General features: G+C 36.0%; 5 protein-coding genes across 12 annotated transcripts; all 5 read right to left on the reverse strand.

The window, feature by feature from the left end:
* Positions 1–5,404: 5,404 nt before the first annotated feature.
* Positions 5,405–8,145, reverse strand: hoxa1a (homeobox A1a). Its single transcript, XM_065289453.1, has 2 exons — positions 6,648–8,145; positions 5,405–6,388 (listed from the first exon to the last, which is right to left on the reverse strand). Exons 1-2 carry the CDS (start codon positions 7,279–7,281, stop codon positions 6,036–6,038), a joined length of 987 nt encoding a protein of 328 aa, XP_065145525.1. The 5' UTR covers positions 7,282–8,145; the 3' UTR covers positions 5,405–6,035.
* Positions 8,146–9,591: 1,446 nt separating this feature from the next.
* Positions 9,592–47,366, reverse strand: hoxa3a (homeobox A3a). Of its 8 annotated transcripts, XM_065289381.2 has the most exons (6): positions 46,724–47,366; positions 37,840–37,990; positions 32,311–32,419; positions 19,111–19,171; positions 15,714–16,272; positions 9,592–15,016 (listed from the first exon to the last, which is right to left on the reverse strand). In XM_065289381.2, the coding sequence occupies exons 5-6, from the start codon at positions 16,153–16,155 to the stop codon at positions 14,223–14,225; spliced, it is 1,236 nt and encodes a 411-aa protein (XP_065145453.1). In that variant the 5' UTR covers positions 16,156–16,272; positions 19,111–19,171; positions 32,311–32,419; positions 37,840–37,990; positions 46,724–47,366; the 3' UTR covers positions 9,592–14,222. The 8 variants fall into 8 exon arrangements, with proteins under 8 accessions (XP_065145453.1, XP_065145515.1, XP_065145460.1 ...); XM_065289443.2 differs by lacking the exon at positions 46,724–47,366 and having other exon boundaries at positions 9,592–15,013; positions 37,840–38,344; XM_065289388.2 differs by lacking the exons at positions 32,311–32,419; positions 46,724–47,366 and having other exon boundaries at positions 37,840–38,341.
* Positions 24,855–27,712, reverse strand: hoxa4a (homeobox A4a). Its single transcript, XM_065289492.2, has 2 exons — positions 26,658–27,712; positions 24,855–26,180 (listed from the first exon to the last, which is right to left on the reverse strand). Exons 1-2 carry the CDS (start codon positions 27,067–27,069, stop codon positions 25,852–25,854), a joined length of 741 nt encoding a protein of 246 aa, XP_065145564.1. The 5' UTR covers positions 27,070–27,712; the 3' UTR covers positions 24,855–25,851.
* hoxa5a (homeobox A5a) lies at positions 33,534–35,620 on the reverse strand. Its single transcript, XM_065289468.2, has 2 exons — positions 34,511–35,620; positions 33,534–34,039 (listed from the first exon to the last, which is right to left on the reverse strand). The coding sequence occupies exons 1-2, from the start codon at positions 35,070–35,072 to the stop codon at positions 33,789–33,791; spliced, it is 813 nt and encodes a 270-aa protein (XP_065145540.1). The 5' UTR covers positions 35,073–35,620; the 3' UTR covers positions 33,534–33,788.
* hoxa9a (homeobox A9a) lies at positions 39,764–46,707 on the reverse strand. The gene is made up of 2 exons (XM_065289482.1): positions 43,487–46,707; positions 39,764–43,207 (listed from the first exon to the last, which is right to left on the reverse strand). Exons 1-2 carry the CDS (start codon positions 43,998–44,000, stop codon positions 42,963–42,965), a joined length of 759 nt encoding a protein of 252 aa, XP_065145554.1. The 5' UTR covers positions 44,001–46,707; the 3' UTR covers positions 39,764–42,962.
* Positions 47,367–51,257: the final 3,891 nt, after the last annotated feature.

A 51,257-nucleotide genomic window follows, 5' to 3' on the forward strand; every position in this document is an offset into this window, starting at 1 on the left:
ATATGGCAAATTTGTTATAAAAGCCTTCTGAAGAGTGTTTAGTAATTATCATTAACCAGTTCAATGTCTCTTGTGTCCTACCCTGCAACTGCCTGAATATAATACAGACTGGTAGCCTTTCCATCTGATCCATACAATCAACCATAGACAACTATTGCCCTTTGGGAGATGTAGTTTGCATTTCATTCATTTATATACTTGTGCAGGTGTGTCAGGTGCGACTGGGTTTTCCCAGAGGGGACAGATAATAATTGGGTATGCATAACTTCACTGTAGGTGTCTGACAGGTTGGCTCTCTTTCCCTTTCTCTTTTTGTAAATGACATTTAGTGTGAGAGTGCGTAAGTGTGTAAGAAAGACATGATGTTTTACCTCATGAACATAGTTGAGTGTCACATTCGCCCAAGGCTGTACTTCCATTCTTTGGAAAACTAGAATATCATTATTCCTCAAAGACACTGACAGTATAACTATTGTTTGCATAAACCGGGAGCAGAAAGGCAGCTGTTGAAAAGCATGATATACATATGATAACACTATCATATCTTCAAGCAATGCCCTGTGTAAAGTGCCTAAGCAAGAGTTTTTTTTTACTTTGAAGAAAATACCTTATTACAATATACTAATAAATGAATGTTATGGTTTTGTCTATAATCATACATACCTTTTATGCTAATGCAAGTTATAAAAGGCCCATTCCCTGGTTTGTTTAAGAAATAATAAATCTGAAATTTGTTAAAAGAAAAAAAAACATCAAAACTACAACCATTTTTCAACTGCAGGACAAATTGCACTAAATCCACACATACAATGTTTAAATTGTAGGCCTGTCAAAAGTAATGTGAGCTTAGATTTGTGATTTTTGACGTGTGTGTGCGCAATGAGAATTGTTTCCCCCAGGGTTAAATAAAACAGAATCTGATAAACCTCCGTTTGCTTTTAGGCAATGACTGCAGAAATATTTCCCATGTTCTCACTTATCTCTCTATCTCTCCCCTTCAGTAGCTTTCTTTTTGAGTGTTTGCATGTGTGTTGTTGTGGGAGGACCCTGGACTGTGCTTTGGTCATTTTGTATTGGCTTTAAATTTCCACATTTCTTCAATTTCTGTTTTCAACTGATTCCACTTTTTTAATGAATTTTCTGATACCTAAAGAGATTTGACATCACTCATTTCAAACCTCTCCAGCTTTGACTTGCAAGTGCAATAATTAAGTGACTGTCTCACACTATTTATATTGAGCTGTCAATGCACCATCATTTATCTTGGTAACAGGTTTAGGCATGTGACTTAAAAAATCCACCCTGCAGCTATTCCATGCATAAAATAATTTTTACATTATTATTATTATTATTTTTGCATCAATATATACTTTTGTCAAGGCTTATTGCCCGGTTTGACTCTTAGGTCATATTAGCGGATGAATAGGTATTAGTTGCGTCCTTAAGTGCAGTTGTGTTTTATGTTAGCTATATATAGTCATTTTAGTCAAATAGTGGCAATCACATCAGTAAACTTGCAGTAAAGCATTTTGGAAGGTGTTGACAGACAGCACAAAAAGAGCATGCTAAAGCGTTCATCTCCACGGTTACCCGATCTCCTGCACAGACGGGAGGTGCCCCATTGGCTGGCAGGCTGAGGTCACTGTGAGGTTAAGACAGTGTGATGGATGGACCTCTCTCTTTCTGTCCTTTTTACTTTGCCTCTCTCTACCCCCCATTTCTTCCTCTTTTTCTGTCTGACTCGCTTGCACACCCCTTTAATGGTGTTCGTTTTTATATGATTTTTGCTTTTGTAATTGTTTTTAAAGATTTATTCAAAATAAGGATGTGACAGTGGGCGTGAATATATTTGATTTGCGTTGTTGTTACAGTAGGGGGTAGTATTAAACGGGGGACCAATACATAATGGGTTCACAAAGAAAGACGGTGTGAAATATTTCTAGTCTTGATGGCACAATAGCTACGATCCTTTTATCATTTGAGGCAGCATCCAATGTTTTGTCTGCAGTTGCTGGTTTTTGTAATATTGAATAATCAGAGCTGGATATCATCAGCTGATCGAAAAGAATCAATATTTCTATTCTATTCTAATCTAATGTTTAGTCAACACAGTAATATATGATCAAGTTTAGCACAATAATTTAAGCTAGTCTTAATAAAGTTTTTTTTTACTTTTTATGTTATATGTTTATTCATTTCTCCATCATGCTTTTCTTAAAAGAAAATAATACATTAAAATGTATGTCAGTAAGGTAAAAAGACAAACCTAAAACTCTAAGGTATTGTGGTCTATGGTGAGGTATTTAACAGTCTAAATTATTGAAGAAATATAACAGTTTTGGGGACCTAACCTTATCACAAAGTATACTTGTTGTAAGACTATCTAGGTTTGTTAATAAAAACATAAGTCATAATAATTATTTATAATATAATTATATTATAGTTTTCTATTCTTTGTAATAATGTAATAATTTGCTATTCAAAAGCATTAGGTTGCCTTGATTATTTCAAGAGATTATTTAAAATTCTTATCAAAAGGAAGGCCTTTAACAAATTAAAGATTTCCTTGACATAATTTTATCCTTAGAAAGAAGTATAGATTATTTCTTACTGGTTGGGTAATTGCTTTATCGTCATAAAAATAGTAGAATAGAACAGAGTGAAACTTTAAATCTTTAGATGTTCCATCTATTTATTAAGAGTACCATTTCCACAGTGTAAATTGCTGGATCAGTAAGCATATACAATAAAAACTTTTGTTAAACGTAATGTAAAAAAAACTTATATAAAACAAATAAAAACATTTAGATAAAATCAAATAAAAAATGTTACACAAGCTTTACATCAAAATAACAACAGTGTCCGAACAGTTCTCTGTTATGTGCCCAAAGTAACCAACAAGTGCCAATAATGACTAAATAAGACTTATTATTGAAGTTATAGAAATGCACGTAACACTTAAAGACACTTAGTTTTGTATGTACTTGTATCGTTTGAATTTTGTAAAATGTATTAAATACAATTAATTTATTTTGCATCAACGAGGAAATCATTTTTATCACAACCATGCTAGTAAAGCAGTTAATATTTATTTCCCACATGTGAAGCATTTTAACCTGACTGATTCTTTACCTGTTGCTTAATTGTTTCGGACGTTGAAAACATGTTAAAAAAAAACACCACCGAATTTATGAAGCATAATTTAACTTTTTAAATTGTTAGAAGCCTGTCAGTCTGTGATAATTTAAGCCTGTGATAAATAACCAAATTTCATAGATAATTATCACAACAATAAACAATGCTATTTCATATTTTTTAAAATACATACCTGAGTTGCGAGATGACATCTAGTTTAAAAAAACAAAAATTTTCAAAACCTTTCTTTCGTTATTATGCTCTTGTTAGTTTCTTGTTTAAGAACACAATGTAATCGTTTAATAGGAAACTAAACAAATGTAGGCTATAACATTTTTAAAATAATAATAACTACATTTGTTTCAGGTGCTTATTTCAGTGTGCTTAAAAACACTTTCCCCATTAAAAAATTAATGGATTTTAATAAGCATATACATACTGAATGTATCACGTATGATAAACTTTTAATATACAAAAACAATACACTTTATAGAAAATAAGATGAGCATAACCCTAAGTATCTTTATAAAACAATTTTAATTACCATTATTTAAATAATCTGTTTTTATTATGTTAGATTAGATTTAGTTGTTATTGGCCTCTTCTGCGCGAGAACGTAATCTCGTTTATGTTTTCATAGTCACGAGTCCTCATGCATAAGGCTTAGACTGGACAAGATGACATTACAATTCTCGATTAATCCCTGAACTGCTTAAAGAATTTGATACCTGAATTTAGATTGTCTTTATATTTTTTACTTTTTATAGGACTATTTGTAAATATAAATGTATTGTTGGTAATTTCGAATAATAACCTAATAGTATTAAGGTAATAATTAGTAATAATAAAGATACATTAACGTTTTAAAATTCATGTACATGGCCAAGAAAATTGTATTTTACTGCCAAATTATCAAATTCATACTAGTCAACATTTGAAGTGGATCAAAACCTTTCATAAAAGCTGTCTTAAAATATTAAACACGCGTTCTTTTCTTGGGACAACTTTGATGAACTTTTTTTGCTTGCACAAGTTAGCATTATTAAACTAAATGTCTAAAGCAACACTTTCTAGGTAGGCTAGTTGGTGTTAAAGTACTTTATCTTAGTGCTGCATTTATTTTCAACATTAAACACACTGCATCTGCAGCTTTGGGAAACATTAACGCACGACTGTGAAGACCTGCGAAGTCTAAGGTTTCACGCGGTTTTGCAGGTGGATTTTAGCGGAAGGGATGAAAAAGTAGTGATAAAAGCATTTAATTTGTATAAACGCAAATTATGTGTGGTGTTTTATCAATGCAGTACCTGTGGGTTCCTGTAGATTTTTATTTTTTTATTGGCTGTCTGGTATAGCTTTATAGCTGTGTAAGCGAATGGTTGTGGTTTTGATATCTTTGATCTGTACATGAACGTTTTATCGAAATAGGCTTGGATTTGTCCAAAGTGCTAGAAGTAAGGAATTAGTAAATTTACCACTCATTAAGTCGGCTTTAGATTATGTTATAGGCCTAGTGCTCCGTTACTGCCTCGCACAACAGTTTTAAGCAAAGTTTTGTTTTGTAAGCTGGGGCTAAGAAATAGGAACTGAGACATGCCATTAACACTGTTGGGGTCAGACTGACTCATTAATGTCGATAGGTGACATGACTTAATCGATGTTGCCTTCTTTATTCATCGTCCTTTTTTAGACTCGATAAACTAACAAGTCAATAGGGTTGTCATCACGAATGACGATGACAACGTGCGCGCCTTTCTTTCCTGGATAAACATGCTTACCATGTGCCAATATCGCTTCATCCCTAAGGAAGAAATGCGCACAGATGCGCATCAGTTACAGACCCTTGGAGCGCGTTATTAGATATTTAAGACTATACAAATAAGCAAATCAATAATTTAATTCTAAGTATTATTCAGGTTATCTTAAATAAACAATGGACTATTTAAATATATTAAATTATCTATTGTGTGGTAAATTAGCAACTACTGCACCAACCAATGGGTTGTTTTAACCTAACTGCTAGGTTGTTTCAACATAGTTGATTAACAATAACCCAGCAGTTGGGTAAAACAACCCATTATTTGGGTCATTTTAACCCAGAAATGTGTTCTGTCCAATAGTTACCCAGGCCTGGGTTAAAAACCAAATTTTTTTTTAAACCTGTTTAAAAAGACATAGAGATTCAATAAACATCCATTGCATGGTTTGTGAATGTGTGTGAAGATGGTAATAATAGACAGACAAGAATTCAAAGAAAAGCATTCAAATTAATTGCACTTGTAAACTATTTTAATACACACATATAATTCACCCGTGTCATGATCTTTTTCTAAAGCATGGTAAGCGAGAAAGGCTTGACCCATCATCTCCGACTGATAAAACTCAGTGTGACCGGTCGAAAACTTTAAAGACTTGCGTATTATGTTAAACTCGTATGAATGCAATAATCTGAATTGGTATCTTCCGACAAGACTTACGACAATAAATTATTATTTCTCTTAAATTCAAACATACCATAAATATATTGCACTATCATCCGGTTCATGAGGTAGGCATTTTGACAAGTGGTTTACAGGTCCGACCTAGCAAAGGTGTGTAAAAGTGCAGCGTTTGCCATTACTGTGCACGAAAATGCACAAGCCACTTGTAAAAACTTGTTCTATCTGGTCGCTTGACAAAGTGCCAAAGAAAATAAATTATAAGACAAAAACGCAAAGTACAGATAAAATACACCGAGCTGTCAAAATTGTACAGGTCAAAACAATCTCTAAATAGTGCATTGTTCTCTATATGTGACACTTTCACACCTGTCCGTTTATAGACATGATGACTTTAACAGTAAGTTTGACACGAGAGTCACTGATTGTTCTGCATCATCATTAACAGTATGGCAGAGGCTTCTAGTTTGAGGAGTAAGGATCAAGGGTGGAGGAAGCTGGAGATGGCGTCGATGGTGCTGAGAGTGACTTTTCGGAGGCGTCTTCAGGTTTTTCAGGACCATTCTTCGGTTCGGACGGAGATTTGGGCAACAAACCTTCCTTTTCACGCTTCTTCTGCTTCATACGACGATTTTGGAACCAAATCTTTACCTGAGTCTCGTTTAGCTGAAGCGCTGCTGCAATCTCCACTCTCCTTGCGCGTGTCAGGTACTTGTTGAAATGAAATTCCTTTTCAAGCTCTGTCAGTTGCTTTGTGGTAAAATTAGTGCGCACCGTGTTTGGCTGCCCTCCATATCCATACTCTCCAGCTTTCCCTGAATAGAAAATTAACGGATAAATAAAGATTCTGGACGCAAACTCTTTATTTAGCTATTAGACAGTTTGCTGAATCAAACATTCTCCGGTTGTTCCACTTTTTAAAACTAGGTAAAACAAGAACTAAGTCTGAAAAAAAGTTTACTTAAGTCTACTTCTTTAAGTCTTTTTTATTAAAGCCTACTCTTAGCATAAACACTGTGTCAACATAAATCAATAATTAAATATTTGGTGTGTGAAATTTCCTCAGACACTCACCTGTTTTTGGTGGGTTCCGTTTAACTTTCATCCAGTCAAAAGTCTGCCCTGTGGACGCGCCCTCTGACAAAGGTGAACAGCATGAGTCGTGATGGGTCACATGAAGAGGGGATAACGGATTTGAGCAGCCCGCCACAAACGTAAGGCTCCCTTGATCCGAAATATTACCATATGTGGCTGTGGCGTACTGGAATTGGCCATTCAGGTGCGCGTTTCCGCTGCTGTAACCATGGCGATGGTTACGGTGCTGAACAACTGTAGATGAAATATTTCCAGAGTAAACTAATGGGCCGCACTGGGGAAAGCCCACAGACGACTCTACATCCTGATTTAGGGCATAGTGATTGTACCCGGCGCAAAAACTTTGAGTTCCGTAACTGGGATGGGCGCTGTAGGTGATGGAAAGAGTCCCGGGGGACTGGTAAGTCCCGGCTTGATGTGGATGAGGGGGAATTGCGTCTTGTGATGATCTACTAGACATGAATCGCTCGTCCCCCGTGCAGTTATTTACCCTGACAGCACACGACTGTAATGTTGAAAGTCCGTGGTCGCCATGAAACGCTCTAACTGAGCAGGATCCCCCGCCACCTCCGTCTCCACTACTTATTGTCGTAAAATCTAGGAATGTGCTCATTGTGGCATCGTCCTGGATTTCCCTGCACGTAGCTGCCACAATGGCCGATCTTTGGGCCAAGGGACTGATTAACGTCTCACCACTCACCCGGGTTCTAACCCAGCCAACCTTCAGCCTTCTTCAATCAGTCGTAGATTGAGGGGGGGCTGTCTTCTCGCTAGTGATATGAATGACCAGTGACAGTCACGTGGGCTGGGTCAGCCAGTGATCAGTTGTTCTGTCTTGTCCTGATCTTAAGTGGCCTTGCGCTGACAGGTTGTCGTTAAAGACCAGGCTTATGTAAATGTCGACCTCTTGTCGATCAATGTGACGTAGGCCTACATTACCCATTGGGCAATTTCCATTGAAAGGATGGATTAGCTGGCAAAGAGCAAGGAGGGATTGTGTCAGACAGGCAGCGTCAGGGTAGGATCCACATACATACTGTTGTGCTGCGTGAGTGGAAGTATGTTGAAGAAGAGCGTCAGGTAAGAGTTTCAAACCATTGCCAAATTTTCAAAAAGTCTGTGTTTATCATTGGTCAGATAGCCTATTTTATTTGCGACATTGCGCTTGTTTGTCAGGGCGTTGATTATTCAGTAAACTTTTGCATCAAAGCGTTAAAATTATAAACTGATTATATTGTTGAATGCATTATTTGTTCGCCAGTCTACACGTTTTCTTTCATTTATCCGCTTTATATAACACAATTTAACCATACTAAAGCTGTGGTCCTATATCACAAATTTGATAAGAAACATACGAGTTAATGTAGAATACGAATTAATGTAGATCGCTTGTTACTGAATCCTTTATGTGCGTGTGATTACAAAGTGCATCATACTGAATACGGAGTGTTTATGTTTCCTATAGGCAAGCGGAGCAGGAGAGACATGCGCCCCCTCTGGAAGACAAGGGGAACATTTTATTTACAGATTTGCCCAACGTTGGTAGTTCTGCTCAAAATGGCGCTTTCGCCGAGCTTCTGTCGGCCTAAAATTTACCCACTACATTATCTTGTTGTTTATCATGACTCCCTACACATATTAAAATGCTTGTGGAGGGAGGATAACACGAAGAAAGAGAAATATATAATAAACACAGATTTCGGTCATGCGTCAAATAACATAGTATGCACAAGAACATACTTCATAAGTATATTATACATAAATATCGCACTGATGTGTAAGGGATCAATGTTGAAATATCAGGTAGAACAACTTAAATAGTTTAATCACAATTATTTAACGGTTTTTGAGAAAGGTGTGGATGAGAAATATTTGTAAAATGTAAACAAAAGCATAATTAGCCTACTTTTTAAAGTAACATAATTGTAATATCAGTTTTATACCAGAAGAATGACCTTATAGTACAAAAGAAAACTGGAAATGTGATATTTTAGTCAAAATTCACTTCGGGTCATGTTAACGGGACAAGAAAAATATATAAAAATACTTAAACAAATGACGTAGGGACTTGCGCAGTTAAAAATGTGGTTCATGGGTGTTTTGTGTGATCCTAATTCCGGGTTTTAAACGGCAATAAAAAATGAATTATTATTGATCGTCCACGTGTGCTTTAGGGTCTTAAATGGTTTAATGTCAAAAAGAGAGTGGAAAACACATAAAGACTCTTAAATATCTGCGCAGACTTTTCGCGAGCAGTGATTGTCTCTGGCTGTCAACCTGCATGAAAGACTTTGATTTATGACTTTGTCAGGGAGCGAAGCATCCTAGGCATTTCCCCGGGCCGAGCAGAGACGAGGCCGAGACAAAGAGCACCAGTCTGGTGGTAAATCCATGTTTGAATCCGGTTTGGCGGCTTAAATGGTAACTTTTATAAAATTTTACGGATGCGGTTTAACGAAACATCGCAGCTTAAGTTAGATTTTCGAGGGATTAATTATAAAACATTAATAGGTCTATTCATCGATCAAAACGAACATTATTAACAATAATATTTTCAATTAATATTTAATAGTGCACTTCTTTTCCAGAAGTTAAAGTAAATTAAAGTAAATTGCTATGGAATATGAATGGCTTAATTTATCCAACATTGTTTTAGCATGGACAATCTTATTTGTTTTGAAACACTTTCCACAAAATTTTGTTTTATTACAAAATGTCTTAACGACAAAAATATATTAATGTGTTAATGTAAAAACACAGTAGTACACATGAAAATAATAACCGGGTTAAAAGTGGTCAGATGTAGAATTAGATTGTGTGTATATATTTTGTGGCGACTAATAAAGTAACTTTTTTGACATAGGCTAATATTTAATGCAAAATGTATTGTGCTGTTATCCTGACAACAGACTGAGACTTGAAGTAGTTACAAAAATTTGTTTATTCTTACAAAAACTATAATCGTATAATGATCGTAACTGCTTTTCGTTAGAATAGATTGAACTTTTTTCAATACAGCATTCAAAGTTAGCTTACCTTCAACAATTTGTCATCTTGCATAAAAACAATTATTACAACTGTTACACCACTGTTTAGTCCTTGAATTTGTTAACCATTCCGCTTTGACAATCAGTCATTTTTATGTCGTAAAACAACCGTAGGATCATTGAATAAAATTCCACTGCAAATCTCTGGTGTTGACGAGGCTGTGTCGGACAGACACGAGTAGTCCCAAATCCTGCAAAAATGCGCCAATAACGTGGGGACTGTAATTGTTCTAGCTGGCACATTAATACTATGGCGTATTGTTGTCTCTTCGCCCAGAGCAGTAGGTGACTGACTGGGAACATCTTTCAGACTTCTGTCCCTAACGCCACTAGGAAACACATTAAAGGTTTACATGTCTTTTGCATCGCAGGGCTGCCTGGCAACTGACAGCTCGTTTTGAAATACTCTCCATATACAAGGCCTTCCCAATTCTAGCATGACTCGGGTCATACATGTCCTCTCCGGCCGTTTTGCCTAGCTCCCCAAGGATGTCTTTAGTCGGGTTCAGACGCTTATTCGCCAGTTCTGGAACCACATCTTGATCTGGTATTTCGTTAAGTTGAGCAACGCGACTGCTTCCTCGCGCTGTGGCCTGCAAAGGTATTTGCTGTATTTGAGCTCTTTCTCGAGCTCCAAAAGCTGTGTGTATGTTTGTATGCTGTTCTCACGCTGCGCGGACCTCCTCCTCTGGTAGCCAAACAACGATCAGGAAGCTTTGTATAGCCTGAAAACAGGAGCCTATACCACATAATATCTTGTCACATTACATATAAATAATATTTGGACATGGGCTATTTGCCTTATATAACAAGGCATATGTCCAACACAATATCTGACATCAAACTGTAAACGACGAAGTGTTTACTGTAAAAATAACACTAAAAGTACAACTATTGACCAATCAGATTTAAGAACTGGAAAGAACTGTTTATAAATATGTTGACACAAACCATATTTTCACACAGCGTGTTAAGACAGTACATTAGCACTATTATGCTGTTGTTGTACATGCTGTTGTATTTTTTTGTTGTTGTTGTTTTTAAAGTAAAGCTGTTTTACAAACCAGCATATGTGAAATCTAACAAACGTCTGAGCAGCACCACAGCAGCACACTTCTAAAAATAAAGGTGCGAAAGTAAAACCTTTTCTGTCTAAATGGTTCTTTAAAGCAACTTTAATATCTAAAGAACCTTTCTGTTCAACAAAAGGTTCTTTAAGGTTCCTCAGATTATAAAAATGTATAAAGAAATGGTTCAATGAAAACTACATTTTCACCTGATTTACCTAAATAAAGTGAACAACGTGGAAAAGATTGTGAAAATTTATAGTTTAGGTAAAATGCCTTCTTTAATTTAATTAGGTGCTTTAGTTTACCTAAAATCCCCCTTTGTTAAGAAGCAAGTCATTAATAGCTGTCGACTAGGTGTTGTTTGTCTTTTCTTCGCGCACCCACGGGTATTTCAGAGGCAGGGAGCTGGCGAATAATGGGCTGATCGACTGATGTTCCTTGGCCCTAGGCTTGGTTGATTCCTATGCCTGCTTGGGATGGTGTGTTCAAAACAAGGTTGGATACGAGGGTGATGGTTCGTGAGTGTTGAGCTGTTGATTGATAAGTCCGCGTCAACAGGAGCTAAAGAAGATAAGTGACGGCTGACTATTGATAAAGCCAGTCTCATGCTTAAACTTATTTATTGTAATGTATTGTTAACATGTTGCCTCACCCCCAAGAGCTTTGATATGAAAGGTTCTTCAAGTGTATTTGTGTTCAAAAATTTGCTCTAAATTTAAATGGAAAATAACTTTGTAAATAACTTTTTGTAATAAGTATATATTGTCAAGACGTAATCATGTGACTTGAACTTTCAGTCCATTTTAAAGTCTTTAGCTTGATAGATCTAGTGTACCCACACTTATTTTTTAGAGGGCGTGGCCACTGTTCTTTTTATAGGAGTCGGTAAAGCAGGCCATAGTCTAAAACTTTGCAACTGTGACTGGTTGCAGCCGGTGGATCCTGGTAGTATTAAAATATGAAGATACCATGCTGAATTTGCTGCATGAAACCGCGCGCCCTCTCTCTGTTTTGTTTTATAAAAATGTCAAATAAGCCTTGCACCAATTCTCAGTCAAAGTAGTTCAATTTGACTTTTGTACAGTTTTACGGATCAGCGCAGCTTTTCACATTCAAGTCTGTGCACATGAGAGGATTGGAGAGTCACCTTTTAAAAACCTTTGTGTTACAATTAATTGTGTAAATATACAACTTCTACTCTCCGTATCTTTAAATATTCACCAGCTAAGTGTGCTTTCGGTAATGTATTTAAAATAAAATGCTTCCTTATATCACGGTTACAGTTTTGTTTGCAAATGTAGTTGTAAACAATGGGAATTAAAGTGAATTTCTGATACACTTTTTATTAGCATGTTACATGGGTACTTGTTCAATGTATTATAATTTACGTGCTGTGTAAGCCTGATTAAGAACCAATAAAAGTTAAGTCTAGATGTTGTTTAGATTTTTTAACTTGAAGTGTTTTGTCAACTGAGTGTATTAAAAAAAAACTGAGTAGTAAAAGGTAAATGAGTGGTTGGGCCGTTTGCAGGTTTAGGGCTGATGTTACAAACAAAGAACCCTAGTAGCCTGTGCGCGATCAATCTTACTTGCCAAAAGGTCTGACAGCCTCGTGGCCCCACAACACATTTAAAAGCCCTACGCAAGATGAAATCCTTTTAGGACTCAAGGCAGAATATGCGACATTAATAGAATGGCTTCTGTTTTTCTCTCTAATAAAGAGATTTAAATTTACAAGATATTTTCAGATTGCATAACATGACAGACTTATATGGAGTGATTTGCTTTATTTTTTATTACGTTGTTTTCTATAATTTTTGTTTGCGCTTTTCTATATTCAGGATGTTATGGTGCTGCGGAGGAAGATTAATTAATATTGTGAGAGGGGTGGCAATGGGTCCCAAACGGTGTATGTATTAAAGCATGCTCCTTACCTCATGGAAACCCTAACCACACTTAAAAGAGGTCATGCGTGATTTCGCCTTAAATTAATCAACTTTGACTACATCCATTTATTTGTAGGGGATCAATTGTTTTGGTTCGTCCTGCTAACCATATGCCATAAAGGCATAAACTGTCCAAAGAAGTCTTAACCTAAGTATATGTTCATTGTTAGAACAGAAATTTCATTTTGTGGCGTAACAGACTATTTAAAAAAAAATTCTACTGGTTGGCTAAAAAACAAATTTTAAAATGATATAGCTGCTACATTTTATCCTGAAATTATCTGTGAATGAATCTTGTGTACTAAATAAGATTGGTAAATTTTGCAATTACAAAAGTTAATTATATTGCCGAATTAATCTTTAGACTTAAAATTATGCATTATAAGTGGTTGCATGACAATAGGCAGACTAATATTTAATTGATGTTGCATTTTGAACTGTACACAAAAGCGCCATTGTACACTCATTGGTCTAACAGAGGAATTGATTTTATTATTGCAGAATATTAAAGATTATCCATTTTAAATGTTTCTCTCCCACAGGCGCTGCTGAGAGGCCAGAGAGGAGATGTCACGACAATGTAGGGACTGCTTGAACTAAAATTCAAGACTGCAGGAAATGACAGTGCACCACACAAAGTAATGCAGCAGTGTTGGCCTGTATGTGCATTTCTTTGCCGTAAAGCATTTTTTTAATGTTTCATTTTAAATGTATTATTAAAATATAAAATACCTAAAAACTAGCAAATGATGTTTAAATGCTCTTGTACTCATTGTGAATGACATTGATCTCTTTGCTACAAAATCAAATATATAAGTTCGTCAGTTTCTTTCTTTATTTGAAAATGGAGCAGCATGGAATTGGACAAAAATATCGAACAAATAAAAAGTGTGAGTTTTGGGTGTTTAATCGATGTCTTTCTCGACTCTTTAAGCAAAACATTCGCACACACTGACATATTTTGAACACATTGGCTTTCAATTGGCTTTCCGTGCCACCTTAGATCATATAACGTTTCAGCACTTATGTGGCTGGGAGGATTCCCAACTATGAGGGATTGGGCTACAACACTTAAAATCCATTGTCCAGGAAAACAAAATAAATACATCTCAAAGACACTAGCTCACATGTCCAAGATAAGGCTGATGAATAAGCTCTGGTTGTGTTCCTACGCGTTCTAACCCAGGTGCAAAATGCAAAACAATAAAGAAAAACATTAAAACAAATTTGAAGCTTTAAATTCACATTTTAAAAAGAATCATAAAACATAGGTTTTATGTGTTCTTATACCCTGTTTCAATTTTCCTTCAAACAAATAAAATAGTAAACACATTTCCATGATGTGACGAAATTTAAGTTTTTAAGGAACTATAACTTTGCCTTTAAGTATAAACCAACACAAATCGCCTGAGCTAGGTCAGGTAACCCGATTTAACGTATAGCTTTTGATGGAGGATAACGCATTCAGGAAAAAGCAAATTGTAGCCCATATTACAGATGAGTCAGTTTGGGCGCTTCCTGAATTCTTCCCTGAGAATAGTGCGGAGTAAGGTCGGTAAATGAGCACGGGTTTGGATCGCACGCTCTTTGCTGGTGGCCGTTTCCCATTGTGATAGCGCCGTTGTAGTCTATGTTGCCTTGAGGTGGGTGCGGTAGATGTGTCAGACCAAAAACCGAGGGCCCCATGCCCACTAATGAATCCGAGTAGCCTCCATTCCCACTAACGTAAACTGGGCTACCTTGCACTTCAGTCCCGTAATTATTGTTTGCTTGAAGATGGTGAGTCTCGTATTCAGGAGTGGCTGTGCCGGCCCCCGGATATCGCTTTTGAGGAGGCGGGCAATTATTCAGAGGAGGTGGATATGACGTGGGAAGGCTGTATGCAGTGGGCTGGAGCTTGTTATAAGATGCTGAAGAGGGTGAGTCGTAGGGCACACTGTTAACCAAAGAATGCATTGAACTTAAATATCCGCTCCCATTCCCTCCTCCTCCAACCGATGACAGAGCAATTGGACTGTTGGGAGATTGTGCCCCAGGAGAGGGCATCATTCCAAGGCCTTTCTGGTCCTTTTTGTACTTCATCCTGCGATTTTGGAACCATATTTTAATCTGCCTTTCCGTCAGATTGAGCAGATTTGCCATTTCTACTCTTCGTGGGCGACATAGGTAACGGTTGAAATGAAATTCTTTCTCCAGCTCTACCAGTTGCGCAGAAGTGTATGCAGTTCGAGCGCGCTTGGAAGCAGCTGAACCAGGCGGACTCTTCTCTTCAGGGCAGCTTTCTACTGTATGAGGACAAAAAGCCTTGGGTCAATTGAAACATAAAGTAGACCTACAATAAAAAGTGTTTAACATCAGCAAATCGACTCCACCGCCCACTCAACATTCAGTTATTGTTGTTTCACTTGTTTGCAGTGCTCAATAACGCCCCTGTTGTTAAAACATTGTACAACATGTAATAGTGGCATGAAAAAATTACAGCTCTAAATTAATTTTAGAATTCTCTTGTCAGTTGGTAAATTAAGCACATTATAGCTGCAACCATTACCTAAGGCTTAGTTCTTCATATGTTCTTCATATTGCAATTGACTAATACATCTAAAGAAAACAAGGTTGTGCAGTGAGCCAGGGGAAAGCTTTTCCGGCAGCCGCGTTTTATTTTATATTGTAGTAAGTCACAAATAAAATTGTCGCTAATGAAAGGAAAGCATGTAATTGTAAATCATACACGTGTGTGCGTGAGTGTGTCTGTTGAATATCTTCAGTAAATGTGATCAATTGCCTTTGAGATAAGTCTTACCACCACAAGAGGCGCTCTATCGGAAGTGCTGTTTATCTTAAATAATTCAACATGTATAACGTCATCATAAGTAAATATGTCAGTTGGAATAAGGAACCTAAATCGAAATGCCAAAAGGCGACAAACTGCTAACAAATACTAGAAAACAGACTTTTATATAAGGTCAAATAATTTGTAATCACCTGAAATGTTGCTACATGATTTCTGCTTTGTATTCTGACGGGACTCCTTCATCCAAGGAAAAATTTGCTTTCTAGTGGCTGGGGTTGGAGAGGCGTGCCCTGGACTTTTGGTTGTGGCATCACTGCTCGGAATTTGGTTCAGGGCACCGGGGGAAACTGTTCCTAGAGGGGCAGTATGGGGCTGGTTGTTGTCGGGGATGTCTGGTACTGGGGCTTGGGTTCCGTTACTCCGTTGGCAACCTTCAGAGATTTCACTGGGTTTGTGCAGAGCTGCAGAGCCACCAGGGGACTGCAGGGAGCAGGCCGGTCGACGGTACTCACTTTCCACATGAAGGGCGTGCAGATATTGCTGTTGATTGGCATCATAACCTAAACCGTTTGCGCTTTGATAGGGGAAGCCACTGTAAATTGCCGAGCCGTCGCAGTAGGTCGCTTTTTGCATCTCGCCGTTTCCCAATGTTTATTTCGCTTTCTGACAAGGTCCTGACACCGTTGTAGAAGAACATTGGCTCAGCGTAGTCACGTGACACCTCTCCGCCAATGGACTCTACGGGTGAACCTATGGAGAGAAGATACGGTAAGCGGGTGAAATAAGGTCTATCCATCTTACTTTTGAAAGCTCAACTGACACCGCGGCGAGACCGGGAGAACCAGTCACCACTTACCTTATGGCCAGCTGAAACAATAGCCAACATAACTGAGGTGAACTAAAAATGACTTCCACTTTACCAAATCACCAGTCAACACTTAGGCCCATCAAAATATGAAAATGTTTACTTCCATGTTTCTAACACCATAAAACAATATTTCCTGTAACCAGCAGAGTAGGAGTTAAATGTAAATTTGCAGTATAAATTGAATTAAATCTTGAGCTATAGGCCTAAGTAGCGATAATTATAGGCCACTACGGGGATCTATGGGACCTTGAATTTTTATGTTGACTACTTAGTTTACAATTGAAGGCAAAAAGCATAAATCAGTGACCTGTATTTGATTTGGTTAATATATTTTCAAACATTTTATGATTTTAGGTCTTTTCAAGTCTCTGCGTGTTTTGTGGGGGTTAGAAAGCTGTAGTAGCAGAAAACCTGAAAAACCTGCAAAGCGCGGAGGTTGTAGTACAGTCAACAATGACGGTTTAAAAAACTTAAAACAATAAAAATAAGTATTTTTATAAATTATTTGGATAATTTAAAATAAAGAAATAAACTAGGTCTTTAATGTAAGTTTGCTAATTCATCCAATTATATACCTACATGTCTTTGCTTGAAAACAAAAAAATAAACTATATGTAAAGCGTATTTATTAGCAATAACATCATTAATATAATAATAAAAATAATAATAATAATATTTCAACGTTGACTATATATTGAAAAACTAATAGAGAAACAAGTAAACATCTTTATAACTTTTAAACATATTTAACGGTTATAAAATTACTCCAAAATGTCATACGAATAATACATAAACCACAAAAATAGCTAACTGAATTTAAAGGCCTTTCTACTTTCTAAACAAGCCCTCCACGCTTGAAATTTACTAATTTACTGTCCGGCAGTCCGGCACTATCATACACGCAACAAGGTAAAAGACGCTAAAGCCACAAGGTAGGAGACCCCAGCTACCGCACGGGAGGATTCTGACTTGGCTGTGAGTTAGTGTGTGTGTATGTGCGAGAATGAACTCTTCCTGAACCGAGATTTCAGTCGCGCGGTCATAAATCACAAACTCGCCATTTAACAACCATGCGAGAACTCTGCCTCTGTCCCGCTTACCTTCCTCTCTGACGAGCAGCGCGCAGCACAGCGCGAGTTTTTCTCATTCAGCGGCAGAAATCGATCAAACAGCGGTCCAGAGTAAAGCTAAATCGGGAAGACAACAAAGCGAGAACCGCACTGGCAGGAGTCATAAGACGTATCTGCAGTAAGGCAGCATTCAGTCGCACTAGAGAACTTAAATTCCTTCCTTTTCTGTTTTGACGTAGATCAGTAAAGCATGCAGATAACGAAAGTAGTGTCGTGCGCCCTGGTTAAGCTTCTTCAGACACACATTATACATACCACTAAATTAAACGTCCATGTTCTCGGACCTATACTAAATGCCACCATGGGCTGCGCTCTAGTGAGTCTTTCTTGTACCACTAACGTGCACAAAGTAGCATGTTAACATACTCATGCACAACCTAGTGAACTCCCTCGAAACAGAGCGTCACAGCAGACAAGGAAAATTATGCAAATGAAGCGCCTTCTGAAGCACAGAAAGCTGTTCCACTCCCTTGTGAACACGGCCAGGACTGGATACACACCACTTTATCATATCTAAGAGTATATTCTTATGCTTAAAACTATAATGATTTATGAGTTGTCATAATCGTATAAGTTTAACAAACAATGTATTGGTTTTCAAAGAATTAAACTGGAAATCAGACGTAGAGATACAGTTGCTCTTAGGGGATAATTATCCGAATCTCTATAGGGCCAGGCTCCTTAAATTGTCTTAGGAGATAAATCGCAAAGACAACAAATAATTTGCTGGTGAACTGCTTCTACAATGCTTTCTTTAAACTATATTTGATATATAATTGGCAGTGAAGTATAAACCAGTGACTACTAATAAAAGTTATAGAAAACTATGGGGGTCTATGACTTAGCCTTAACATTTCCCATCCAAAGTAGCAAAAAGAAAAAAAGACGACAAAAAAGATTTGCGAGATGGGGAAAGAGTCTGTGGATCAAACATTTCTGTATACGAATAAATTACCAACATCAGCTTGTCTTTTCTGGACTCGAAGACGTAATGCCCTTACGCAGCACAACAAGAAATAAATCTATGTTTTTGTTCGGCCCACTGCATTAGCCTACAGCTTTCCAAAGCTAAAAAGAAAAGAGCAGGCGACGTGGGCTGGTGAGTGGGATTTCAAAAATCCTTGAGGTTGCGTTTTACTTTTGACAATTTCAGCATTTTGGACATTTACTCCATTGTTTCCCTTCCAATCAAATCGATGACTAAGGAATTTCATTGATGGCGCGCAAACCGCGAGGTGAAAAAGTCAATTATATAAATTATTGTAAAACTATTATTTATATCATCGAAACGTATTACATTTGTCTCTTTGCTGTCTAAAATACATTCATCTGCATATTAATCTATATTAAACGGCCCAAAACTGCCCACAAGACCGCCTTTAAAGCGTTGATACAAATGTCTTCTTCACAATGACAAATTACAACACAGACAAGTGGAAAACAAAAATTATGGGGCTTCGGTTTCTCCACATAGAATGAGTGTGTGCGCGTGAGTGTAGAATGTGCGTGAGTATTTGAATGATAGTAATAAATATTATGTGTGTGTAAAACATGGCAGTAATCGTGTAATACAATAGAGTTATGGCTCACCTTAAACAAAACACAGTCTCTGGTAGTCTTATTGATGAGACACATTCATTTATTTGGAGATCTACGACAAAAAAATAAAAATAAATGGAAATGCAATTGTTACAATTTTTCATAACCATTACAGCCAGAGTGACTCTAGGCAGCAACTTATCACAATTTCAATAGCACTATTAACTCAACAAATGTACTATTCACATTTATCTGTGGAATATTTTAATATTATTTTACGACAAAGTAAATGAATACAACTTTTAATTTAGTCTTTAAATTTGGAATAAAACTGTGATAGATAATTTTTCTGTCTATTGGACTCATGATCTATTGTAACCGCTAATACCATCACAGTAATAAATTGAAATCAATCATAAAAAACTGCCTTTGTATAACGTGTTTAGCTTTGTACAAACGTTTTTATACTAACAAACTACAACAGTACTCAATTCAGACTTGTAACTTACTTATTTTTACTTACTCACATAATTTTTACTTTTATAGTTTTGTTTTGTTCTAATGCAAGTAACTAAAAGATCTAAGGCTGGAAATAATTTATTGGTAAAGAAAAATAAAAGCTTTATCTCAATATTATTACCGCGGCCAAATTATTGATTCGCATGAGAAAATAAGAATATATTATTAGGCTAATAAAAATAAAACAACCAAGCAAATATATCGGGCAATCCTCCATTTTGTTTCCTTCCAAGAGAATTTAGATCGAATAGTCATTAGCTCTGAAACAGCGGCCGCCCTAAGTCCCCCAGCCCATAAATCAAGACTCGAACGTCGTGACCTCGGCATGGCAGTGTGCTTCTGGTTGATACTCCTTATATTATATCCTCGTTTCCCATGCGATCCTCTGCAACAAACCGGTCTCTATTGCTCTGTGGAGTTTTATTCGCTGTCTTCTGATTTATTCTTCCTGAGAAAACACTGTTTACACATCCTCTATCTAGAGGGCTTTACAGCCACACACGATTGTTACTGATTTGAGCCCACGTGCAATACAAAGACATTATCATTAATCATTTGCACATTTAAAAAATAAACAAGGATAAGAAAATATTTTATATAATAAAGTCAAAAAGAAACATAAGTGATAACGGTGTTAGATTAATGGTAAATGGGCTGTAGACAAATTACATCAGTTAGATTTTTTTTAGAAACCCAGTGAAAACACATTTAGTTTGGCAAAAAATTACCGGGATAAATGTGCCTGGATTCTCTGAGTCACTGAATGTTGTATTAGTATTGGCTTCATTATTATTTTTTTTATTTAATGCAGGCCAGCTCAGTGGTTGGTGAAAACAGATTTTTTTACTGCAAGATATCTCGAAATGTATCAAGGGAAACATCGAGATACATTTTTATTTAAGTTTAAATAAAAATTAATGTTTTTTTTAAGTGCTGCTTAAAATAGAGTAGCGTACATGTATATTCCTAAATGCAACTGAAATGCAATGGAATTAGATTGTACGAGGCCCTTGACAGTTTAGTGATAAAAGTTCTAGATCTAATGCGTCAAGTTTAGTTTAGTTTATTAATGAAGAACAAATTGATAATCTTCATTTAGGCTCTGTCTTATGTAACGCCCGTCTGCTGTTACTGACCTTTTCTTTGAGCCGCAATAACTCACTAAAGTAATGAACAATCAGCGGAAATACCTCAAAATAAAATCCATCCTCACGGTGCGCGGGGCTTTCTGTCTTTTTCTCCGTAGGAAAACATATCCGTTCATGACAGCTGTATAACACCATCCGCTGAACGTACCAGAGACTTTGGTTCTTATTATTTTTTTCTCTATCTCGCCAGCTCTCCAGCAAGTCCACAATGACCCAACCCCACTTTCGTGAAGTAGGCTAGCATAATCAGCACAACATAAGACCGAGGTTCGCACACCATCCACCCCCTTCTTCGTAATATCGCACCCATATTATGCGTTACACTCACGTGACCAGTGTCTAATAAAAAAGAAACATTTTTTGAATCTGTGAATCATTAATAGAGACTTTTGTCGGTACCCCATTGAGACGGATCACAAAAGGAGTAGTGTTCGTGCGTACTGCTTTGCTCGAAATTGAAATGGGCTTATGTTTGAGTCTAAGCATCACAGATTAGGTGGACGTTTTCAGGTGATTGGTTATGAGGAGATTGGGGTAGTGTAGGAAGTTATTAAAGCGTTTTGTCCGCCTGTTTGTTTGGGGGAGGGGGTCCTAGAAGCAAACAAAGAGTACATTTACACGTATGCATATATTTCATGAGTGAGTAAATTAACTATTAGGGTCCCTGGCGTTGGTAGTAGCATGTTCTCCCAGTTGAGTTATATGAAATACTACATTGGGCCACACAACATTAACTGTGTGCCATTGTTATTGGAGGAGACAACATGCATGACAAGAGACAGAAAACGGTTGGCGTTCTGATTTTTCAAAATGTTGCCCTTGCCCACAATTTTTTTTGTGGACAAGGGCAACACGACCAAAATCTCCTAAACTGTGTAATGTCTAACCATTTACTTGCATTTACATACAATGAAGACTATAGCCTATCACAAAAACAAGTACCTGTAGAGAACTCGTGTGTGCAAGGTGGCCCTCTCTCGGTGAATACGGTGTATCAACAAAAAGATTGTGAATCAAATTTCAGGGTCAAATGTTCAGCCCTGAACATTTACAGATTGCAAATATGCATCTCTGATGTTACTTAATAAATGAAAAAGTACTATATACTATTCCTAGACTATTTTTGACAGTATATATTTTAGCTACAGAGTTGTTAGTTTCAGAGACATATTTTTTTAAATTTCCTTTCATAGAGCAGTGATCTATCATCTCAACAAACAAAGGAAAGGAGATCCGTCCCGAATAGAGGCCTGCTTTTGACCACCATTTGGTGCTTGTTTACCGGCAGCAGAGTGTTTCGGCTGAAAGCTCATACAACGGACGTGAAGAAGCTCTGTAGATAATTAATCACCTCAGTCGGGAAGGACACTTCTCCCCCTTGCCCCAATGCTTTGTTTTCTGAAAAGCCACAACTTGAAGCAGCACAAAGTTTTTACATTTGAACACGAGCCCATTTATGTTCTTGTTAAAGCTACATATTCCACACAAAAAAGTGCTGGGCAGAAACAAGCAGTGCCCGATGTGACGCATTATTAAAATACGACGTGTTATTAAAACGTATAAAGTCTAGTTTGAGCTAGCTTAGGTATCTTGAGTTAACTGTGGTACGTTCTTCATCAATTGCTACTTCCGAAATTCGTATATTTTCAATGAAAAACATGTTCTGAGAACCATTCTAAGTTGACATGTTTGGATTGTTTAAAGATTTGTTTTGTTTTTGATGATGTATTAACCTTTTTGTGCTGTAGTTTCGTTATAGAAAATCACTGAAATTTTGCTATGGGTACATGTTAAGGTCTGGGTCCTGTTCGTATGCTGCTTACACATTTCAGCATAGCTCCTGAACTTCTCACTGACCCCAGAACCAAGTACAAAGAACACCACAAGAATTACATACAGTGTACAGGACGGAACATATCATGGGGCGCAAGTTAACTGTAATAATTGTGTTTTGCACATTGCGTCATTTATTTTCTTTGTTCAATTCTAATCATTAGAGAGTAACTTCACAACAGTGTTCATGTTTCGACATCTGTCTTTTATTTCCTTATTGTTTCTTATTGTTTGGTCAAAGTCATGCTTGTAAAAGACGCTAGCAGACAACCTGCTGTATTTTCACACTAAACGAAGTACCCTCGCCAGGGGACAGAACAAATCACGTTGACACGTGGAGCTCTTAATGCAAAGCAAAGATTTTTCCAAAAACATCCGAAAATCTATAACTATGATTTATCACCAAAGCTAATACAGTTAATTTTTAATATTTTTTCGATAGAGCAAGTAGAAAGTGTAATATTTTGCCTGCTTTAAAGTTGTGGTTAAGAATTATTTGTGAATAAAATAAAATCAGGAAATGTTTAATTACGATTCACAACCAGCTGTTTTTTAATTTTAGTAGAGAATGATAGTTTCGTACACATTTCAAGTGTTTGAATTATTATTATTATTATTATTATTATTATATTATTATTATTATTATTATTATTATACTTTATAGTTTTAAAGCGTTTCATTTAAAATCCAGACGATGACTTATAGATAAACGAATGCACATTTCAAAGTCAATCCATGTTAAAAAAAAATTTAGTAGCCTATCAAGTCTCTTCAGTTCAATAAACTATTAAACGCACATCAAATAGCCTAGTATTACATTTTAAGTCACTTAACACATAAACTTTGTAAAAAATTACTTTCTACACTTAAAAATTAAATAAATTGATCTATAAAAGAACGTTGATAACTTAAACGAGAAATCTTAGTCCACACCAGCTAATATGAACGTTTGTATAGCCTGTAAAAACTTTAGATAACTGCTGCATAACACTTACATAGATAACTTAATATTCAATATTTGAAATGACTCAGATTACTTACTGTATGGCGCATTTTGAAGGTTGACCGGAAGAGGAGCAGGAGCAGGCAAGTTTTAAGATGTCTTGCTAAGTCGATGGTCAATGGTAAAATGAAAAATCCTACCAACCTCCTGTGTCTATTTCTGACCGAGAGAGGTATCTATTATTTAATAAGGTCATGTGAGCTAGTCAATTAAAATTTAAGCACAGTGGAGTGAAGAGTGAGGTTGGGGTTGTCGTGATAGAAGTGTACATTTCCTATCTGCCTAGATCTGAATCAATCATAACAGATTGTGAAGTTCTTGGTGACGTTTGCTGATGAAATATGACTATTTACTTATTTCACTGATCTCACATATACCTTCTTGCTTTATTCGGGTAGTCAACGGACAGTTTCAAGACATACAGGTGTTTTCTATTTAAAATAATTATTGCGTTATGGTATGATGTGTAATAAATGCATAGGACGTAGTATGCATTACTTGTGAAAATTTTGACCTCGTTTTACAGCTCAAAATCGACCATTTATATCTAACGTTTTCTTCTTTGTGACCCGTCTTACATTTGTTTACTTGTATTTTGCCTTGTGCAATGAACATTTAAAGCGTGCCCCTATATTTAAAAATAATCACGACTAAGTTTGAGGCGTTTTACACATGAAGGTATTTTTCATGTTAAAGGGTAGCACAAACGCTAGACAAATACAAAAAATGCGTTTGGATTTTCCATTAAATTTTGGAATATGTGTCATATTCAAGTTCCACCGCTGCCCTTTTCGTAAGTGAAGAAAGACCATGGTCCTGAATATGGTGAGGTCAGAGGTGAAGAGGTCGTACACAGTGCTTCAGTTTGATGATTGGATAGCTCATGTGTGTCCTCTGCGTGAACCCACAGTAGTTTTACACCAGTGTCTACTGTCGCCTCCTGTTTATTTTCTTACTGACGTCTATGGGGGAAATATTTGTTATTTTATTAAATATTTATGAAAGTTTAGATGGATTTAAAATGTACTTTAATTTAACAGAGTAGTTTGAATTAATAACAAATAAATAACCCATTCAATAAACCCAAAAGTTAGTGGCGTAGAACAGCTCCGTTGGTTTAAAAAATATTTAAATATTCAGTACTCTCTTTTTTTTTAAATATATTTATTTATTTATGGTTATTGCTTATAAATCAATAAGTAAATTTGTGTGACTGTGTTATAGTATAAATACATTATTATTTAAAATATTTATAAATAAAAATTAATCCATATAATCTTAGATAATATTAATGGTAGTCGAATGATACATTTTCTAACATTATATCCTTGAAATTAAATAACTTGGCAAAAAGGAGTAGTAATAAATAACTGCTAAATTCTGTTTAATTATGCTTTAACTTGATACATTTTTGGATTAAATAAAAACGTAAAATTTTAATGCACCGGTTTGGTGGCGAACTACTTTGGTTCGTAAAAGCATAAAGTCACGATAAGAAAATATTGGTGTGAAATTATGCGTTGTATTTTACAGAGTCTTGTGGCAAGCTTTCTTCCAACAATTTCCCGTTTATGTGTTAATTGACACTTAACAGTCTTTAACGAAGGGTATGTCTTTAAACGTTTTTTTTTTTTTTTGTGAATTATAATTTGTGAACACGTTTAAATAAAAAAGTATCACGCCTCTGTAAACATGTACAAAGGTAAATACATCTTGGTCCAACATTGGTCCTAGCTAGGGATTAGTCTAAAGGGATTGTACACAATAAATTCATATTTATTATTTCCACTGGTTGCCTACAGTTACTTGCATACAGGCTTACTAAAACATCTTGACATCTTTCACCAATATACAAATAACCAAATACACGAATATTCACAGCTTTGATGACGTAAATACAGACACAATACACTAAAAATTTAACTAACAAATATGATCACTACCTCACATAGCTCGCTCCTATACTTGTGCCTTCATATTAAATTGTCAATGGAATTTGTACACGCGTTACCAGCATTGTTCGTATGCCTTGGTTAGAGAAAAAGAACGCAACGATCCATTAATCAAGTTAAATTACACTCTACAATTGTTCCATTACGAAAAAAACAACTATCTATACAGGACATGTGTGTTTCCCAGCTCAAATAAGTGTGAAAGAAGAGGTTGGGGAGGCGAAGTGACGTTGCCTTATCGGACATCGAAAAAGTAACCCTGTGAAGTTCCGATCCTAATTCTAATATGTATTCTTCTTTCTTGTTCAGGTCCGTTTGTGCAGATGTGCCTCAAGTACTATAGGTTCGAGGAGCAAGACGTAGGAAGTAGTGTTTGCTGCTGCTGCTGACTGGCGTCCGTTTTCACGTGATGGCTGGAGGACGCAGAACTCGAGGAACGGATCTTTGTATTGGGAAGCTTGTGGTCCTTCTTCCACTTCATGCGGCGGTTCTGAAACCAGATTTTCACTTGACGTTCAGAAAGACACATAGTGTGCGCGATCTCCACTCGTCGACGTCGAGTCAGATATCGGTTAAAGTGAAACTCTTTCTCAAGCTCAAGAGCCTGCTGGCGCGTGTAGGCGGTGCGAGACCTCTTGGGCACTCCTCCAGAGTAGCTGGCGGTCACTAAACACACAAACACAATAACCAGCCAGGTGTTACTGACATTCTTCCTTATTTGTGAGATGTCATCAGATCATTGGGTACATGAAATATTTAAACAACAATTAAAATGACTAGAGTGCAGGACACGATGTGCATAATTCGTGGTCCGAAGGCAGTGTTCCTTTCATAAGCATTAATGTTCTAATTTGGTAGCATTGCAACATTCTACGAAGCGTATCGGAAAATTCGCTAAAATAAAAGACTGGCTCGTGCGAACTGGCCACCAATAAAATATATTTTTGGGTTATAAGAATCCAAGAAAAACAGCCCTGCGGATCTTCACAAGAAATAGGGGTAATATTTGCGAGAACTCCAAATCACCGGGAGTTCATCTTGAGGGTAGTAAATCGTCTAAACGAGCAATTACTACTGGGTCTGTTTCGACGAACGCCCTCCACAGGGCTCCTATAGCGTTTATTGCCCATGCAGATTACTTACCAGTATTAACGTGGACTTTTTTCATCCAGGGATATACCACCGGCTCCTTGCCCTTCTGGGCGCCTGGGAGAGTCTCAGACACAAGGCTACACTCCTTGTTTTCAGTTGAAACAGCACAGCTCTCTGTACCGAGGTGGGGTCCATGATTCTGCGGAACGGATTGAGGTTGCGCGTGATGACGGTCTGTGAAGTCGTTGAGGCCGTTGGTTGACACATTACCGTAATCATAGCTCGGTTCTTGGTAGTTTGATCGCGGGAATGATGCCTCCTCGTGATGGGGGAAGCCCGAGTCCTTCGGCCGCTCATAATAATCAGAAGGCATAGGCATGTATCCGTTTTGCTGGTATTCTTCGCAGGGTGGAAAAGACGGTTCGATGTAATTTGAATTGATCAAGTAGGAACTCATGATCATTAATTTGTAAAGTGCAACAATTCTAATTTTTATCGTGCTGTCGTTTTTCTGATCTCTCCAAAACCCACCTACTCCCCTGTCAAATGTACAAAGTTGGTCGGTCACGTGAGAAATGCGACCAATCAGCGCCTCCTGTGGGCATCGTGTAAACAAGCACCAATAGCAGGTCAGGCATCAGCACAACGAAATTTTGCTCGGGCGGTCTGTGGATCTGTTTTTTTTTAACAAAATACAACTGAAATAATTCGATGTAGTTACTATATTCTTACTTTGGAAGACTTAAAAGTTAGCTGAATGTATAATCTGTATATTACAGTGTATTATATACAGTCATAAACAATGGGTGCAACGTGATTTATCATGGAATTATACTGTTTCAATGATAATGCCCTTTCTGATGATGAATGTACTAAAAATCTCTTTTGTTTTGTACCACGACCTGCACTTTTGTTCCCTACAGGGACGTTCCAGTTTCTATAGGCTTCTCAAAAGAACTTTCATGAAGGCCCACCACTACTTCGCAAAAGAAACTGAATCAGTATAGCCTAGTGAATAAGTATGCACCTGTTAAAGGAAAGCACTAATAGACAACGTCCAAACATCAACTAATTTTACACGTCTTTTTTGGTAACATTTAAATATGATTAACAGGCCGGCCTTTTTGGCATCAATCATGGGTATTTCGCCGATAAATTAACTACTAAAACTGCTAATTTGCTCAATGGTGCAAGTCACGAACAATGAAAATTTGTATGTTTGGGTAGCAGCAACAAGCACTTAAGTTGAACATATTGGTATATGTGTGTCCTTTGAAACCCTTATTAAATGTAAAAATGTGTTTTTTTTTGTCATGTAACTTAACAATTTGCTTCACGTGATAGCATTTAAAGTAGTAAAAAAATATATATGACTAAAATAACCAGACTTTCTTATGTTACATCAAAAATTTTAATTATCAAATGCTAAAATAGGCAAAAGTAGTTATTCAGGCTAAGAACTGAGTACTAACAACTTTTACAGTAGGATATGTGTTTTGTTTAAGCAAAATAACGTAGAGGAAATAATTTTTTTTTTAAAAATATTTAAATTTATTTTATTTGACATATTTACAATTTTTGGTTTGCTTGTGGGTTAAAATTAGCACACCAAACTAAAGTGGACTTCTGCGGAATTATCCACATTAATATAACATTACTCTTTGCTAACTGTGAATACGCATGTATTTTCAATAACATCTGTACCGTTACCATTGTGTTGGGGTAACCTTATACAGTTGATTGAAAACTTTTTAAATAATATTTTTAACATGAATAAAACTGGATTTTACATCACAGCCACTTAAGGAAAATGTTAGAGTACTCAACAAACCATTTTCAAATATAATATAAAAAAATAATATCTATTCAAAGAGACACTTATCTCTGTCAATCTTAAAAACAATAATGCTGGATATTTCTTGTATATTTCATATTTCAATATCAAATTTACGTCTAATGTTCAAACGGACAAAAGAAAAAAAAATGAAGGCCTACCTTGTATAAGTTTGTGAGCGAAACAGCATCCCTGACCTTGAAGGAGTTTGCTTGCTCAGATGAACGAATTTATTGACACCGTTCTATTGCGACAGGTAGTTCCCAACGCTCATGTAATGTTTCATTTTTCTTACTATTTCCGTAAAGTTAAGCAATGGTCACCCTGGATTTGAAACTCTTACCCTGGAGCTTCACGTATTTGTGTTAACTATACTCTGTAAACCACGTGCGGTCTTGCGTCAGAACCGCTATAGCTTCCTTCTTTAATAGCCACACAGAGATAACTTTGGTCTGACCTCTCAGTGAGTGTCCATTTCGCTTCTTATTAATCTTGTTCATTGACAGTCTTTGTTAAACAACAAGGCGTGCCCTCTGAAAAGGTGACATTTTCATATTTGTTAGACGCAGTGACCTTGCGTTTACCCCGGCCTTGGACTTCGTTTCTCCCTTTTTCCCTAACCCCTCAGGGAACTATAATAGGTCCTTTTGGAGGTCGGTGAACCCCAAAGAAAAATATTCCGTTAGTGTAATCATGCAGTGAAATCTACTGGTAAACTTTTGGCGTTTTCCCTTCCAAAATGCTGTAAATTAACAGCTTCATAAGTCCTGTAATGTTCGAATATTATGATTATAATTATTGTTTTAGTTTTGGGTGTCTAACATTTCAGTAGGTGTAAATCGTATGATAACCTAACTGGTATCTTGATAAAATCAGTAACGACCGTACGGGTTTAACCTGAATAGTTATCAGTGTTAAGCAAAGTTTGCCAGAACTATTTAAAATGATACCCATGACGTCTGTAATCCATATTATTAAATACTACAGAAAACTGGATGCCGAAATCAAAAACGCATTGGCTCTACAATTTTAAAACAATTACAATAAACTAAATGGCATTCTTTTAATATAACATCCAGATTATGTATACACAAAAGCTTATCAAAATGCGCTTTTTATAATACGCTAATAAACCAGGAACAAATATATGGGATACCTGTCAAACTTTTAACTCCAGTGGATATTTGGTAAGTTTATTTTTGAAAGTCAAATTCTAAAGGGAAACATGTCATACTTTTAAACTCGAGGCAGGTAAATATATATTTACCACAATTTAAGTAAAACTATTATTATTAATCATAAAACAATGAACGAACAGCCTGGCATACGAAAAAAAAATCGTGTGGTCTTCAGTTATTTTAAGTTCTAAATTGTTTACAACACAGGAAAGCACACTAAGAAACCTGCCATTTTATGAACAAAATAGTTAAAACACAATCAACGTTTTCGTTAAAAGCTTAATTTATAATGAAACTCAATATATTTTACGGCCATGGTGACAACTGGCCGCGGCTTCCCCTATAGACAGGAAAATAATATTTACGCAAGTGATATAGCATCTTCTCTAAACCTGGCCATCATATCCATAAGTAAAATGCGTACAAATTCAAGCTATACAGCAGTGTTTCTATCGCTGTATCTTGTATAATTAATCTGCAAATAGTTACATTAATCGTTTTTTAGATTTTTTTGTACTTCCAATACAATTCTAGAAATGTTAAGGTCACTAAACGTGGCAAATAAATCTTATCCAACAACTAAATTAATAATTGCTAATGTTTCTAATGGTGACGTTGTGAAACGTTTAAGTTTCCATTGAGGGTGACTGAGATCGATTTTGACAGCCAATAGCCTTTTCAAAATTGCTCAACACAGAGATTCATATTTAAAGGTTTCTCGTCAAAAATACGACCCAATATGTGCGTCCAAAATATAAAAAAGAGCCGAATGAATAAAGTAAAATAAATGGCATTAATGTTATTCGTAACCAAGTTGCATAATATTTAATTATACTTAATGACTGTACAAATCAAATTACTTGTAAGTCATTTCCACGTAACTGTTAACATTTCAATTTCGCCTTGGCATTGATTTTAGTATTTGCCAGTAAAGAATCCTTACAGTAGAACTTCTGTAAAACAGAATGTAATTTCAGATACCAGAATTGTCATTCTATCATTCCTAAATCTTGGTTCAAATGAGCCTTACGAATGTTTAGCTTTTAGGATGCTAGACAAACGTTTTCTCTAGAAGAGAAGGCAAAGCTTCAGAAATGTGGGAACAAAGAAATGTTCATTGCGGAAAGATTATCCATCCTAGATGCAAATGTCCCGTCGAACTTTTGGTAATCAAATGCGATTTATTCAAAAGGAAATTCACTAATCAAACCCCCTAATAAAACCTGAATACTCAATCTTTGGCTTTAGAGGCGCATGAGTCTCTTGGGGATGCTAACCCAGGGTCACCCAGCTCGCAGAGTTCACTGGGAGGTTACACCAGAACTCACGGGATTCAGAGCTATTCCATCTTTTGTGCCATTATAAAAGTGGCATTGCGCTCTACAAGAACAGATGACAGCTACGTGTTCTGCTCTAAACTTTTGACCCTGGCCCTCCCCCTACCTTTACAATCTCACTCACTCTCTCAGACTAATAATACGTACAAATAAACAGATGGACACAAATAAGCATTTGAGCTCATCCACTTGTTCCTATTGCTTTCCCCTGCCTTATATATACACATCTCTTTCATTCATGATGTACATCAATGTTAAGCTAAAACTGTTCATACGTTATCAAACAAACGTTATATTTGCTGACATCTGTGTGCATAAACGCCATTCATTTCTTTCTACTGAAATGCACCCTAAAAGTCTAAATAACGTATTTTTTGGAGTCCCTGCCTTTAATGGTGTATCTTGGAGTTATTATGTTTCTTATTTTATTGGTAAGAAGAAAGAAACGGCAATGCGGGTGACACTGAACTTGGCCAAAAGCGAGCTCTGCTGGTGGTTTACGGCGTGTGCACAATTTATCTTCCTGCCGCCGCTGACCTTGCGGTGAACCAGGAGGGAAGACATTTTTCTTTAGTTTTTCTCTCCCCCTCTCTCACTCCGTTGTCTGTCGAAAACTGCCTATCTCCCACTTGCTCTAACACTTTACTTTAAGTATGCGGAAGTTAAATTCCCTTTTCCTTAACTTAAACATGATATCTGAATTGTTTTATATATTCGTTGCATCATTTATAGCGTTTATGGAGACCTTTCATGTTTTTGCATGTCAACGTCTTATAACATCTGCAAATGATTGCTTTATATTGCGTTATTTATATGCAGAGGTACTTTCCTTACACATTAATAAAAAAATATTTTACCTATGGAATTTCCTTATGGCAAAATACACGAAGCGCATTAACAAATGTTACGTGACTCTAAAGTACATTGGAACTCTTTATTAGTGGTAAAACCTTTCAAAATTTTGGATAAAGAATAGTTTCTCTTCAATATGCAAAGGGTATACAATTTTAAACTTTGAATATTTTTAGTGCAATATAATGTAGCGCCTGTGTAGAATCATATTGTGCTCTGTAGAACCATAAGTAGTGCTATATTGCTCCGTATGGTTCTTTTTATGTGCTATATATAGAACTAAAACAGTTCCCCCTTGATTACGAGCTTTTAGTGCTATTTGGCATCATTTTTTTAAGAGTATACCATTCATATGCCGGATAAGCAGATTCTCATACAAACTCTCATGAACGCACTATGAACTGACCGCATTTATGATGTAGCCTACTAGTTGTTTTACTGAGGACGTGAAGAATTTTTTTTTCAGCAGCAGCGAAAGACTGAAACAATCAACTTAAACTCACCATGAGCTGACCCTCGTCCACCCCAGTGAATCCGGTAGTTATGCTTCCAGTCCATAGCAATCTGGTGTGTCAGAAACAGTTGGATGCAGTCAAGGAACACCTCTACGGTCTGTAGAGAAAGAGTCAACGAAGCTCCACGTCAGTGCGATTAAGCATTATATGCGATATAGTGTCGACTCCCCAAAACCATAAAAACTGACTTTAATTGCCACCACGTGACGTATTTTATGGCCAGTGAGCCTATCTGCTGGCTGGAACGGTGACTTTTACGATCTAATTCATGGACAAACCTCCTTATTTATCTTACCCGCCAATGTCACGGAGCCAGAATGGTACAGGGTTTAGTAAAGTTTGCCGCTTTAAACTCTGTCAAGCTTTCTAGAGAAGAGTTGGAGACACTGGGCGTGGATGCACTCGTGTTGTAAAGGTTGGCAGGGGGACCATAGGTGCCCCCTGCACAGCGCATGAGTGTAATGGCGATTGGTGCGTCTCCTACCTGTTGAGCTGCCAGAGATCATACTAACTTTTATAGAATTGAATAAATCCGATAGATAGATAGATAGATAGATAGATAGATAGATAGATAGATAGATAGATAGATAGATAGATAGATAGATAGATAGATAGATAGATAGATAGAAAATAAAAAATAGATTTTAAGTTTGCTTATCAAACTTTAAAATGTTGACACGACTTTAATTATAAAACAATTATAACTGATATTTATTTCATTTTTTCTACAGATCTATTACTCACAGAAAACAGAATATGGAAAAACTTGACAAGGCAATGAGATCAAATATTTTAAATAAAAGTTAACTGTCATGTCCATTTTTTTATTAGCACACACGATAGTTTTAGTTTTTAAACACACTTCCACACATTCAGGTAGTCGAACGAATACAAGACTGACAAATATGTTGGACAAGTCTGAACGAAACAATTTGATCAATACAATAGTGACAGTACAGCACGAACAAAATAGGTACCCTAAATTTGACTACAAAAAATTATACACTTAAAAATATTATTTGGAATTAAAATAAATACAGCAATGAATATTTACAAAACATAAAACAAATGTACACATTTTTAAAACAAATTTACAAATGTTTTTAAGTTTTCCTTCGTAATCAATTAAACGTAAAATTTCTACAGTTTAGCTTAACCAACGCATCTTTCAGAAACTTTAAGTATTTTCTAATCCAAAATATTTTTTTATATTTTGAGTTTTATAAGACAATGGAAAGATAAGCAACAATGAAACACGAAAAGGAAATAATTTTTTTCCGGCCAAGGCCAACATACTGGTCATGAGCCAGTGAACGCCCTGTCCAGTGGAAAGTCTATTGCGAAATGGAAAAAGCCAATAACTTTCGTTTTCTCTGTTTTACAGAACACACACAGCGGAAACAGGCACGCACACATTCATATTAACACTTATAGACATATAGTTTATATACAGTTTGTAAACATTCTTAGGGCCGGTATCCTCCTCCCGCAGCTGTCATGCTCATGCTCTTCAATTTGTTGTCCTTTTTCCATTTCATTCTTCGGTTTTGAAACCATATTTTGATTTGTCTTTCTGATAGACAGAGCGTGTGTGCGATCTCAATTCGTCGGCGCCGTGTCAGGTACCGGTTAAAGTGGAACTCCTTCTCCAGCTCAAGCGTCTGGTACCGTGTGTAGGCTGTCCTCGGCCTTTTACCCTCCGGTCCGGTCAAACTGTCTGTTATACACGAGAGTGTAAAATTGTTACCGTTATATTATATACTACAATATATACAGTTTAATGCACTATACATCCATAGGTAAATGAAATCTATCAACTACTAATAGTATGTCATGGACAGGAACGCATCTATGAAAATTCTTAAACAATTTGTTATTTAACGAATATTATAAAAAAACATATTTAATCCGTAATCAAGAGTCAGGGAAACACTAAAGGGTGTAATTAGCTTAATTATTATGTTATCATTTACAAAATAAGTACCATTGTAATAATTATCATTTTAAGTGCTAGTAATAATATGTTAAAGGTGGCATTATTTGATATAACACCAAATAGTGGGTAAAAACATATTTAACAGTATTTGCAAAAGACTTCTTTAAATATTGCGCATGTTAGGCTTACTCCAAACAGTTAATTCCAGTTTAAGTCTACAGAAAAGAGAATAACAGTAAGTTAGCAGTTTACCATGACTTATGTGAAGTTTTCGCATCCATGGATAAATGTGTGGCTGCTGAGCATCAGATACATTCAGTGAGGCTGCCTTTGCACTTCCTTCTCGATTGTCTTCCTCCATGCTGTGGGACGCTTTAGAGACGTCCTCGCGACTGAGAATGGCTCCGACACTGTTGGTCACAGAGCCAGTGGTACTCGGCAGTGATGTTTTTTGGGCGCGGTGTGAGGGCTCGCTGACAGTAGAGTTGGTTATGGACGAACAGGGGAGAGGGTCAGAGGAAGGCGAGTGGGACTCAGCGCTGTTTGCGGTAACCGGTTGATTGTACCCGACAGGCGTCGCAGTTCGATTGTCTGTGTAGCTTTGAGCTTGCTCACCAGATGAGAGAAAGTGTCCGGTGTTAGAGCTCCCGGTGCTAAGATCCATTCCACTGTAACCATAGCCATACCTGCCCGAATGCATGCCCGTAGAATCTCTGTATTGGCCACTAGAGCTGTGATCTCCATAGTTATGTAAGGGGTAGTCCGCACCATTTGGATAGCGACCGCAAAATGAGTTCACAAAATAAGAGCTCATTGGTTGACAATAATTACCTTATAATTATTTAGTGACTATAACCACAGTTGTGGAGAGAACAAAAATGTGTGTGTTTGATTTGTGTCTCTTGGTGGTTTTGAGCTTCTATTGCACCCTTGCACAATTTATGATGAATTATGGAAATGAGTGAGACACAGACTTAATGCTTCCTTACGTATGCTTCCAAATATGGAGTATGGCTTAGAATCACGTGTTTTTTGTTGACCAGTCGTAAATCCTATTCGGTGACCTCCAGTGGTAAACTCACGCGTAAGCAGGAAATCAGCGTTTGGAGACAAGAACGCGCAATGAGACTTTCGCCAAAGTATATGTCGTCGGTTGTTTTAAAGATTGTAGTAGCGCGCCACCGTCTGGATAGACGTGGGACTGCCCTAAAATATCCGTCGCAAAGCGAACACGCGACGGGGTCATTCAGAGGGTAACGACTATGCAGTAGAAAAATAGGATCTGCCGAAACAATGCGCCGTGGTCTGCACACAAAGCAGGCATACAGAATGTTCATAAGATTCGGAAGATTCAAAGAAACAAAATTTGAGGTTTAAAAATAAATACGGTCGTCATCAAATAATATACAATACCGTCTTTATGTAAAGGCTAACCATTTTTTATTTTTTATTTCCAAAATTAAAAGCTGGAATTAACTCGGTTAAATTTATTCAACGGTTAACTGTTTATTTTATTAATGGGGTTTACTACCAGTTTGGCTCTAAATTACGTTATTTATACTTTAACATCTTATGCATGTTTGTGGGTGACTATACCTAGTATCAGTAATACACTAGTACGATAAATCTTCTTTTTGCGTTGGACTGATGACATCCATTCAACATCGCAGCAGTGTCTTCAACTGAATTCATTTTTTTGTAGTTCCTAAGCCCAGTAATGTAGCCACGAATAAGTGGAAAAGGAGCTATTTTTTGTACATTACTTCACATGTTCTTGACCGTTTTATTTAGCTGTTGGGGTAACACCAGGAGTGATGCCTCAACTTACGCTGATGAAAAGAGCTATGGAAGTGTCAAGGACGTAGCTGGCTCTTATGCACATCTGAATGACAACTCGTGTTATCATTGTACTGTATTTGTTCGAAGTTAAATGAATACATGTTGGTTATACTTAACAGTGTTATCAAAATGTTAATGTTATCAAATTCAATTCTGAAAATATTTTATTTCATTTATTATTTCATCACCAGATATTTCATTATTTGTTTTTTTTCGTTCTTGGTATGTTTAACGAATCGGAACGTAAGGGCATCGTAAGGCTACTGGAGCTAAATTAAGGCCAATACTTTTACTAAAAATTCCAGGACATGACTTTGTCTCTCCAACATGAAAATGCTTTGTTATTTTGTGACAACAATTACTGCTTTGGCAAAAATGGGTTCAGAAATGTTTAGCTCAACCACGCAACACTCTAGAAAAGTCCGGGTTATTTTTGACCCATAATGGGTAAATATTGGACAGAACACATGCTGGGTTAAAAATTACCCCATGCTAGGTTTAAACTGACCCAATGTTGGGTTGTTGTTATGTAACCATAGGGTATAATAAACCAACAGTTGGGTTAAAACAAGCCAGCATTGGGTCAATTTTTAACCAGCGGTGTGTTCTGTCCAATAGCCTATTTAGAGTGAAGGACGGATATAAGGGAAAACGGACACTGGTTTCGGAAGTACTGTATAGTGACTGTATAGAATGATTAAAACGTATTAATATCAAGGTTGCTATTAAAATAAAGTAGCCTACTCTTCTCTTTAATCTCTTAAAAAATTGACACGCTTATGCTCTGGTGAAAATATGTTACAGTTAAACAATCAAATACTGTGCAAAAAAGATATTGTAAAACCAAACGGACAAAATATAACAACGAATCACTTCCATTTAACACGTTTTACATGAGGACTAAATCAATTAATTAAGAAGAACAAAATTAAACCAATTAATTTAAAATTATTTGAATGATGAAATCAATGCTATAACAATACATTTGTATATACATCTTTCAAATCATAATTCAACAACTGAGTTTCATATGTTGGCTTGAACAATTAGCCTCTACAAATCACTCGCTTAAATAATGTGATAGATCGCCCCCTTGCCAGTAATGTGATAGATCGCCACCTTGCGGCGTTTTAAAGGTAGCACTATTTCCATGTCGTACAAAATGCAGGTTCAGGATAATGCATCCACACATTGTTCTGTTCAACGAAACTGCAATACACGCAAACATATAAAACTATTGTTCAAAGTGCTCTACACCAGAAAATCCTGAAACAAGTAGGGTACCCCAGGATCCACACCCCTAATGATGGAGTGAAATCTTAGAATGTCAAGAAATTAATCAAATGATTCTATTTATACATATACGCAGCATAGCCTACACACAAAAGAAACATTAGCTTATATAGGCCGAATTTCTATAAATTTAATAATCGAAAAGAGTAGGCTATTTTGCACAAAAACCAGACGGTCTTTCATCACGGTATGCTTGACACGTCAAATAATAGGCTTACAGACCATTATTATTGGCTACATATTAGCTACATACGACTACAGCTACCCTACTTTTCTTTGGAAAGGATTCGGCAATAAACGGCAAAAACAGCCACAACACTAACCGACACCAGACATACAACAATACAATACACTATAAAACGAAAAACAAAAACGATAATTAAAGAAAAATACTAGCAAATTTAATACCAGTTCCTAGAGATTTAGTAGTACAAAAAACAAAACCTTACCGTTCTGTGTGTCTCTTGGTTCAAGAAGGCGAGAAAGAGTAGTTAGCAACAGCTTTTCAGATAGCTGCTCTACCAGCCGTAGCGCGTCAAACGAGTAAAACATCCTCTTTTCTTTCAGATGTCAAGTTCCTTGGCAGTAAATGTTGAATATCTCCACAGGATTAAACAATACAACATATAAAGAAGTGAAAAGATTATTCGGAATGGCGTTTGTTAAAGAAGCCTAGACAAAGCAGGATCAGGAGAAGAATGCAGCTCTATTTTGGGCTGGGATGCATACACATTAAAAGTTCACGTTCATGTGACCGTAAGAACACGTGACCAGCTGGTAGCCAATGGGACCTAGCGGCACCTCATAAAGTTCTGAAGCAAAGTAGTAAATTTTCATAAACAACAACAGATTTATAGCTTATTCAGGGTAGAGGACAGAGGTGGGGGTTGGGGAAGCAATGTCTGCTGCTAGGCGCCATTTTACAGGAGTAACTCAAAGGAAATAAAAAGGACAGGCTTTTATGCATTACATTTTTTTATATGCAAAAGACACATGGTACGTCATCCATTTGCAATCAAAATTAACATAAAGATAAGCACAAATTGAACAAACATAAAAACTTGGCTTTATTCTTTATATGTGCTTATCATTAGGTTAATTTTTATAGGAAATAGAGGACGTATCTTTGGCCTATAAAATGTAATGCGTAAAAGCTTGTCCTTATTTTTTTCCTCTGAGCTACTCCTGTAAATGGCGCCTAGCATACTATGCATGGTTCACTTACATTCTTGCAGACGCTGGTGTACCTGCCGAAATTATGTTGTCTTACAAAATATTAATCGCGTAATAATTATTAATATAGATAATGATCTGAGAGTATAACCCATCATTGCTTACATATATTTTCTAAAACAACTGCTTTCATGAATCCATAAACTGTCGTTTTAGAAATCTAGTGCAGTGCTCGACCTAAAATTCGAGTATTATATTCCAAATCTCTGTAAATATAATTACAATACGGATTGGATGCCTACAATCATCGTTCCTAAAAGCTGCAAAAACATAATGTAATTCTTTATTGCAGTATAAACTATCAATCTTCAAAGCGGACACAATGAGAGAAATCAATTATGTAACCATATACGCATTGGAGAGTAGCTAATTTAAGACGCACTGAGTAATCAATTTATTACCACAGTGCCAGGGCATTAAAATGTTTACGACTTCACACATGTCTGCACTGACAGCACACAATACTGTACCCACCGACACGAGATTCAACGTAGGAGATGTACTTTGCGTTGTCATTGGAAAATTAACACATTTCGCTGATGGGTGTGCAAGTCCTTGCTATACAATTTCTAAAATTTTAGAAAAAGTAATTTGCGCCTGTAGCATTGACAGAATATTTTCTTGGCTAATGCCAAGTAAAGAGATAGAGTATTGGAATGCGTATTGTCTATGATTCAACAACATCACATAAAAAAAAACAATTAAAAAAACAATTTAAAATATCAAAGGTATCGTATTTTACTAGTGATTTATACATGCCCATTACAGCCGGAGTTATAATATAAAATCATAATCCCATAAAATGATTAAATGAACTAGATTAAATGCTAATGCAAATCTTTTGCTATATTTATTTAGTAGCTATGTGAAACCAGTATTTTAAAATTGAGATATGCTTTTGATAGTTTTTAGATGACTGTCTGTGTTAAAGTGTTACAAATAAAAAAGCAAAATACTTTTTCAAGTACCTTGAAAATGTAATATACATTTGTGTTTTATTTACTATAATTGTAATTAACGTGCTTTCTTTTTGGTAGTTTTTAAATATCTTCATTTAATAAAACTATACACTGACACATGTAAAAGAATATATATTATATATGACTAAAACTTAAAAAAAAAACATCCACGTAAATAAGGAAACGAAAGAACGACGTATTGATTGAATTTGTAAATATAAATTTAGCTTTATTCACAAACCTATTGCTGGTAGGAATACAATATTAAACAATGCAACTAAACAAAGGGTTATTTCATAAAAAATATATTTCTTATAACATTTACCTAAAAACAAACTATACATATCATTACACACGAGATCTTATTAAATAAATTAATGTGTAAAAAACCTTTCTTTTTCTGTCTTTTTTATGGTGTCTGTACCACAAGAAGTCTAAGTACATTCAAAGTTAATAATTTTCAACCACATAAAACAGTTAATAATCAGTTAATAAAATAATCAGAGTGTTACAAACACAGTTTAACTTAAATTTAAACAAAATAGGAAAACGTCTTAATTTAGGCTTATAAACGACAAAGTAAGTCCCTTTTTACTTTCACTGTATTCAAATTGAGCAGTTTTATGACAATTTGATATAATAATACGGTATTTCTAAGTGAAAAGACTATTAAATAAATTAAATGTTATTATAAGTAGCAAAACATAAATATTTCTAAGTGAAAAATACTATTAAATAAATTAAATGTTATTATAAGTAGCAAAAAATAAATAAATAAATATATCTGTGTTAAGAGAGTGAACTTATTCGGAGAAATGTGTTGTTATTATTATTATATATTTTAAAGATTAGACTTAGTGGGAACACATTAAGTACAACAACATGGGTGCCACAGTAGACATTGTTTTGTGCCCAAAGTATCACCACCAAAAACACCAGAGTATCATGAATGTCAAGTAAAAATGTTGGGAAACGTAGTTGTCAATAGAGCAATAGGCATTTAAACAAACAGGACTAATCACGTATAGTATTTTAATATTAAATATCATTTAAAATTAAGCTGACCGAAAATAAATTAAAACTATTTATTTTCCATTTTAAAACATTCGTTACATGTTAACATTTTTTTTATTCACAAATTAATTATTCATCTTCATTACAATGATTTGGTAATGCAAAAAGCAGGAACATAGTGTATAAGAAAAAAATGGTATTAATAGCTTAACATTAAGAATAGATCTGAGCAATGCAAAAGCTTGCAATTGTTTACGCACACAAAAAAGAAAAAGCATTGCTTCGATTGTGAGGTTTTGCTGACATCAAGTGGTTCAACTGTATAACAACAACGCAGATGCACAGTTCCGATATAGATTGGTTTATTTTAGCTGTAACCTCAAAGTTTAAGCCTCATCTTTAGACAAAATTCTGTGTCCTAGAATGAAAGGGGATGTTTTTCAACGTTGACATGCTCATTTCTGGTGAATCTGCACAGAAGCTTCCATTTGCTGTGTATACCTTCTAGGCCTGCACAAAGGGGGTTTTAGGGTGCCGTAGGGCGAAATGTAATCAAAGAGGCCAATAAAACTAGATTGTTTCCGCTGGTTTTTGTGCACACTGTCGAGTCTCGCTGAAGGCAGGTGGGGAATAAGGGGGGAAAACCTCTCCAAATGGGAACTAGGCCTCTGGAAACGGTCTAATTGTGTCTGGGCGGTCATAAAGCCATTGAACGCGGAATGCCAGACAGTGTTGCCGAGTCTACGATTCATGGCTCCTACATTAGGCCTTTGAAGTTAACGTTCATTCCGGATAACTATGCCTACCATCATCTAACGTATACGTTTTATAAAATATCTGTGTTTTGGGTTTGAGGGTGCTAAAATGGGTTCTAAAATGGCAGCCTTATCGTCAATAGCAAAAGTACCTCGTCATGGAGGCAAAAACGTTGGTCCGTTCTTTCAATTCCATAGATCCATGCACGCATGACGCATAAATTACTGGCCTCATGTGTCGAGCCTCATATCAACTCTGTTGTGTTGCGTTCTCTCGCCTCGCAGCGCTTTGCACCCCATAAACTGTTATAGCGGTAATTGTCTTTTATGGTAGTGCATGCAGCTAACAACCTCATCTGCCAGGTCTAAAGATTGCTTTTCCCGAGTTCAAACTCGCTTTAGAACGCATTCCTCAAAAGTAAATGCACATGGGCACAAATCTAAATGCTGATTTAGATAAAATTAGTATGTTCGTGTGAATTAGATTTAAAGCTGAGAAGAATATTGTTTTTCTGACAGAGATTACGGCATTGCATTAATATGTCAAGTTTTATGTGGCTACTTTTTAGTTAGTTATCTTGGATAACAGTTATGTCGAAAATCTATCTGTCCGAATCTGTGCAAAACTAGGATAATCTTTCACAATAATTCATTTTTATTTATATATAGCCCTTTCATCAAATTCAGCAAAGCAAAATCTTAGTACAAAAATAAATAACTAACCATAAAACAAAAGACCTTCAGAGAAGCAGAAAATATTTTATATTACTTCGTACAAGTTTGCAAAGTAATCTGTTATTATATACTTTTCAACTTAATTTCCATTAAACTGTCGTGGAGACTTGTTTGGAGATATGATTTGCTTTTATTATTCAATAAATAAAATCACAAATTACATCTGAAAAGTTTCAAAGTAATCAAAACAAAATCATGACGGTCAACAGACCATGAGGTATTTGTATAGTTGTCTACAGTGCTTATTTCTACAGCTCAGTATCTAATTTAACCATTTTCTGTTCACAAACCTCAGTCAAAGCCATTGTATCGGCTGATATGGCGTGAAAATTTTCGTCAGTTTTTAAAAAGTAATACATAGTCGTGTAGGTAGTGGCATGTGTTTGCAAAATATTTGTCATCAGTAATTTTTATAATTAATTTTGTATCATACAAAACAAATGTGAAGACCATAGCCTCATACAGCTTATTAGGGCTGTAATCTAACATAAACATGGGCCCAATCCCCAACTTTAAATTTAGTAAAATGCTAAAGAACATATAAGAAAACTATTAATAAGACTTCCGAAATACACATTAAGCTACAATCGAAATGGATTAGCACACATTGCTCCGTATTCAGTCTTTCTTTAAAAAACAGGGCCCAAGTGAAATACAGAACTGCAAGTAGGTTGGACATTAACGAAAAATTTAACAATTAAGACAGAACTACATATGACAAACAATCAGCCTAATCCCACGACTAGGCCCTAACATGCTATAAGAAAATCGACAATTATGGTTCGTTTGAATGGAATGACATAAGACCTAATATAAAAACTTGGTCCAACAACCAAATGGATGGATCGTTCCTCATCCTCACCTACACGAAGTGCTTTATTCTCGATCGTCCTTCGTTACGTCCTTGTTTATTTTTTTCATCTTCATCCTGCGGTTTTGGAACCAAATTTTGACCTGTCTCTCCGTTAGGTTCAGGAGACGCGCGACCTCGTACCTGCGGTCGCGCGTGAGGTAAGTGTTAAATAAAAACTCTTTCTCCAGCTCGAGGATCTGGTGCTTAGTATAAGGGCAGCGTTTTTTACGCGAAGAGCTCGCGTGAAGCCAGTTGGACACAGGGTTGTCTGAGAAAGGGTAGAGGAAAAGGTAGGGGGTTCGAAATCATAAACGAGTATTGAATAGTGTTAACAAAATAAACGAAATCTTACATCCAGATCATGGTTTCTGTCACAGCAACTTAAACTCCATAACATCATTCTTAATTCAAACGTATAAAACTAGATTCAAACGGGTATTGTTCCTGACATGCACGTTTACAGCAGATAAACTAAGATTAGTATAACATTTCACATTTAGACATAAACTATGCAGTTTGATATATGCCACTAACTGGGGAACCTTACCTGGATCAGCGACTGGTTTCTCTTCAATCTCACCGTCCCCGTCTGCAGTTCGTCCTGTCTCTGGCTTGGTAGAGCATCCGCCGTTAACGAAGTCCCCAGGAGGATGCACAGCATGTGTACTGGCCTGTGCGCCTTCATAATTTGTTCTATGTGTATCAGGTTTGGAATTAAAATGATGATGGACCGCCGGTGGCTCAGTGAGAGGCAGACCACAAGGAGAATCCAACAGCCAAGACTGCACGTAATCCCCAGCTACAGGAGGCTGCGTATGCGGCTGATACACTGCTGGCACACCACTGGAAAAATGAGTTGGGATGTGGCCCCAACCGGAGCCACCATACACAGGTTGCTTTGCTGGGAATATGCAGGGACCAAGCTCTGTGTGGTCTGTGGGCAGAACATGAGGCCTGGAGTGCGGGATGAGCGCTGAGCCTGAGGAGAAGCGAGTCTCCTCGTTCTCCGGTAAAATAAGAGCGTCAACGTAGTATCCTGTCAGAGCGCCGGATGTAGACATGGCGGGGTCGCACTCTCACACACACACACATAAAAACACTAACACACACATACAGTAACACTCTCACAAAATAACAATCTGTGGATACGGAGAGGCAACCCCCTCACAAAGCTCCAGCCAGCTATTAAGTTTAGAGCAGACTGCCATTTGATTGGGTGAGGTGCACACGTGACCATTACAAGAGGACAATAAAAAATAAATCAATGGAGTTGATGCTGTATAAAATTCCTTGTCTCTAATTATACCGTTTTTTACTGCCAAATGTGAAATCACGAGGAATAAAATTAACATGCGTGTTAACAAAATATTACTTTCAGCAACAGTAACTAATCGGTCAGTTCTGTAAATGTGTTTTAAAGCATGGAGGTTTCCAAGAGTTTTCAGTAATTATTTAACATTTGGAAAATCTATACAACCGGTCTGCAGAAAAACGGCATTAAATAGCAAATTTTGCCAGATTAAATTAACAGAGTACCCAGACTATTATCTGATAAAGGCTATCCTAAGGAAAGTTAACCATGATTTTACAACAAATAAACATTGGTGAGTATAGTTAAACGTTAATAATGGTTTCATTAGAGTTACCACTTTAAACATGATTTTTGTAGTAAAACCATGATTTAAATGTAGTCAATATGCCTTAAATTGTTACTACACATTTACTAACACAATGTTTAATTTAGTGTAGGGATATTTTAATTGTTGTAGGAAGAGCTTGTTTCGTGTACACTGCACCACACCCGATAAATGATAGTAATGTGTTTTCTGTAGTGTTTTTTATCTTTTATCAATGTAACCGGGAAATGAAAATTAGTACCCAGATTTGTATACGTCATCTTGACATACAAAAAGGAAACATCTAGCTTCGTTAATTCTTGGTCTTTCATTTGGTGTTCAGCAATCTTATTTTTTATTCCAAAATGTTCTTGTAAATGAGAAAAATATACCTTAATTATGAACCTTAATTATGAAAATTATAAGTTCATCGTTAAGTCCACTGTCCAGCTTATAGTTCATCGTTTCAATGTGGCGCAGTAGGCTATAGGCAAATTATAAGTGTGTATAAAAATAGAACATTTGTGTTGCCTTAATTATTTTTGCAAGTAAAGAATGCCTTAGATGTAATAAAATAGGTGTTCCCAAAAAACACGTTGAATGTGAAGATAATCTGTAATTATATTCTACCCAAATGAAAGTGCAATAACGTAAACGTGGCCATAATACAAAGTGGTTATTTTAACAAAAACTATATGCAGCACTTTAAAACTGGAATGGAACCTCCGAAAATGTGATTTTATCTAATACTAATACTGGAGTAATTTAATGTTCGTAATATTATCTTAGTTATGTGTTCAACAATTTCTGTCCAATAAAATAATATTTTGACGTATCGTATAGATGTAATAATGTTTACAAAAATGTGTTACTTACAGCCACATGCAATAATATTAATAATAACAACAACAACAACAATTACGTAGGCCTATAATTGTGCCACAGATATGGGAATGTGAAAAGTACCAACTTTAGGAATTTCAGAAAAAACATAAATAATGCTTCTTTAATTTAATAAACGAAAAAAATAAAAATAGTAAATGCATCAAATATTTTGCCATCATGCCTTTTAATATAAGAGATAAAATTAAGTCTAACGTGCTCATAGGGTGTCGTGCTACAATGAAAATTCAGAAATATACGATAAAATCAATAAAAAAATATTAATTGTAAATGGTTACAATCCGTGTGCCCTTCTGGTTACTAAGGGTGTGAGCATCTTTTACCAGAGTGAACATTCAATAAAAAACACACATTTGCACTTAATATATTTAAAGATTAAAATTAATAAATTAAAAATATAATTCATTTAATCTTTACACTGCCGAACGGTCCACTAGTGACCTCCACAAGGACATGCAGAGCATTTTACTATTTTACAGCAGGAAACACTAAGAAAGAAGAAAGAAAAGGGACGGAAACAACATGGGCCGTTGAGGCAGTAAACGGCACAGGGTTGTTTGCTAACACAACCGAGTTAGCACAACCACAATGCCTTTTAGGTACAGATAAATCCTCTTTGGTTGTGCCGCAGTGCCACCATAAAGCCAATCTTTTGTGTTTAGCCACCTAAAGCTCTAAAGTGAGGATATTGGGGCTTTGAGCTCATCTACGTGCCACTGAGGTCGCTGTTGCCCAAAGCCCCCGACGCTCGGTTTCGGCTTTTTGGACGTAACCTAGGCCTTGTCAGGTACTGTCTAGAATGAGCACACATCAATGTCTAGCATCATTCTCGTTCTAGCAATTACAAATTAAACAACTCTGACAACAGTAATAGCAACTGGCTATAGCATGGTTAAAAGACGCCTTTTGTACAACTGAAAGAGTAAGGCTGTGAAGTGTATATTAGTAATCGAAAATCGTGTCCATGCCGCCTATACGGGCAGAATTAAATATCGTAGGCTAAAGGACGAATTAAACTGGAGCGATTAAGACAGTTTCATGTTGCAGAGTTTTACAATACAATCCCAACAACATGAAACTACCTAAACCACTCGACAGTCTGGTTCAAAGCGAGAAATAACTTAAGGTATCCAAACAAACCCTCGGCATTACCTTGCTGAAACCCTTAATGTATTTTGCACTCAACAGTGTAACAACATTCTCTTATCCTGATAAATGTCAACCCTAAATCGTGAGATTCCAACAAAAAGAACAATTTTGCTTACCTGCGTTTATTTGAATATTACGACGTAACAAAAGAGGATTTTCCATCGTCTGATATCACAGTGTTGTTATTCCTGGCTCTATCCAGCCGGTACTGAGGGTAGTCACTCTGAAAAGCGACTGGCCTCATAAAGTAACCAGCAATAAAACGTCACAAAAGCGGACTAAACTAGCTATAATACTACGAAGCCCGTACATTGCGGCCCTTGTATAATTAAACCATTTCCGCTGCAATGGATAATTTGAAAGAATAATGGCAAACGTATCAGAATGTCAGAATCTAAGATTAAAATAAAGCAATACACAAACAGTAAAGCTTAGCATATGGCAAACACACAAAACCACATTAAATAAGCAAAACTGTACAATAGCCTACCTACCCTACACATAAGCATAACGCCATAACAGAACTAAAGTTTTTTTGGCCATGCAGAAGTTCCATATGGCAGATCCATTTATATTGTTCATATTGCACAATGCTGGGTGCTTATAAGCATTTTAAAACATCGTATTGTGATATAGTATGTATAGGCTTATGGCAGTTAAAGACCAAAGCACAGTAAATCGGAACAAGACAAATTACATAAACGCACGATGTTTTGTCAAACGTTGTCATTATGTTTGAAATTCGGGTTATTACTTGCCTGTTGATCAGATGCTCACTACGTCTGATTTCTAGGCGGCGCTCCTGAGTCAAGTACATATTGAAAAAACCTACAGGACATAACCTCTTCCGGTATAGCTCTAGCTATTAGCCAGTTTGCTGAGCAATACATGTATCCTGTAAATGATAAAACATGCATTGTAAAAGCACATACTGTAGGCTACTGGAAATATGTTTGTTTTAATGGTCTAAAACTAACACGATCAACTTTGAACACCAATGAAAACAGACAGGTTTGAAAGAACATAACTGTTAAAGTTTATGTTTTATATTACTGTGTGAAATGTTCGAATTAATTATTTAGACAAATGGACATCGTATAACAAACAACATACACAACAATATTTTTGTTAGTCTCTCGTGTTACTTTTAGATCATTTATTTGGATTGTCTGACAATTACACACACACACACACACACACACACACACACACACACACACACACACACACACACACACACACACACACACACACACACACACACACACACAAAACACACGTTTTTTATTGTATTCACTATTAAATAAAATATTCATATTTGCACATGTATTTTATGTTGTTGCTGTTGGAACAATAAATTAAAATTAAATGGAATCAAAGTCAAACAAAAATAAATAAAACACCAAGTTAACAATACTGCACTGAACACAGGCCGTTTTCCTCACCTTTGCCAGTTCAGTTCCTTTTTGTAATGATGTAGGCCCAAATGATGGAATTCAGATATATTAAAATAACAATATTTTGTCCCCGGAACTGTGTGTTTTGACTTTTTGCCACTAATAATTGAATGCTCCTTTTGATTCTCTTGATAATACTGCGTTTGAGACAAGAGGGTCCAAATAGTTAGACACTGCAGTGATGAGACGTCTGAATCTGATGGCCTGAGAAACCGTTCAAGCTATTGTGGTTTTCAAAACTAATGCAAATATGACACAGGCCAAGCACACCTCGTCATCCGTATCCTATGCGATTCAGTATACTTCCATAACTGGAACAGAGAACATGCCTGTTTCTTTGATGTCCTATACGGAAACACAAACATTAGGCTAACCATGCTGCAGGAGCTGGCTGCTCCCAACCTCATCTCGATTTTCGTTGTATAGTTGCTGTTTATGCAGGCACTTGCCCAAACTTTGATATGGTTGCTAATATTGCCATTAAAAATCAAATTTTAGACTCCAGATGCTGTTTGTGATGTAGGTGACACATTCACTCTGCTTTTTAATTGGCACAATACACTGTCGCACAGACTGTAAATGCCACTAACAGTAGGCGTTTTGGATATAATGCACGGCAGAGCTCATTGCCAGTCATTTCTCTTGTTTAACACGCTGGCTGGGTTGCGGTTTAGTGCACACATACAGTAGATGTACCAGTATGAGCATAGAAACTCAAAGAACCACACCCCTCTATCAATGCGTCATATTTACTGTAACAGTGTCTTATGTAGTGCAGAGTGTGTTATGAAAAAGCCTATTCGCCACTCTACACTAAACCTCATTCACAAAAAAAATCCAAAAATCGTTGTTGAGTTGAGTCCCAAAATCTGTGCTTTAGCAAAACGGTAACACTTTACAATTAGGTTCATTAGTTAACCTTATGCTTATACAGCATTTATTAATCTTTGTTAATGTTAAGTTCAACAATTACTAATACTTTATTAAAATCTTGTTAACGTTAGTTAATGCACTGTGAACTAACATGAACAAACAATTAAAAGCTTTATTTCTATTAACTAACATTAACAAAGATTAATAAATACTGTAACAAATGTAATGTTCATAGTTTGTTCATGTTAGTTAATACATTAACCAATGTTAACTAATGAACCTTATTGTAAAGTGTTACCAGTAAGAAGGATAGTTCACCCAAAATTAAAATTCTACCATTTACTCACTCTCATGTTGTTACAAACCTGTTTTTTGTTCTGATGAACACAAAGGAAGATATTTTGAGAAATGTTTGTAACCAAACCGCTTGTAATCCTCATTTACTTCCATAGCCTAGTATTATTTTTTCCTACTATGGAAGTCAAACGGGACCAATAATGGTTTGATACAAACATTCCTCAAAATATCTTCCTTCGTGTTCATCTGAACGAATACATTTATACGGGTTTTGTTACAACATGAGAGTGAGTAAATGATGATAGAATTTTCATTTTTGGGTGAACTATCCCTTTAACCATAAACATTTTTTTTTTATAAATAAACAGCTGTTTTAGCAGACAAGGCACACATGCCTTTAATCAAAAAACACAACGATACTAATAGAAAATACTTCAAGATAAGCACGGTTTTCGTTTTATACAGAACGTGGACAAAATATTATTGCATATTTACTGGTGCCGTAAATACCTCAAAAACATAACACCACTTATTTTCAAATTAATTTAAATACCAAAGTGCTAAAATAAAAAAAGTAGAAATCTAAGTAAATTAAGAGGTCAGAATATACTAATAGTAAACGAATAACACAGACGTTTTTAAAATACCGTTGTTTAAAACGTTTTAAAAAATATTATTTTAAATTACTAAATTATATTTTTAGAGAACTTACAGTATGTTTATAGAATCGCAAATTTCTAAATTTAAAACGTTTTAAAAATTACTATTTTAAATTACTAAATTATATTTTTAGAGAACTTACAGTTTGTTTATAGAATGGCAAATTTCTAAATATGTCAGTTTTGTTCTTAATCTTTTATAATTTTCTCTTGGCAAAAGTCGTACTGTAGCCCTTTACGTTCAAGACAATGATTGTACTTTATAAATACTTGCGACTGCAAACATTAATTGAAAAATAGTAATAAAAGTAAACCAATCTCAAATGGAAAAGTGCATATTATTAGGATTATTATACATTATGTATTACTTATCATAATCATAACGATTATGATTATTATTGTTATTAACTTAAGTACCGATGTGTCTCAGATTTGTTATCTACAAAAAATGAACAGTGAAACTTTCCTTGCTGTATCATAGGAGGATCAGGTTTTCTGTGATGAAAAGAAGACATTGGAAGGTAAATATTAGATCTAATACCCTGTATAAGTTAGGCATACTTTCCAAACATACAGCTTTTTCAAAGTTGATAGTACCCCACACGCCCACTCATTTATTTGTTTCACATTTGCTCAACTAACTTTGTCTTTATAGTTAGCAGGCCTATACAGTATGTTATTTTAAATCACATAAAATCAAACATTTTGTTTAAGGTTTCTTCATACCTTAGATCCAGTTCATTAAAAAATAAACTCAAGATCAATAACCTGACACTGTATTGCTTTGAACGAAAATAAATTATTTGGCATTGGAGACAAAAAGGACATGGGTACTGTAATACGTCTTTTTAGGCTACATTTTTATGCTGTTACTGAATCTCTCTTGCGGAAAGGCACGATTTTTTAATTGCAACACCATTTTAAATTGAATTATTTATCTCAACTAGAGTGAAATGGTGGCTTTAAAGCCAGACTTAATTTCTGAAAACACAATAAATCCACGAAAAGCCTACAGTTGGCTATAAATTACCTTAGCTAATTTGTAAAATTAATTTTATATTTTTGCTCACCGATATAACTATCAACTTAACACAGTATGCGCTATGTTTAATGGATTTCTTAATCGCAGGAGCATAGTTCACTTGCCATAATCTTTTTGATTCTGAAGAAAAAGTACACGTTTAAAACCCTTACATTTTACATGCCCATATTTTATATAATAAGAACTGTTAACATCTCATGTGGGTTCTGAAAGCAAATGGTTATACCGGCATAAGACATAAGGACTAACTGAATAAAGTCAGTTTGAAACACCTGCAAAGGATTTGGTATGTTTCAACACACCGTTCAGACCCTGCAGCGAC

The sequence above is a fragment of the Paramisgurnus dabryanus genome, chromosome 19, assembly GCF_030506205.2.
Source record: "Paramisgurnus dabryanus chromosome 19, PD_genome_1.1, whole genome shotgun sequence".
Taxonomy (NCBI): Eukaryota; Metazoa; Chordata; class Actinopteri; order Cypriniformes; family Cobitidae; genus Paramisgurnus; species Paramisgurnus dabryanus.

Coding starts and splice junctions, on each gene's coding strand:
- hoxa5a (XM_065289468.2), bottom strand. CDS start 35,072: ATGAGCTCTTATTTTGTGAACTCATTTTGCGGTCGCTATCCAAATGGT. Junction 34,040..34,510: donor AAAACTTCACATAAGTCATG/GTAAACTGCTAA, acceptor CGTGTATAACAG/ACAGTTTGACCGGACCGGAG.
- hoxa9a (XM_065289482.1), bottom strand. CDS start 44,000: ATGTCTACATCCGGCGCTCTGACAGGATACTACGTTGACGCTCTTATT. Junction 43,208..43,486: donor GAAACCAGTCGCTGATCCAG/GTAAGGTTCCCC, acceptor ACCCTTTCTCAG/ACAACCCTGTGTCCAACTGG.
- hoxa4a (XM_065289492.2), bottom strand. CDS start 27,069: ATGATCATGAGTTCCTACTTGATCAATTCAAATTACATCGAACCGTCT. Junction 26,181..26,657: donor AAAAGTCCACGTTAATACTG/GTAAGTAATCTG, acceptor TTGTGTGTTTAG/TGACCGCCAGCTACTCTGGA.
- hoxa1a (XM_065289453.1), bottom strand. CDS start 7,281: ATGAGCACATTCCTAGATTTTACGACAATAAGTAGTGGAGACGGAGGT. Junction 6,389..6,647: donor ACGGAACCCACCAAAAACAG/GTGAGTGTCTGA, acceptor TTTTCTATTCAG/GGAAAGCTGGAGAGTATGGA.
- hoxa3a (XM_065289381.2), bottom strand. CDS start 16,155: ATGCAAAAAGCGACCTACTGCGACGGCTCGGCAATTTACAGTGGCTTC. Junction 15,017..15,713: donor ATCATGTAGCAACATTTCAG/GTGATTACAAAT, acceptor GTCCTCATACAG/TAGAAAGCTGCCCTGAAGAG.